Source organism: Lacerta agilis, chromosome 9 (genome assembly GCF_009819535.1).
Source record: "Lacerta agilis isolate rLacAgi1 chromosome 9, rLacAgi1.pri, whole genome shotgun sequence".
In the NCBI taxonomy this organism is placed as follows: Eukaryota; Metazoa; Chordata; class Lepidosauria; order Squamata; family Lacertidae; genus Lacerta; species Lacerta agilis.
In genome coordinates, this window is record NC_046320.1 from 2,211,743 (window position 1) to 2,272,040 (window position 60,298).

A 60,298-nucleotide genomic window follows, 5' to 3' on the forward strand; every position below is an offset into this window, starting at 1 on the left:
TGGGGTTGCAGAGCTCATCTTGCTTTACTGGCCGAGGGAGCTGGCGTACAGCTTCTGGGTCATGTGGCCAGCATGACTAAGCCACTTCTGGCGAACCAGAGCAGCACACGGAAATGCCTTTTACCTTCCCACTGGAGTGGTACCTATTTATCTACTTGCACTTTGACATGCGTTTGAACTGTTAGGTGGGGAGGAGCAGGGACCGAGCAATGGGAGCTCACTCCATCGCAGGGATTCAAGCCGCCGACCTTCTGATCGGCAAGCCCTAGGCTTATGTGCATCTTAACTTAGGAAACCTGGCCTTTATAAGCACACACATATTATGCATAGAATTGTTTGTATTTTTAGCTATTTGATAAGATTAAGGATCTGTATGGGAATTTTAAAAAACCTGTGTGGATACGTTTGGCTCTGAGTTTCCCCAGAAAATTCCATTCCTATTTGGGTGGCCGGTAAGATGGAGGGAAGGCATGCAGGAATCAGCTTGCATACTTTCCCAAGTCTTGACTGTGGTCAAATCATTTCAAAGAGCGAACAGAAGTATACCGGTAATTGCATTTACATTTTTTCTTGCATTACTTTATTAACACTTACCTCCCTTGAGCCATAAAAGTATTTACCACAAATATCATTTATATTTAGCTTTACAGCAATAGTAATCCAGCCACTTACTGAACATATTTTATATAAAACTGCATGTACATTATCATACATTTGCTTACATATTATAAGCATGGTTTCTGAGAGGACTGTTGTGTACATCGACTTAGCAGAACCATCTGCTTAATAAAAGCAGCAGCAGACAGCATCTGTTACCGCAAGAGAAGTCTTCTGCTTCGGAGGCCTCATCAGCAAAACAAAAACCCTTCCTTGATTTGTCTCAGTAACAGCGAAGGCCAGATTCTGTTCATTGTCTTGTGTTCACTTAAAGTTCTGCTTATCTCCAGCCTCACAGTTCATCTTCATCTGACAGGGAATCAAGATAGTCTGTATCAACATACAGGAGGAATCCTGAAAACAGGCTGTCTGCCCACGTGGGATCGGCAAAGAGACCGTTCTGATCCGTGTAGAAGATCTCAAGCCATACTTCGTCCTCTGGCTGAAGGTACATGACGGTGGACCCGGAAGCAACATCGTGGTTCCCTGTGTTGGCGTCAAATGTCTTTATCCGGAACTTCCCATTGTGGACCAGGCCAATGGCAAGATGTTTGTTTGCCAAAGTGATGTCATAGGAGAAGTAATAGATCCCTGGGATGGCACATATGAACTTCCCATTTGAAGGGTTGTAATGCCCTCCTTCGTTGAAAAGGACTTTATTGAAAACAATTGGCAACCTTTCCTCCGGGTAACTCGTGGTGATCCCAACAGAAAAGGCGGATTTCAGTACTATTTGCCCACACTTGCAGATTCCTGGTAAACCTGGTTTTCCTCTGTCTCCTTTATCCCCCTTGGGACCAATGGGACCCACGGGACCCACACTGCCTTTAACACCTCCTGACCCCGTGGGTCCTTTTTTGCCAGCTTCTCCTTGGTCTCCTTTCTCCCCAGCTGGTCCTACAGGGCCGGTCTTTCCTCTTAAACCTTAAAAGAGAAGAAAGACACTTAAATCCATTGATTTCAAAAGCTGTAATATGTGACTTAGTTGGCTATCATCCAGTTATTATTAAACACACAAGTAATTCAGGATTATTATATACAAATGAAGCGCACAGCCAGTGGCAATATAGCTTCAAAGAATTCTCTTCCTTTATTTGTCCAAGGAATATATTTCTCTGATAGCAGGACTCCCACTGTCTCCACCAAAATCTCCATACGTGGGCTATCAAATGTTAATCTTGCCTGTTTTTAAATTTAAAATATTCATTTCCAAGAGACCAAGTTAAGTTTAGTTAAGAGCTGCATCAAGTAGAATCAACTGAATAGAACAAATGCAATGAACTCCTGACAATCAATACAAAATTAAACAAATTTGAATTATGTAGTGCTGAACACTTCCAATAAAGCATTTTACAGGGCTGGCATTGGAATCTAGGGGTGGTATTCAACTCAGAGTAGACCTACTGAAATAAATGAACCTAACCTAGCCAGGCTCAATAATTTCCTTGTGACTACACTGAGTAAAACTTAGCTGAATACCACTCAGTATTATAAAATGGTTTTGATAGTTTTGTTTTGTTTTGTTTTTTAAAAAGAAAGAAAGAAGAGAATGAACATTCAGTACCTGTGTTGCCCTTCTCACCCCTTTCTCCCTTCCTGCCATCTCGGCCATCTCGTCCCGGGATCCCAATGCGCCCGTGAGGTCCAGGTAATCCATTATCTCCAGGAAGACCTGCAGCACCTGGCAACCCAGGTATGCTACATACGTATCTTGTAGAATAATGCTCGCCTTTAAACTGGCTGAGAAGAGGCTGCCCACTTGCACAGATGGCCAAACTTGTGACACAGAACAACACAAACATCTTTGGTGCTGGAAAAAAAATGCAATATGTGCAGACAATCAATTCATCTTATTTAATTCAAACTTTAACAGTAGTTGATGGGCCCATGTTTAAAATATGTGCATTTATACACACATATAATAGGTACATAACGACACATTATAGGTGCACACAAATCAAAATATACAAATTATGTACATCTTTATGTTCCATCAGTTAGAGTTCTCCTTGATGGTTTTATGAAAATAATTAATTTCTAAGCAATTCCTTCTAAGTAAATGAGCCAAAGATTAGGCTGTAAGTATCTCACCAATAGACTTTGTTTCAGGCAGGGGGGGAAAACACCTAAATATACTATACCAATCTCAATAGCATACCTTATTTTAGAAGACCAAATTATGTGCAGTTGCAGGAGGCCCACCTACTGTATTTGCTTGGCAGGCAATTTGGGCCTCAACCTTAAAAGCGTTATTTTCCATGGGCAATTTCCCCCGGTGCTCTTGCGAAAATATATATCTTGCATTAAGAAAAAAGATTTGACAGCTCTGCTCCTGAAAAACATTACACGTGTATGAATATGTGGCTTGTGACAACCAATTAATTTATGCCAGTTTTTACTTTTGGAAGAGAAGGTTATGCCTGGCAATGCTATACAGCGAAAGGATGGGATGGCAGGGAAGAGAAAATTGACAGAAAATCTGCGTTAAGACATCCGGCAATCTGCAAAACACAAGCAAACCATTTACATTTTAGGAACCCATAAATAACATGGTGGCAGGAGGGTCGTGGAAGAGTTAGCGACTCCCACCCACCTGTTCGGGGCTGGCCCAAGAGATTTTGCTGCCAAACTGGAGCCAAGTGGCCCCCTTCCACACCATATGGCTTCAATTCCTGCTGTACCATTCAGACACCAGTTCCTGTCTATGCTCCATGACGCTGCCTGAAACCAGTTGCTTGACTCTGCTGCCGAACTGCTTTCTTCTTCTGCAAACTGCACCCTGCCCACTGCTCTGCAGCTGTTAGGGGTGGAGCGGAGTCCCCAGCTCAGGATCCTCCTGCACACATCCAGCTCGACCCTAAGACACAGAGCAATCAGCCGCCTTGCAAACTTTGCCAAAGCAAGAGGTGGCATTTTGCCTGCTTTTTGTACACGATGCCAAGATGAAATACAGAAATATGAATGTGGCTGGACGTTGTTTTCATTGTTTTCCTTTTCTTTCTGTCAAATTGACACTAAAATAATTAATGTATGTGCCAGCAAAAACATTACAAAATACACACCAGCTACTAGAGCCAACACAATCTGTCAAGGGTCAACTTGGAGAAATGCTGAACAGCTTTTAGAGCAGCCTTCTGCATAATAACTTCTATACAATCCACTGAGGCCATGTAGCTGGCGCTGTGGTTTAAACTATGTACTGAGCCTGGCTGATCAGAAAGTCGGTGGTTCGAATCCCCGTAACGGTGGTGAACGGTGTCAGTTTATAATCCTTCATTTGCATAAGCTGACCTGAGTGAAAACCGCAGCAGAATAAACTATATACACACACCCCTGGTGGCCAAAGTGAGAACTTCAATACATAACACCCCTCCCCACCGAGATAAGGCATTAGGTTACAAGCATAGTGGTTCCATTATATACAGCAATATTCTTGTTGATTCATTAAGGCACATAGCATAACAGTTCAATTTACGATGCAGCATTATGTGTGCAAATTGTGTGTAACATAGTTTTTTAGATACGCTGGGCGTTTGGGAACCCTACCTGACCGCCGTGGGCCAGTATCAGAGTCTGGTTGGCTGCCCGAGTCCCGTTGCGACTGCTGTGCTACCAATGGTGTCGTTGGGCCTGAGTTCCCCGGCTCCGCTGCTGTTGAAGGGCCTGTCGCGATCGGACTTGGTGGACACTCAGGCAAGGCAGTGGTCGGAGTCTCAAGGAAGTCAGGCAAAACCCCTGCAGTGGCTCGGCTTGGCTCCATGTCCGCAGTTTGTGAAGGGGGTGTAGATGGAGCCTCGCCTTCCATTGGTGTCGGTTCTAGAGCTGAGGCTGCCGTTGAGGGTACTGCGGTATCGTCCAAAGTCCCAACCCGGCGCCTCAGTTGGTCTATGTGCCGGCGCCACAAACGCCCGTCCTCAAGTGCCACCTGATATGAGCGGGGCCCAGTGACTCCCACTATCGTGGCCGGCACCCAAGGAATGTCACCCACATAGTTTCTGGCAAAAACCTTATCCCCGGGAATGAAAGACCTTGGTGCGTTAGCACCGCCCGGGGGCTCGGCTACCCCGAAGTCTGGATGCAACCGGTCGAGCGGAGATCTGAGGCGACGGCCCATAAGCAGTTCAGCTGGACTCCGCCCTGTGGCTGCATGCGGGGTAATGTGTTGCACGAGCAAGTATTCCGTGACTCGCTCATGCCAGTCCTTCTGGTCCAGGCGTGCCAGTGCCTCTTTCGCTGAGCGCACCATTCTTTCCGCCTGTCCGTTGCTGGCCGGGTGGAATGGTGCTGTTAGGGCGTGGCGGATGCCTAGCCCCAAGAGGTACCTTTCAAAAGCGCCTGATGTGAACTGTGGCCCGTTGTCGGAGACGAGGACATCAGGACATCCATGTGTTGCAAATAGGCCCCGCAGCACCCGGACTATGGCTTCGGTAGTGGTGGAGGGCATCAGAGCCACCTCCAGCCATTTCGAATAAGCGTCCACCACTACCATAAAGGTCCGGCCATGAAAAGGGCCAGCAAGGTCAATGTGCACTCTCGACCAGGGTGCCTTTGGCGTCTCCCAGGTGTTGCCCTTAGCTGCCGGTGGTGCAGGTCTCGATTCTTGACACGCTTGACAGGAGGCAACCCAGGAGGTGATGGCATCGTCCATGTTAGGCCACCAGACGTAACACCGAGCCAACGCCTTCATTTTAACAATCCCTGGGTGGCCGATGTGCAGAGCCTCAAGGACGCGTTGGCGGAGTCTTTGGGGAACCACGACTCGGTCTCCCCACAGTAGGCAGCCGCGATGAGCCGAGAGCTCATGCTGTCTGGTTGCAAATGGCTGGAACTCAGTTGTGAATGGCCCTTCTGGCCACCCCCTCCACACCCAGTTGAGCACACGTCTGATGGTGCGGTCCTGGGAAGATGCGGAGGCCACATCGGCAGCCGACACTGGTGCAGCTGGAAGGTCCTCAAGCAGGAGTACCGATGAAGCAGGAGCTGGATCTTCCACAAACGCCGGAAGAGGGCAACGACTGAGGGCATCAGCATGGCCCAGCGACTTTCCCGGGCGATGAATGAGCCGATAGCTGTAGGCTGCCAGAAAAACAGTCCACCGCAGCATGCGTGGCGAGAGGATCGGCGGAGTTGGTCTGTCCCCCGCAAGGAGGCCCAGGAGCGGCTTGTGGTCAGTGATGAGGTCAAAGGTTCTCCCGTAGAGATATTCGTGGAACCTCTTCACTCCAGCCACAAGCGCCAGTGCCTCCTTGTCGAGCTGGCTGTAATTCCGTTCCGCCGGAGACAGCGTCCGAGAGAAGTAAGCAAGTGGTGCTTCCCTCCCATCCGGGAACCGGTGACTGAGGACTGCACCGATGCCAAAGGGCGAGGCGTCACAGGCGAGGACCAGTGGCCTGGCTTCACTGTACTGTACCAGCACACTGTCTGAGGAGAGAAGGGACTTGACCGCATTGAAGGCCGCTGTCTCCCGATGACCCCAGGACCATGGCGCCTTCGTGCTGAGCAGGCGGTGGAGAGGCTCAGCTAGCGTTGCCTTGTGGGGCAGGAACATATTGTAGAAGTTCAGCAGCCCCAGGAACGCCTGCAACTCAGTCTTGTTCTTTGGAATCGGGGCCTCCTGGATGGCCCGGATTTTGGATGCCGTTGGGTGAAGGCCAGAGGCGTTGATGAGGTAGCCCAGGAACTCCACCTGTGGAACGGCAATCAGACACTTTTCTTTCTTCACCTTGAGTCCGGCCTCCTGGAACCTGGTCAGCACAGCGCGGAGGCGCTCGAACAGCTGCTGATTTGAGTCTGCGGATACCAGTACATCATCGAAATATGGTACCACGCCTGGCAGTCCCTGCAGGAGGCGCTCCATGAGGCTTTGAAAGATGCCAGGAGCCACGCTCACCCCGAACTGTAGTCGGCGGCATCGGAACGCTCCTCGGTGGGTGACGATCGTCTGAGCTTCAGCGGTGGCGTCGTCAACAGGCAGTTGTTGATAGGCTTGGGCAAGGTCCAGCTTAGCAAAGACCTTGCCTTCGCCCAAAGAATGCAGCAGGTGTTGGACAACGGGAACTGGATAAGCGTGCTGCTGAAGCGCCTTGTTGATCGTGCACTTGTAGTCTGCGCATATCCTCACCGACCCATCCGGCTTGACAGGTGTGACGATAGGCGTTTCCCACTTGGCATGGTCGACTGGCTCCAAAACCCCTTGCGCGATTAATTTGTCCAGTTGTTCGTCCACCTTAGCCTTGAGGGCAAACGGAACCCGGCGTGGCTTTAGCTTGATTGGAGCTACTTGTGGATCAAGGCTAAAGGAGATGGGTGTGCCTGTATATTGGCCCAATGTGCCATCGAAAACCTCGGCAAATTCTTTAGTTAAGTTTTCAACTTCCGCGTTGGAGATGCAGTTGATGCCGGTGACTTCCAGGCCGAGGGCGCCAAACCATTCTAGCCCTAGGAGGCTGGGCCGCGGATCTTCAACTACCACGAGTCGGAGTGGGCCCAAGAAATTTTTGAACTTGACCTGGAACTGGCCGACGCCCGTCACGGGAATGTCGTTCCCCTGGTAGTCCCTCAGGTGTACACGATGTCGGTCAAGCTGCCTCTTAGAAAGCTTGGGCACAAGTCTTTTGATAGTGCTCCAGGACACAACGGACAGGGCAGACCCGGTGTCGATCTCCATGTCACACGGAGCTCCTTCGATGAGCACCGTGATGTGTAGTTTGCGTCGCGTAGGCGAGTCGGTTTGTCCAATCGTGGTTCCGGATGAGCAGCAACAGTTGGTGAGAGCGAAACAGTTACTGTTTGCGGACCGGGTTGACGACTTGGACTTGCGAGATGGTGAAGAGGCTGTGCTTGATGGCGTAGATCGGCAGACCTTGGCGATGTGACCCTTTCTGGAGCACTGCCAGCAGATGGCGTCTCTGAATCGGCATTTGACGCGGGGGTGGTTGCCTCCACAGCCGGCGCATTCTGATTGGCCCTTGGACCTCTGTTTGAACTTCCCGCGTTCCCGCTTCGTCTGGTGCACGTCATCGTCTTCGCTGGTTGATGCCTCGTCGCTGCTAGCCTCTTCATGGTGTACAGCAATTGGCTTTTTCGTAGGACGTGGGCTGCTGGCCTTGCGGATCTCTTGGGCGGAGAGTTCAGCCGCTTCTGAGGCTGCAGCCTCCTCGATGGCCTTCTGCAGCGTGAGGTCTGGCTTGGCAAGGAGACGCCGTTGCAGACGGTTGTCCCAGACCCCGCAGACGATCCGATCCATCATAGCATCGTCTAAGTCTCGGAACTCGCAGGTTAATGTGGCCTTCCGGAGGGCGGCGACGTAGTCGTTGATCGACTCCCCCTCTGCCTGGTTCCGGTGGTAAAAAGCATGGCGGGCCGCAATTTTGGATGGCTTGGGCGCGTAGTGGCTGCGTAGCTTCTCTTGTAGCGTGTCCCACGGTGCTCTGTGAACTGCGAGTGGAGCGACTAAAACCCGGGCCGTCTCAAACACTTCGGGCCCGCAGAGGCTGAGGAAGAGGCCTCGCTTCCGCTCCTCTGATACTTCTGTTAGCTCGTTTGCTTGAAGGTAGCATTCGAACCGAGCGAGATATGAGTCCCATGATTCAGAGGCCGGGGCAAACGGCGGTAGAGGCACTAGTGTAGCCATGATTCCGATGCCGACGTGGTGGGCGATGGATGGAACACAGTGCTCTAGCCAGAACGGGCAGCTCTGAGTTGGTTCTGTTCAGTGATTTCGCTCAGCGTTTCAGCTCAGCGATTCAGCTCAGTGATTCAGCTCAGTGATTTGCCCTTGCTCTGAGACTGGCTGTGTGCTGTCTGTGTTCTGATGTCCAAAATCCCACCTTCGTCGCCAGTGTTAAGTTGTGGGTGGACACAGCAGACGACACAGCGATTTCCAAACAGCTCTTGTTTATTTGCAGGCTGGAACAGAACTGAGCTGAAGGCCTCAGCCACCTGCTTATATAGAACTCAGCTACAACGCAACAGTAACAATATTCTGCAGCTATCCAATCCCTGAGTGTCAGTTTATAATCCTTCATTTGCATAAGCTGACCTGAGTGAAAACCGCAGCAGAATAAACTATATACACACACCCCTGGTGGCCAAAGTGAGAACTTCAATACATAACAAATATCATCAAAGTATTTTGGCATGTAGACCTGTGTTTGAACAAGTTGGTTGTGTTTTTATTGAATCAGGCACCGCAGAACTTGGAAGTTAGCTGTCTTGTCAACTGCTTTCAAACATGTGAAATGCAAATGTCTGAAATGTCAAATATTTTCTATAGCAAATACAGAACCCCCGCCAAATTTTACTTAGGAAAACAGTCATTCAAACTGTGGCAAGTTCTGTTATTAAAGCGGCATGACTACAGTGAAATTTCTACATCTCAGTTCTAGAATGCTGGAGATGGGACAACTTTACTGGTCGTTAAAATTAAAAGCAGTAAAATTGAATATAATGGATGGGCTCTTGTGCAGTTCTCCCTTGCAGGCTTAAGTGCCACTAAAATCTGATCAGCTGTTGTAGCCGAAACAAGAATTAATGGTTTTGCTGCAGGAGGTACCACTTAATACATATGAAATTGTTGACCAAACAATCTTTGTTCCATACTCATGCTATAAGAAGGAATATAGAGCAACAGATCCAGTACATTACTCACAACATATGCAAGGAATCTTGTTGTTGTTTTTTTAAGTTGATGGTTTGGCAAAACCAGCTAAGCAAAAAATATTCTGCCATTATGTGCTTCAATTTTTCTCGTGGGTGAGAAATCCAGGGCTGAAGTGCTTAGCTTCTTTTGTATGAGATAGCATTGGAGAGTTATAGTCTATTTTTTGCTTTATTAACAAATATTTGACAGATTCCCCCCGTCAAAGTCTACAGTGCCCCAACTCTGCACTCTAGTCTTAGTCAACACTTGCTAAGGGCTCCGTCTACCCCTGATGCTCCCTGATTTCAACCGCAAAACTGCATTCATGCTATTTCTCTATCCCTTTTATTAGATTAAAATTGTCGGCTTCCTAATAATCCGTTTTTTTTTTTTAAAGCAGAAATTGTAGCTTTGAAACAACCAGAGGCTAGAGAAAGATCCATGGATATCAAGAAACATGGTGGTACTTTTGTGAAAGTCCCTGAACACTCATCAGTTGCCCATTTATTCACAGTAAGCAAAGCATCCCAGACACAGTTGTATAACATGGTCTTGCTTGCTAATGTCCCAGCACCTTCTCTTTTATTCTGCAGTGCAAATTCCACCTGTATCTCTAGAAGTGCTTTCCTAAAACCACCTTCCTTCAGCTGACAAAAACACTTTTTCCCTACGCAGTTTAGCATACACTTCCATTCTCACTCTAGAAAGCTGATAAAGACTAAGCTGTTGCAACCAACTGAACTTCCTCTGCCAAAAATGAGTCAACAGTACCCAACCCATGTATCCAGTTACAGGTGGGTAGCCGTGTTGGTCTGCCATAGTCAAAACAAAATCGAAAATTCTTTCTAGTAGCACCTTAGAGACCAACTGTGTAGCACCTTAGAGACCAACTGAAGAAGTGTGCATGCACACGAAAGCTCATACCAGAAACAAACACAGTTGGTCTCTAAGGTGCTACTAGAAAGAATTTTCAACCCATGTATGTTTTGGGGGTTCTTTCCCATGCAGGTGTCAGGGAAAGGGAATCCCTTGCAGACGACTGCAGTGCTTTGAAACAGACAGTCAGGTCATGTATCCAGAGCCGTGACCAGAGAAGGAATGACTGCTGGGAGGAGAGCAGAGAGCAGAAACGCCATGGTGCATCTGTAGCAACAAAACCAGATGCCTTCACCTGCCCTAGCTGCAACAAAACATGTCTTTCCTGTTTTGATCTCTACAGCCACAGCAGGCACCTTCCAACAGTTTGACGTCTCCTCTGAAGGTGCACTCGTCCACTGTCTACTCAATTCTAATGCCAAAGAGTTGGCTGAATAAGATTTCAAAGAGATGTGCTTTCTTGCCTCTTCCCATAACTATCTGAAGCATTTTAAATTATGCACCACTACTCTTAAGCTACCCCCTCCCTGCATGCACATTTTATACAATTCACATAACCTCCCTTTTCTTGGTGCCGAATTTGGGGTTCTTTTGTGTCTGCATGGCCCTGGCACCAATGATAGAACTATGTTTGCTTCAAGGGGGAAATATGTGGGCAATAATGTAAAAGATGGCAAAGAAGAAAGATAAAATATTATATTTTCAGATTTGTTGTGTGGATTTGGAACACAATACTTAACATCTGGTAATAGCCATTAATCACAGTAAAGTAATTACAACATGGTGGCACAAATATATTTTTTGCATTGTCGCTTGCTAGATAGAGTGATTCATACAGACCACCAAATAGCTGGCATAAGCTCATGACATTCTGTCGCTGAAAACCTGGGCCGAAGTCAAGGCAGACACAATTAATTTTTTCACCATATTGGTATTCCACTATGTTGCCATCCAGTTCTGTGGTTATGGATTTTTTCAAAAGCCTAAGGAAACCCAACATCACTCAAACCACAAAAAGACTTGCTGACAGAGTCTGCAGGACATTGAACTTCCACCTCACTCAAATGCTACAATTTTTCTCCACACTGGGGGATGTCTGCCAAGTTAAGTGTGAATTCCAAACATTATGGATAAGTCATATAAACAAAACTCCAACTGACAGCTTTGTGGACCAGGAAAGAGGATAAACAATGAGAGATTTAAGGAGCAAATCATTGTCCAGTAAGAGAAAAGATCCAATTCTATGCATGGATGGTGCAAAATCAGAGAATGGTGTGAAAACAGAAACATGTCTGCTTTGGCATGAACAATATGCCCAGTGTCATTCTGATGCTTAGGCACCGATTAAAATAAGTAAGAGGAAGGGCTCTTGTCCCCACCATCATTTGATTGAATTCAGCCTCTTCAGACTGGTGTGTATTCTGCAACATGCCAATGATGCAGTAACTGCGCATTAGTGGTGGGCTTATACTGGACCATCCACACATAATTCTTCTTTATTAGTTGTTTTGCGATGCTTCACCAATGTTAGTATATTATCACCATCTGGAAGGGCGTGTTGTAATTCCCATTCCACCTTAACAACAGACTGAGGATGGGAGCTTATCACATGTCTGTATAGTGTTCCAGTGTGCTGCTGGGAACTTCCGTTCCTCAGTCTGTACTTTCTGTTTCGTTTTCCGAACATGAAGGAGACTGCACGTATGTTTTCTTTTGTCCTCATGTTCGCCTAATAAATGCTTAATTATAACGCTCATGCCAGCCTCTGTGGTGCATCTTCTGCTGCTAAGTGAACAGAAAGAGTGCCTGGCTTTCTGAAGCTAGGTCTCTTGTTTCTGCTGCTGCTCCAGGGCTTTGAAGTTCGACCGGCAGTTCGGCCGGGGGTGTTTGGGCCAGCAGGGAACATGCCCGTTGTTCCCGTTTCCCTGGACAAATTACAACAACTGGGTTATCGGGCCCAGATTCACAGCACTGAAACAGAGGTATGTGGAGGAGCGAAACAAGCATGAATCCCGGTCGGCGGCTAGAAGACTTTGATGTCTGTGCCAAGCGTAATTAAGGCCGGAGGAAAGCAGGTCGTAAATCTGCTGAGATAGTGAAGCTGTAAAATAGCTTCTAGCTGGCTGAAGTGTGCAGTGAAAGCAGAAATGGATCTTTCTGATAGAGCGATGGGGGAAAACCACTGTCCACAATTAAACGGACAGAATTATCAGACTTGGGCAGTCTATTGTGAAGCTCAATTAAGACGGCATGCAGTATGGCACACTGTGAAAGACGCAGCCCCTACTCCTGTAACTGCTGCATGGTCATCGGCTGACTCGAAGGCAATGGGGTTGATTGTCTTATCACTATCTCCGGAGGAGCTAATAACGATAAATGGCAAAGTCTCTGCTCGAGAGATGTGGGAAGCCTTAAGGACCGCCCATATGAGGAAGGAGGCGGGGTCTGTGCTTCTCTACTTCAGAAAGCTGCACACTAAAAAGCTTGAGCCAGGGGGTGATGTGAGAGCCCATATCTTGGAGTTATTAAGACTGAGACAGGAATTGGTGCACAGAGGGTTCAATGTGCCAGAAGATTTATTTTCTGTGTTGATTTTGGACTCTTTGGATCAAAGCTACAGTGCGATAGCCAGCCAGCTGGCAACCCTTCCTGCACAAGAGCTAACTGCAGCCAAAGTAACTGCAGTCCTGCAGAATGAATATGATCGACGCAACGCAGCAGCTCCTGATTGCCCACTTGAGGGGGAGCAAGCAGCCACGTCGTCTGGTACAGCGTTGCAGCCACCAGGGGGAGCTAAGGCCTTATCAGCTGTGAGATGCTGGAACTGTGGAGTTCAAGGCCACGTCCAACGAGTTTGTCCCAAGGCTAAAGGCAAGCAAAAGCAAAAGTCTGCAGATGGCAAGAAGACGGGGACCCGAAGGTCAAAGAATGTGCAAAACAAGGTTTTTGTTGCACGAACAGATACTGCAAAGACTGAAGGCAGATTTGTTGTGGATTCTGCAGCAACACGCCACATCTGCAAAGATCGGCAACTGTTTGTTTCCTGCAAGCCACAGGATGGCAAGATACATCAGGCCGATGGAACTTCAATCCGGATTGCTGGAGAAGGCCAGGTGGAACTCCGGAGTTTGCAGTCAACTATCACCAATGTACTGTATGTTCCTGAGTCATCTGAGAACCTACTGAGTGTTCCCCAGCTCACAGAGAAGAATTTCGACGTTCTCTTTAGGAAGGGCCTCTGCGTCATCAGCAAGGACGATGAGGAACTCTTGCGTGCTGACTATATGAACAATTTATTTCAAATTGCTTATGATGTTGATAATGTGCAGAATGATGATTCTTGTTGTGTGGCGAGTGCTAACAAAGTTCTCCATGCAGATTGTATACACACTCACCACAGGAGATTTGGTCACATGTCCTGGCAGACGCTGACCAAAATGCCAGAAGTAGTTGAGGGTCTAACCATTAAGCCCTGCAAATTCTACATGAAGTGCAAATCATGTGCAGAGCACAAAGTGAGGGTGGCTCCTAAGGGCAAGGTATCTGGCAGGCAGGCTTCAAAACCCTACCAGATTGTCCATGCAGACCTAGTTGGTCCATTAGCGCCCTCTCTTGGTGGAGCAAAGTACTTTATGGTTTTGATTGATTCTTACTCTAGATTCATTCATGTGTACTTGCTCAAACAAAAGTCAGATGCATTTTCCAAGTTCAAGGAATTCTATGCTTGGTTGAGAAATGCCCATGGAAAGCAAATACAATGTCTTTTTACTGACAGAGGAGGCGAATTTACTTCTCAGCAGTTTGAGGCTTTTCTGACTGAGAAGGGAATCCAACATGATCTCGCTTGTCCACGATCCCCATGGGAAAATGGACTTTGCGAAAGAGCAAACCAGACGTTGCTACAGGGTATGAAGACTCAATTGCATGATGCAAATCTTTCAGAAGCGTATTGGGCAGAATCTCTAGCACATTTTGTTTATTCTTACAACAGGAGGCTGTCTACACCCATAGGATGTACCCCTTATGAAAGGATGTTTGGCAAGAAGCCTTTTGTCAAGCACATGAGAATCTTTGGTTCTGATATGTGGGTACATACTCCACAGAGCAGCAAGCTCGGAAAGCGTGGTGTACATGGGATATTTGTAGGGTATGAGAAAGGTGCATACCGAGTTTACATGCCCGACACAAAAACAGTGCGATTCACCAGGAGTGTGGAGTATTGTGCCAAGTGGGGGGACAATGTGGGGATTTTTCAGAGTCATCCTGACACTGAGAAAGCAGAGGAAGCTGAGGATGGTGATCAGGTTTCAGATTCCGATTCAGTGGGAGGTGCTGGTGCTGCTGATAGCGACAGCGATTCAACAGATTACCAGAGTGCCAAAGCCTCGATTAGACCATCAGATGAGTCTGATGCTGAATTGGAAGAACCACTGTTCACCATTGGCAGTGTTTCTCCTAAGAAGGAGAAGGAGAAGGTGAAGGTTGAAGACTTGCGTTTGATGCGCCGTTCAGAAAGAGCCACGAAGGGCAAACGGCCAAAAAGGTTTGATGAGGAGTTTGCCAGCACAGCTACTGCTGTAGTTGGTAGCTCAAAGAAGGTATGGGAACCTTCGAGTTTTCAGGAGGTAAAAGAACTCTCCCCTGAGAATGCTGAGCCATGGCTTAAGGCCATAGATGATGAGCTTAACTCTTTGGATAGGAACCAAACTTGGGAACTGGTTCCAGTAGTTCCAGGGATGCGACTGGTTGGGAGTAAATGGGTTTTTAAAGCGAAGACCGATCAAAATGGAAAGATTGTGAGGCATAAAGCCAGGTTGGTTGCCAGGGGTTTTTCCCAAGTACCAGGTCAAGATTATAACGAAACCTATTCCCCCACAGTCAAATATGAGAGTATAAGACTCATGCTCAAAATTGCTGCAGAGGAAAAACTTCACGTTTCCCACCATGACGTGAATACAGCATTTTTGTATGGGATTCTAGATGAAGAATTGTACTTACTTCCACCAGATGGAGTGCAAGTTCAGAAAGGGATGGTCTGTAAACTTAAGAAGTCCCTGTATGGTTTGAAGCAGAGTGCCAGATGTTGGAACACCAAACTTACAGAGACATTGCTCTCTCTTGGTTTTCACCAGGGAAAGGCAGATCCGTGTGTGTTCGTGAAAGGGGAGGGGCAACACAAACTGTATTGTGTTTGTTTTGTCAATGATCTTTTGTTGTTTTGGAAAGATCAAAAGGTATACCATAACACCCTAGCACAACTTAAACAACACTTTGAAATGAAGGATCTTGGCCAGGTATCCAACTACCTTTCTCTGCAGGTTGAGAAGGACCAGACAGGAAATTTTCTGGTTCACCAAACTCAGAAAATCACCGATGTGCTAAACAAACTTAAATTGACTGATGCAAATCCTGTGGATACCCCAATGGTAACAGGTTTTCAAAGAGATGAAAAAGCTGAGATGTTTCCTGACATATCACTGTATAGATGCATTCTGGGCAAACTAAATTTCATTGCCAGGTGCTCTAGACCTGATATTGCTGCGAGCACTAACCTGCTCAGCAGACATGCTAACAATCCGTCAGTCCAGGATTGGAAAGCTTTGAAACGCGTAGCTCGCTACCTAAAAGGGACAATGCACTACAGATTGAGATTCACCAGTCAGAAGACTGGAGGACTTGAAATTTTTGCAGATGCCAGTTTCGGAAGTGACACCACAGATGGTACAAGCACTTCTGGAGTATGCTATGTGTACAACCACTGTCTGTTTGACTGGCTGTGCAAGAAGCAGTCGACAGTAAGTTTAAGTTCTTGTGAGGCAGAACTAAATGCACTGTCATTTTCACTCATGGACTGTGAATGGTTAATACAACTGTTCAAGGACATCGGAGTCAATGTGACTTGTCCTGTACAAGTATACCAAGACAACAGGTCTTGTTTGGCTTTGCTTAATTCAGAGAGTTGCAAGCAAAGAACCAAGTACTTGCAGATTAAGTTACATCGTGCAAGGGAGTGTATCCGAAAAGGAATCATTCAGGTGTCGTACATGCCAGGTAATGAGATTCCTGCAGACTTGTTGTCTAAGGTAGTTAATAGAGAACAACTTCAGGTGTATGTTCGGAAACTACAATTGGTGTCTAATGCCAAAGATTAAGGTTACATGGAAAGGGGGAGGATGTTGTAATTCCCATTCCACCTTAACAACAGACTGAGGATGGGAGCTTATCACATGTCTGTATAGTGTTCCAGTGTGCTGCTGGGAACTTCCGTTCCTCAGTCTGTACTTTCTCTTTCGTTTTCCGAACATGAAGGAGACTGCACGTATGTTTTCTTTTGTCCTCATGTTCGCCTAATAAATGCTTAATTATAACGCTCATGCCAGCCTCTGTGGTGCATCTTCTGCTGCTAAGTGAACAGAAAGAGTGCCTGGCTTTCTGAAGCTAGGTCTCTGGTTTCTGCTGCTGCTCCAGGGCTTTGAAGTTCGACCGGCAGTTCGGCCGGGGGTGTTTGGGCCAGCAGGGAGCATGCCCGTTGTTCCCGTTTCCCTGGACAAATTACAACAGGGCGTGCTTGCCCCATATAGCACAACGAAAACAGAACAGAACCCACCCACTCCAGAACATTTGTGGTATAAAACGTTGCAGAACTTTAGCAGGAAGTTACAGGACATGCACGGATGGGAAACGAAGCAGTATGTCTGCCCTGAACCATTTGCATGCACGAAAAACATTGAAAGTGGGATCACATATAACCGTCCCAGTACCATCTTGAGCACAAATCATCACAAATCCACAATAAAAAGGATGTCTTAAAGGGAACTATGAAGCACAATGAGGCCAATAGAATGAAACAAAGCATTGTAATGTAATGTGTTATGTACTGAGTTGAATAGGATCCAAACTGCAGCAGGCTGATTGGTCTTAGAACAATAGGATTGAGATTGCAGCAGTCTGACTGGTCCCAGAACAATAGGATTGAGATTGCAGCAGTCTGATTGGTCCCAGAACAATAGGATTGAGATTGCAGCAGTCTGATTGGTCCGCAGGAGCCACCCAATCCAGCTCCAGGTGGAAGTGAATCTGCACTCTGATTGGCATACAGGAGTATCCCTGAATTAGCCAATCACGTGGGGCCCATTGTGTAAATAGTGTATATAAAGCAAACGTTTTGGGGGAACTACATTCCTCACTACTATGAGCTGAATAAAGAGCATGAAATTCACACTCGACTCTGAGTATCTTTCATAATGGCTTTCAAGTATGGCGGCATTCTCTTTTGTTGAGCTAATACCTAAAATGCTTCCTCAATAGATACTGATGGCTAGAACATACTTGCCACATAAGTCACTGTTGCCTATTAACTGCCAGTTATCTGACAAACCCCATTGGCTGAAGGAACCATTTTGGCACATGGAATGAAGCCAGCGCTGAAGGAGCTTGGCAGGGGGGGGGGGCTTCAGTGCCATATTTACTTTGGGGAGAAGTGATGGTGACTTAAATCTGTGATGAGGAACATATGTTGATGGACTGCACCTCCTACCAATCAGCCTCAGCCAGAAAGGTCAGTGGCCATGTATCAAACAATATTTGGAGAGCCACAGGTTCTCCACCACCACTTTAAATATATTCTGTCTTGGTGTTTCTATGGTCCTCATCCTGCTTTGTAAATAAACCAAATGAACTAGCCTTTATGCTCTCTCATCACAAGGAAACTGACAGCCTTCACAAAAAGCTGCTCTGGAAAGGGAGAATAAACAGGTATCAAAAGCTGAGCTAGAAATATAGTGGTACCTCGGGTTAAGAACTTAATTCTTTCTGGAGGTCCGTTCTTAACCTGAGGTACCACTTTAACTAATGGGGCCTCCTGCTGCCGCCAAGCTGCCGCTGCACGATTTCTGTTCTCATCCTGAAGTAAAGTTCTTAACCCGAGGTACTATTTCTGGGTTAGTGGAGTCTGCAACCTGAAGTGTCTGTAACCTGAGGTACCACTGTATATAATATTGGTATCCTGATCCTAAACACATTATTTGGGTGGAAACCCCATTCTTTCCAGTAAAATAAATTTAGTTTTAGGTATGCATGCTTAAGACTACAGGCCAGCAGTCTGAATTTCTGTGCTGGCAAATATGTGTATTAAGATTTGACACATGCACAACATGTGAATGACAAGTCCAAGATTCTTCAAAGTGATTCATGATCCTGGCACTACAAGGAGCACAACATTCTTGCATCCTCCAAGTTTAACGGTTAAAGTAGGGACACTCTTAGCCCGTGAGTTTGCGGGGCTAGGCATAAGATTCAAGCATCTCAGAGAAGTGGCTTGGCAGGCAATGGCTGGATCAGTGCTACCTGGTATCAAAGTATCATAAGCAGAAATTGGAAGTTAGGTGTTCATGCAAGCATATCACATGGCTTGGCCCCAGATGATGAAAACAGCAAGGCAAAGCAAACAAAGCAAAGCACTGTTGCCAGAGTGGGGCCTGTAGCTAGAGCACGGCTTTGCCCCACTTAGCTTTTGACAGGGGTGCTGCTTTAATTTGTGATATAGCAGCCCCGTTTAACAACTGAGAGCTTGTTCTATGGCTGGGCCAATAGAAACCCCACTCAGGTTTGTCACCAGCAGAAAGTGGGCGCTCAGCGTGCATGCAGGCGGATGGTTCCAGAGACAAACCTCAGGCTACCTTCACTCCGATTGTATTACCCATACACCATATGGAGATCATTGGCCTTGTTTTACAGCTGCATACCCTCCAACATTTCTCTGATGAAAATAGGTACATCCCATTCCTTAATGATAATTTTACTATTTATACCCCCACACATCTTACTGGGTTGCCCCAGCCATACTGGGCAGCTTCCAAAACATATGAAAACACAATAAAACATTACACTTTTTTTTTAAAAAAAACCTTTCCTATACAGGATTGCCTTCAGATGGCTCAGGGGGTTGTATAACTCCATACCCCCCAACGTTTCTCCGATGAAAATAGGGACATCCTAAGGAAAAGTTGGACACTCCAGAATCAAATCAGAAACCAGGATGGCTTCTCTAAATCTAAATCTCTAAATTCTCTAAATCAGGGGCGTCCCTGGAAAATAGGGACACTTGGAGGGCCAGCAGCTGAGACACACCCTGAAATGAATTTAAAGTGGCTAAGGCCAAGCACATGTCTTATGGAACTACTGGGAGATATCGTTGATTTGTTTTTGTACCTGTTTTGAAGCAGTTCTGGTTTGAATAATATTTATAGGTCTGGACAATTTTTATTCCAAGAGGAGTCAGTTTTTATGCATCCAATTGCTTCAAGCTGCGCAATATTGATATCTGCAATACATTCTCCCCACCCTTTCCATACCCCTTCAGCAGAGAGGGAATCTGTGTGTAAAAGAGGAGGGAGCTAGGCTGGGAAGACTACTGCAAAAGAACAAACCTCATAACCTACTACGGCAAATTTGTTGGGGAATCTGAATAAACTGTGGAAGCTGTGAAGTTCCTCTGAAAGCTTATTGAGCTGAAGAGCTATGTGTGTGCATAAGGAGGAAGTGAATGAATGGAAACAATCATTTGAATGATTAGTTCTTTGTAAACCAACACCAGCTAAGGAAAGAGAGTTGCATAGGAATAACACATGGCTGCTACCCAGAAGCTGCTCCATTTGGAAGATGAAGAGAGCCTTCTTAAAGCATTCATGTCATGTTCTCAATGAGGTCATAGAAGACCTTGGCAGCTATGAAGAATAAGTGGTATCTGGAACTAACCTAGGCAGCAACCAGCTAAATTGTCATCTGCCTCTGTACATGAACAGAAAAGAAAATACTGAGCAGGAACACAAAGAAAACCCAGGGCTCCCAAGCTTAGAAAACTGCCGCACTACTGCCACATTAAATATAATCTAGAGCACTGGTCTTCCACCTTTTCAGGCCCAGAACTCATATTTAACACAAACATGCATCTGGGGACTCTCTTAATTTTTTTTAACCATGTATTTGTAGTGTACAATGGTTGTGCTGCTGTAGCAGTTCTCTGTAGATCAGTGAGTAGATCCCAACCCACCCACCGAAGACCAATGATCCAAAGTCTTAAAGCCATTTTTATACCAGGTGGTCTTAAGGAGACAGTATCTGCCACATCAGAGCTGAGTGATATAAGATCTAGGTACTAAGCCAAAAGATGCACGTTTATGAGTTTTATCAACACCAGGTCTGATATTAAAAATGTGAGTAGTGTTTCATAAGCAGAGCCTTCTGGGTCAGGCTGGTGGCGTATCTGGTCTAGCTTGCCGTTCTCACAGTGGCCAACCAGATGCCTGTGAGAAGCCAGGAGACAGGACCTGAGCACAACAGAACCTTCCCCATTTCCCAGCAGCTGATATTCAGAGGTTTACTGCCTTCAGTAGTGAAGGAGCCCTTGTAGGGATTGGGTTAAGGACAACAAACCAGAGAGAACCTGCTCCTTAGGGCTAAATGGGAGCAAATGCTAATCCAGAGGAAACCCAAATTGCCCATTTGCTCCAGCTGAGCACTAAAGAGTGGGTTTCCCCAGTGGGAAAACTGCAGGACAAGAGGAAGTATCAATTTGCTGCCCTGCTCAGGGCTTTCTTTATTGTAGAGCTCTAAACATGCATTTCAATAAAACATGCTATCAATGAAACACTGTATAGGATTCTACTTCCATTGTGGTTCAGTCCCTATGTCTATACATCCTCACACAAGATATAATTTAGCAGACTAAAAGCAAGAGATTCTAGACAATTGCTGTTATCTGCTTGTCTCGAAAGACAATGGAAGTTTGCACCACTAGATGTAAAGTCAAACAATTGGAGAGTTATAGAACCTGCTGTGGCTGTAGAGACCATATGGGAGAGACATGTTATATTGCATCTGGGGCAGGTGAAGGTGCCTGGTTTCGCTGCTACAGGTGCACCATGGCGTTTCAATTATATAGCAGGCAGTTGAAGAATTTACGCAAGTATACTCAGAGGTACATTGGATAACTAGTTACTGCCACACCTCAAGCAACAAAAGCACGATACCTTAATGTCTCTCTTTTTCTAATATTCCTTACTCAGATGGGGGTGGGGAGAGGAGACTTCAGTAAAATAATAATAATAATAATAATAATAATAATAATAATAATACAGCTGCACCAGTATAAATAGCAGTTTACCACGTTGAGGTCATTTAGACCCCTCAATGCCTTAGATGTGCATTATTTTATTTTCTTGCCCCATTCACAGTAACTGGAATCTAACTGATCATAATTAGCTTTTTAATGAAACCTTCATTTAAAAGAAATACACATGTTGAAGCACTGCAGCACAATTGACCTCATCGCTGAAAAACAATATACCGAGTATGAAATGAAATAGTTTGTCGCAGAAGAGTGACTATAGAAAATGCTGTGAGCATAGGAGCCAATTCCTGGAGGGTAAGGGGTCTTCGGTTCCCCCCCCCCCATAACATATTTGAGAGGCCTCCCCAAAATTGATGGGCATTGCCATTCAAATGGCGTGCATGCCCTGCATCATGTGATCAATTATGTGGGGTGATGCTTACCTGCCTGCCCCCAATATTTTATTCAAGTTGGCACTCCTGGTTGTATGGCAAAGCACAATACAGACAGCATTCCAGTCACAAACACAGCAGCTTTTACAGAGTCTAACAGACAATACCAGGTCTTCCCCCTCTTCCTCCTATTTTACTTGGCTCCATTAAGTCTCCATATGTTGACAAGAAACTGCAGGTAGCGGCAGAAATCCGAACCGCCTCTGGGGATAGCATAAGAATTTCCACGGCACTCCTACTTGTGGTCAGGAGGAATGCTGAATCTGCTCTGTCGTTGCACCTGTACTCTTCAAAATACATACAGGGCTTAAAATCTCTCCAGAGCACCATGCAACACAGGGGGACAGGGCTTTCTGGAGGTGCAGAGAGGGAGGAACCAGTGATCCCAACCCTGAGTTCACCAGCAGAAGTTCCTTCCACTCATGTATGGGAATCTTGGGACCCAAGCTTATATTTCCAGTCTCAATTATTTCTCCCAGCGATATTTCTTTTGCTGGCTGCAGAAGGCAACACCACCACAGCTGCCCACAAGGACAGAGGCTAGCACCCAGCCTCAGTGGGAGTCAGGGAATGGGCAGAGGAGGAATGGTGGAGACCGCCTCCCCAGGGGTGTAGCAAGGTAAATTGGTACCTGGGGGCAGGGGCGTTCCTAGCCCCTTGGCCGCCCGGGGCGGGAAGCCAAGAGGCACCCCTGGGGGTGGGGCATCGTGACGTGTGCGTGCGTCATGACGCCACGCCCCCAGCGCGACGCCACGCCCCCTTCCCTTTCGGCTTCTTTCAGCGCCGAAAGGGGAGAAAAAAGGAAGCGAAGCGGCGCGTTTAAGCGCCGGCTTTGCTTCTCTGGACCCTGCCCGCTTTCTCTTTCGGCGGGGAAGGGGGGGAGCAAAGCGGGCGCTTAAACGCGCCGCTTTGCTTCCTTTTTTTCTCCCCTTTCGGCGCCGAAAGAAGCCAAAAGGGAAAGGGGGGGGAGCAAAGCCGGCGCTTAAACGCGCCGCTTTGCTTCCTTTTTTCGCCCCTTTCGGCTGCTTCTTTCGCCGTTGGCTGGGCTGCGACTACACAGCCCAGCCAGCGCCAAAAGGGGAGAAAAAAAGGAAATGAAGCGGCGCGTTCAAGCGCTGGCTTCACTTCCCCGCCCGCTTGGCCGCTGTTCGTCCGTCGCCCCAGGAGCACTGTGCGCTGCTGCTCCCATGGCAACGGAGCGAGCGGCGGTGCGTGGGGGTGACAAGCGGCGGCCCCTCCTGCCACTCCCCACGCACCACCGGTCACCCCGGGAGCAGCAGCGCTGCACAGACGGGGTGCTCGCTCGGCCGAGCGAGCACCCCGTCCATGCAGCGCTGCTGCTCCCGGGGTGACGGAGGGAGCGGCGGCGCGTGGGAGTGGCGGGAGGGGCCGCCGCTTGTCACCCCCACGCACCGCTTATCACCCTGTCAGTGGGGGCGTCCCGCCCCCACCGCCCCTCCCCTACGACGCCCCTGCCCGGGGGCAAAAATTTTTGTCCCCCCCCCCCGAGGCATGGGAAGGTGAGGTGGTACCCGGTGCAGAAAATTTCTTTTTTTTTTTTTTAATTTTTTTTAAATATAACTTTATTGATTAAAAGAGAACACACATTACATCTTATACATTTCCATAGTACCATACAACATCGTTGATCTCATCCCATTCCCGTTATTCCCACCCTCCCCACCCCCCCATATCCCTCTGACTTCCCTCCAGCACTCTATCGACTTCCTTAAAGCTATATACATCTTATTTGTACATTCCTAATTACTTATTTATACCTTATTTGTACATTCATAATTACTAAATTGTTCTATACTTCTTTTATTAAATCTTTCGATTAATTTGTTACTCCTAGAATTCCTTCATACCTATTTATTCCAAGCATATTAGCACTTCTTTCTTTGAGCAGTATTTTTCCATATACTCTTCATAGCATTTCCATTGTTCTTTCAACTTTTGGTGTGTTTGGTTTCTTATTGCTGCTGTTAACTTTGCCACTAGTAAATACTCATTTAGCTTACTTAACCACTCATTCTTTGTTGGTACCTGTTCTGTCTTCCATTTTGCTGCTATCACCATCCTGGCGGCGGTGCTAGCATACAGGAAGACACTTTCCTTTCCTTTTGGTATTTGGTCGTCTAATAAACCTAGCAGATAAACCTCTGGTTTCTTTACCATTGTTTTTTGCATCATTTTTGTTATTTCAGTATGTACCATCACCCAAAAGGTTTTTATATTCTCACATTGCCACCACATATGTAGTAGCGTCCCCACCTCTTTCCCACATCTCCAGCACAGGTTGGACTTCAATTTGTAAATACTTGCGAGTTTCACGGGGGTCAAATACCATCTGTAGTGCATCTTAAAAAAATTTTCTTTAATATTGTATGAAGCCGTAAATCTAATATCCTTTCCCCACAGTTTCTCCCATTGTTCCAAATTTATTGCATATCCCAGATCTTTGGACCATCTTAGCATTGCCTCTTTAACCTCTTCTCCCATTAAATCCCACTCCAGTAACAAATTATATGCGCCCGAAAGTACTTTTTTGTTATTTTTGATCACCACACTTTCAAATTTGGAAGTTTCCTTTGAAAAACCTTTCTTTATGTCTACCGTAAGCATACTGTTCAATTGTATATACTGCCATCTGTCAATTCCGTACTCTCTTAGTTCCTCATATGATTTTAATTTGTATTTACCTTCCTGATTTTCTATTAACTGTCTATATGTCGGCCAAATTTTATTTATATTTAATCTTTTCCTAGCGATGGCTTCTATCGGGGATACCCACCATGGTGTTTGCATTTCCGCGTATCTTTCATATTTTTTCCATACCTTATACAGTGCTCCTCTCAGAATATGATTAGTAAATTCCTTATTTATCTTGGCTTTATCATAATTGAGATACGCGTGCCAGCCGAAGCTGCAATTAAATCCTTCCAGATCCAATAGTCTGTTCCTTTCCAATCTAATCCAGTCGCTGACCCATATTAGACATTCAGCTTCATAATATAGTTGTAAATTCGGGAGCGCCATACCTCCTTTTTCTTTCCGTTCTGTTAGCAGCTTGTATTTTACCCGGGGTTTCTTCCCCTGCCAAACAAATTTTGTGATGTCCTTCCTCCATTCGTCAAAACAGTTTTCTTTAATGATAATTGGGATAGTTTGGAATAAGTAAAGCATCTTCGGCAGTACATTCATTTTTATAATTGATACTCTCCCCCATAAAGATAGGTTTAGTCTGTTCCATCTTTCAAATTCCTTCTTTATCTCTTTCCATATTTTATCATAGTTATTTTTGAACAAATTTATATTTTTCATGGTTATGTCTATTCCTAGGTATTTAGCTTTTTTAACAATTTGTAAACCCAATTGCTTTTCTAACGCATTTTGCTCATTCAATTGCATATTTTTTGTCAGGAGTTTTGTTTTACCTCTATTTAATTTAAATCCAGATACTCCTCCAAAATCCTCAATTAATTCAATCACTTTAGCAATGCTTACCTCCGGGTCTTCCGTTGTAACTAGGATATCGTCTGCAAATGCCCTGACTTTAAATTTTTCTTTGCCTAATGTTATTCCTGTTACTTCTTCTTCCTCTCTAATATTTGTTAATAATATTTCCAATGGCAAAATAAACAGCAGTGGTGAGAGGGGACACCCTTGTCTGGTGCCCCTCTCTACCAAAAAGCTTCCCGTTCTGTCACCATTTATTACCAGACTAGCCGATTGTTTCTCGTAAATCGATTTTATTCCTCTATAAAAGTCTTCTCCTACTGATGACATCTCCATCACTTTCAATAAAAAACTTCTTGACAGATTATCGAATGCTTTCTCCGCATCAATCATTATAAAGCCCGCTCTCTTACTTGGTCTTAATTCTAAATATTCTATTAAGTCTATCACAACCCTCATATTTGATTTTATATGTCTGTTTGGCAGGAACCCCGCTTGGTCTTCGTGTATCACCTCCTTTAATACCCTCTTCAACCTATTGGCCAAAATACCCGCAAATAGTTTGTAGTCGTTATTTAAAAGAGAAATGGGCCTATAATTGTCCACAGACTCTCCATCTGTTCCCTGTTTGTGTATTAACACAATATTTGCTTCCTGCCAAGAAGTTGGTATTTGCCCTTCCTTCATGCTCTTATTCATTATTTGTTTTAATGGTGCTATTATAGAGTCCTCTAATTTTTTGTAATGTACTGCAGCTAGTCCATCAGGACCTGGTGACTTTCCTAATTTAAGTTTAATAATTGCTTGGTGTATTTCAGTCTCTGTTATCGGCTCGTTCAAAGTTTTCATATTTTCTTCACTTATTTTTGGTATCTTCTTTTTTTTTAAGTAATCCTGTATCTCTTCCACTGATTCCTGACCTCTGCTATATAGCTTTGAATAAAAATCCAAAAAACCTTTTTTTATTTTTTCCTCTGTATCCAATATACTCCCCTGATATATTATTTTGTTTATTTGTCTTTCCTCCTGTCTTTTCTTTATCTGCCATGCTAATAACTTGCCTGGTCTGTTTCCTAATTCGAAAAATTTTTGTTTCATCCATTTCAATTTGCTTTCTATTTCATTTGATAATAATGTAGATAACTGGGACTGCAATATTTTAATATTTTGGCTTAATGTTATGTCATTAGGTGTTTTAACCAATAATTTCTCACATTTCTCTATCTCTTGTTGAATTTGCCTTAATTTAGATTCTTTTATCCTTTTCTGAATTGCATTTTGCTTTATATAAAAGCCTCTTATGAAAGCTTTACTTGCATCCCAGACTACTTTCAAATCTACGTCCTTTGTCATATTTATTTCAAAAAATTCTTTCATCGCTTTCTGTGCCTCTATTACAATCTTTTCATCATTTAGTAACCTCTCGTTCATTCTCCACCTTATATCTCTCTTGTTATTATCCCTTATTTCCAACATCACTGGGTTGTGATCCGTAATTGATTTTGGCATAATCTCTGCCTTCCTTATTTTAGGTATTAGGCTACCTGAAACCCATATCGCATCAATTCTGCTAAAAGACCTCTTTGCATCAGAATAAAATGTGTATTGCCTCTCTTTTCCATTCTTCTCCCTCCAAGCATCTTTCAGATTATAATCCTCGACCATCTGAAAAAAACTTACTGGCAATCTCCCCGATCTAGGTTTAACCGCCCTTTGTGATCTGTCCCATTCCAATGAGGTTACCCCATTCCAATCTCCCATCATTACCATTTCCTCTTCTCTATACTCTTCCAGCTTTCCATATAATTTTTTAAAGAAGGACATTTGATTATCGTTCGGGGCATATATTCCTATTAATAATATTTTCTTCTTATCCTTAACTATTTGCACTCCTAGTATTCTCCCCTCCTCATCCTTAAATTTTAATTCTGCTGTCAAACTTGGATTTATATACAAGACGGTCCCTCTTCTCTTACTTGCAGAAAATTTCTTGTCAACCCCCCCCCCCATTGATTCCCTCCCCCGCAAAACTGGTTTTACGTTATTTCATATTTTCTTACAAAGGAATTAATAATAATAATAATAATAATAATAATAATAATAATAATAAACTTTTATTTATATCCCACCCTCCCTGGCTGAAGTCGGGCTCAGGGTGGCTAACATCAGATACATAACATTGGTATAAAATCAAACAATAATTAAATTACCTCCTAAAAACATCTCAAAATCAAATTAAAGTCTAATTAGATGGCTTTCCACAGGGTTAGGGTTGGGAACAGTAAGTGTTCTCTGAAATTTCAGCCTTCATGACATAGGAAAACAGCCAAGTGAACAGCTATTTTTGTGGAGGAGGGTCAAGATATTAACCAATATGCATGAAATTTCACATATAGCTATATAATCCCTAGTATAGTAGGATAAGACCTTCAGAGCAGGCATTTTAAAAAAATTCAAACAAAAAATTTCAAAAAATAATTTTCAAAAAAAAATGTTCCTTGATAATTTGTCACCCCCTCCATTATGGAACATGGGGTGGCCCGCCCCCTGCCCCCCTTGCTACACCCCTGCACCTCCCCATCCTGACCCTTCCAGGGAGGAGGAAGAGGAAGACTGTATCGATTTACAACAAAGGTTTGAGGGAGGTTGCAGCTCAGAGGCAGAAGAGGGGAGAAGCTGGGAAATAAGAGGAGAGCAAGAACAACACCCAGCTGAAATGTTGTCATTAGAAAGCATCCCAGGCCCTCCATCTCCCAGAACCCGGCGAGACTTAAAAGTAGGAGAGCAAAGAGCTGAAAGACAGAGGGCACGTAGCAGTACCAATAGAGGAGACGAATGAGGAAGTGGGAGAGATGGGTGTGTGCGTCTGTGTGTGGAGAGTCACTCGGGACAATGCCATTATCCAAGAGGCTGGGATCTATAGCCTTTCTCTGTAAAGATTGGAATAAAAAAAGGACTGTAATAAACTTTTCCTTGTCTTTATACTTTCCTGGGCAACCAGCCGGGAGCCGCTGACAGCATCCTGACAGTAGGTGAGGTGAGGACAAGGGAAGGAGGTAGGGCTTCGAGAGAGGGGGGGGATGGGACGTTTGGGAGTGAAGGGCCTGCAATTTCTTGATCACCCCACTCCATCACTATTCAGCCAATTTTCCAGGCATTTATCAAGTCATAAATCTGAGCCACCCCACTTATGCCTGCTCACCTGGGCCAGCCCTTTTAAGCTACATCACCACGTGGGGCGGCAAACTTGATGCAGGCCCCTTCAAGGCTTGTTGCTTATTAGTGAATTACGTAAGCAATGAAGTTTAATCTTTTAGGCAACTGACTGGCCTAAAATAAAAAAAAAGCTTGGCAGCCAACACCTGAGGATGATGACATCTTTCCATTATATAGGGATTTATTTTGGAGCTCCTTTCTTTAAGCTGTCCTTTGCTGTCTGGTAGCTGAATTCCACCTGGCGCTTGAATGCATTCATCCTCCTGCTACAATTAAACAGCATCTGTTCCAAAACAAAACGCTGTCCTAGCAGACAAATGCTTCAATAGCATACATGTCATGTGGCAGGGTGAATTCCTGTCTTGAATGATCCTTTAGGGAACCAAATTAAATCTGCATTTATTTACTGCAGAAGAAAGTATGCAGAGATGGGGGAGGGGAGACTACTAGATTTGACTGGCCAATCACAACCATTCCAAAATCTTGTGGGTAAAAACAAGGGATGTCTAAAACAAAGACATATGTATTTTTGCATAGAGATAACTTCCATTGTTTTTCTGCTGCCCTCAAGACGCGTGACGGGCAGAAAGATCAAGGGCAGATCCAAATAAATAAATAAATAAATAAATAAATAAATAAATAAATCTATCTTTAATACGGCCAAAGACCAGCAATAAAATTGTATGGTACAATTCATATAATTGGTATCTACTTAATAAAATTACAATTAAAATTTTACAGATTTTTAAAAGTTTTATAGAATTTTTATGGATGGATCTTAACCACCTGTCGACATTCCTGTAGTGGTATAAATAAATATAATTTATTCACATATTTACAACTGAATTTAGATGGAGGCAGTTCAGATCTTGCAGCATGGTAATATCAAGGAGGTCTTATTCCCGACAGCAGTGCAGCACTGGAGTCTAAGTCATAATTCCCAGCTTGCCTTCAGCCAGCCTACCCAAGATGGATCCCAGTCATTATTATTTTTGGCCTTCTTCCCAGCACACCTTGCTAAAGACTCTCTTTTCCTGTCACCTCACACCCAGTTACCCTGGCAACCTCCCAAATCTCCTGTCTCTGTTCACACCTCAGGGCAGGGGGGAGGCCAGTCCTCTTGCATTGCCAATGGCCCTCAATAGCCCTGTATTGCTTCTTAATGGCCAGGTCATCTTGCATAGGCTATCCCAGGAATTCATCTGTAGCTTGACGTGTCCCCTTCATGTTCCAAATAACTAAAACCCTACCATTGATTAATTTCTAGGGATTGGGGGGGGGTCCCCCGCAAACCTAGAACACTTCCATTCCCCAGATGTACTTTTATGTGCATCCTGATTTCTTAGTGGTGAGATATTTCAGGGGTGACACAGCCATACCCCAGGTCTGGTTGCAGTAGAATGAAAGTCACTGGAGATGGTGGTGTTATATATGGTTATATTTACAAACACGTATAGGCTGACCTGAACACACAGCATAATGCTCCAACAGAACATGCTCTCTGGTTAGGTGTCCTACAAAGCCAAGGCCATATTTTTGGATTCAGCACAGACAGCAAGGGAAGCCTCTGTGTCTCTTCCCGGCCACAATATCTCCCTCATTGCCTGCCTCAGATTCCTTCCTCCAGATCACAATGTGCTCTTCCTTCCCCAGCTTTCAAACCCACCAATGGGTCACTATATCTCTGAAGGACTACCTCTTTCTCACCCAAAGGCCAATGGTATCACTCCCTCAGCACCTGCCAATTTCCCTTTCTCCTTTTTCAAGCCTTTCTTGGTGTCAGGAAGAAAGAGAAGGATGGAGGAGAGCCTCCCCTCTTGGCTGGTCATGGCAGCACCTCCCCTTCCCATCCTCTTCCTCCCAAGGTGACCTATTGAGCATCTGGGGTAGATTCCCAGAAGGACCGGCTTCCAAGTATCAGTTAAATCTATGTGCCTCTTTCACTCCCCTACCGTGTTTCTCCTAAAATAAGACACCGTCTTATATTTTTTTTCGCTCAACAAAACACAGTATGGCTTATTTTCAGGGGATGTCTTATTTTAACCGTGTCGCATCGGTACGCTGCATAGCCACGCCTCTCCAGGCTGTTTTAATGGGAGGTACCACGTCACTATGGCTTATTTTCGGGGTATGGCTTATTTTTGGGGAACGGCTTATATTTCGCAAATGCATAGAAATCCTGCTATGGCTTATTTTATGGCCATGTCTTATTTTAGGAGAAACAGGGTAGTAGCTCAGTGTGATGACAAGAGTATTAGAAATATTATAGTGAGAAATTTTTACCAATAGAACTGCACCACTTGTGACCCACCAAGCTAAATGCAGGCCTCTGCCATGGTTTTGTTTTGTTTTGGAAGCATGTAACAAAAACAGAATAATTACCAAGCTTCTGGTGGGCTTTTTGGTGTGGAGCATGGGTTGTAACAATACAATTTCAGCATCTTTACTGAATAAAGCTTTTGGGGACTAATATCCAGCCAAACACTTCCTTACGCAACAAATCCTACTTGATAGGTTGCATAACTAGTGTTGAGCCACATTGAAGCATTTCAGTGCAAAGGCTGCCAGTTGGAAACCACGCATTAAGCGAGAGGAAGAAACTAACCATTGCAAATACACAATATGACATGTGTGGCTTATTAGCTGTGGAGCCAGGAAATGACATCATTCACCAGTCAGAAGGGCTCTTCATTCAGTATATGAAGTCTATATGATACAAAGCAGCACATTCCTGCATAAAGAAAATGCACTGAGCAGAGCGTTTGAGGATTACAGAGAAAATTAAATAGGCTAACCATCTGTGGACCAAGGGACATCTGTTGGATCAAACAGATAGGGAATAAAAGGTCCAGAAAGCTTTATTATCTAGGATGTACATCTGTGAAGGTATCTACAGACCTCTGATAATACTTTACCCTGAACACCAAAGTACATGTTTTTGCTTATTGAGATAATATTCCATACCAAACACTTCTATAGTACTTCTGAGTGTTCCAAGTTCTTTGCTTACACCATTTCAATAATCACGGAAGAATCCTGTAAAATAAGTCAGTTTTATTATCATCCTTATATTATAAATGGTCTGTGTCTGTGTCTGGGTGTGTAACTGAATGAAGATCAAACTAGAAGAGACTTTGGAGAGCCAAGTTTGGATCTCCCTTCTTTTTAAATTTGATAAAAAGCAGCTGCGGACAAAGAGGTTTAATTTAGATTAGGATGGCAACAATGGGTAAATTAACAACCCCCAGCTCCATTTTCCAGATGGAAATTCCATCCCCTCTGCCGCAGTAGCAATTAGCCCCATTAGCGCACTCTGTGTACTCTCAGGAGCCCCCTCTCCAGCCAGAGGCTCAGAGGCTGGAAGTGTATTTTGCTACACAAAACGCCATCCTCATGAATTCTCCAAGCTCCATAATAAAAATGCCAAATTAAAAAGAAGTGTGCAGACTGCTCACAACAACAAAAAGCAATTTTTAAACTGTCAAGACAGTCACTGTAAATTGTACTAAAATTCACCCAGAGATGTAAAATATATAAATAAAATGGAAAAAGTACTATGTACACAATAATAAAATGGTGAATACAATCATGCAAGCCAAATATAGACACATACTTTTAAGCTATCAAACTGCAAGATGAATCATCTTACAAATAGCATACCACCAAAAAAGTCATCATCAGAGCCTATTGGCCATAGGTAACTTAGTCAGTTGTCACAAACACTTTAATGGTTTGATAACTGAAATTGCCTGTCTGCATTTGTTTCATCAAGTATTCCCAATTAATCTTATTTTTGTGCAGTATCCTTTTCCATTTTATTTGTATATTTCGCATATCTGGATAAATTTCAGCAAAATTTCCAGTTGCAGTTCTTAAAGAGTGTTTCCATAATAAAGATGTCCATCTAACAGTAAGAGCAGTAAGATTGTTATGCACAGTCCAAGGACCCTCAAAACCAACTTAGTCTAACCCCAAACCCATTACAATATCAAAGTGCAGATATTTAAATGTTTGCAAGATTTTATTTCTTCAAAATACAAACTGTGAGAAAGTTCTCTTTCCAAGCCTTGATTCAAATTCAACAGAGTCACAGGCAGCCTGGTTAGTTCCGGGACTTGTGCTACAGAGCTGCAGAATTCTGAAACAGTGGGCAGCCATTCTGGGTTTTTTTTGGAGCTATGATACTTGTAAAATAAGAAGTATTACTTGACAACTTGACAACCACACAGGATCACTCTCTTCAAGCTCCCCTCTTGGGACCACTCTTCCAGAACCTCTTTTAGCCCATCAGTTCCTCTGCCTGTGGACTTCTCTCCTTTCTCTTGGTCCCGTGAAGAACCACTTGACCAGGTTGACTGTGCCAGGCTCCAGAAGAAAGATCTCTCCCAACTGAGAAAGTGGTGAACGGGAAAGGGCTTGGCCTAGCCTAGAGACATCCTTCTGGAGCTTAGTGCAGCCTGCTTCAGTAGAGAGTCCTCCAACAGAAAAGGGAGAGGAAGGGATGCAGATTATGCAGTGGGTGGTATAGGGCACAAATCCATGAATGTGCCCTATACCATATACAAAGAAAGGCACATTGAAGTTAGTGGGCCCTACTTGTGAGTTAGCATGCAAAGGATGGGACTGCCCGTGTGAGGAAGCTGTGAAAACTCATTACTAGCAAAGAGATAAAAAGTAAGTGAAATTGTTGTTGTTTAGTCATTTAGTCGTGTCCGACTCTTCGTGACCCCATGGACCAGAGCACACCAGGCACTCCTGTCTTCCACTGCCTCCCGCAGTTTGGTCAGATTCATGTTGGTAGCTTGGAGAACACTGTCCAACCATCTCGTCCTCTGTCGTCTCCTTCTCCTTGTGCCCTCAATCTTTCCCAACTTCAGGGTCTTTTTCATGGAGTGTTCTCTTCTCATGAGGTGGCCAAAGTATTGGAGCCTCAGCTTCAGGATCTGTCCTTCCAGTGAGCACTCAGGGTTGGTTTCATTCAGAATGGAGAGGTTTGATCTTCTTGCTGTGCATGGGACTCTCAAGAGTCTCCTCCAGCACCTTAATTCAAAAGCATCAATTCTTCGACGATCAGCATTCTTTATGGTCCAGCTCTCACTTCCATACATCACTACTGGGAAAACCATAGCTTTAACTATACAGACCAGCAGCTCAAATTGGGTGGTGGGAATAGGGTTAGCTTTAAAAAGCAGAAACTAGAGGCCCAGTGCTTTAATTTTTAGCAATGATCTGCTCTGGATACTGATGAAACTTGTAGCCTTCCCCCCAAAGTGTGCTTATGGCCTCCAAATCCACAAAGAGCAGCTGCCCGTAGGCAGAACAAAGGGTCTCTACTTGAGACGAGATGTTGGAAGGGGAAGCAGAAGGGGGCAATTCTAAACTTGCATCCCAACATCAGGAGCAGCATCATGAGTTGGGGATCTCACTGCATTCTAGCCCCGCAGACTTCAGTGAGTTTGAAACAGGTTAAATCATTGAAATCTTGCTTAGTTAAATTTAGGAGAAAACTGATTGGCTACTGAAATGGGCCATACCTTCTAATGGCTACTAATGACCATATACAAACACTTCAAACATGTTTGTTCCTAAACTTCTCAGGGATTGGTGAGGAAGATTCCTAGTCATGTCATAGACACTCACCAGTAGACACCTGCCGCAGCCATATAAACAACGGCTGAATCAGCCATTGTCTCCCATTTGACTGAATCTTACCAGAAACTGCAAAACCAGTCATTTGACAGGAACCCATAGCAGAGCAGAAACAGATGTAATTTGTATTTAGGGCAGCAATGATTCCAACAAACTGCCCCATGTCTCTTAAAATGTCTCATCTGTCTCAAATCACAAGCTACAATTTCAAGAAAAGCAGCTTTGTAATAACAATGGTTATTTCCGCAGTTTATCAACAGCACACTTTACTCTGAAAATAAATTGCGCTGTGTGCACTGGAAAGACAAAAAAATTATTAAATCAGATACCCTTTTCTTGAAGCCACAAATGCAGAGATTTCTATAATTTAAGAGCAAAGAAAGAAAATGCTGCCTAGAGAATAGGCTAGCATATCATTACATTTACAAGCAAAACAGTAATGCCGTTTATCATGCCCACGGGTGTGTGTTGCTGTGTAAGAAAGCCAGTTAAAACCGGAGCTGGTATTAGCAAACCTATTTGGAATCTGGTTTCTCTGAGAGCTTTCAGGAGCCAAGAGAATAATGACAATTCGCCTCAGAGAAATAAAGTTTTTTCGTCACTTACATGGCTTGAAAGAGTTCTGAACAGCTGGAGCCTCAAGATTATAATGTGTTCAGATGTTGTGTGTTTGGTCGAGCCTCCCCCCCCCCAAATGTTGGCACCAGAACCTCTGCAAAGCTGGAGCTTGATAAGTAATTTCCTGGTTTCCCCCTTACAAAGTTCTCACACAGTTTATCAGCTGGTCACCCTGACAGCAGAAGAACTCAAAGCAACTATGTGCCCTGAAAATGTTAGCAAAGGAAAGACTTCCCTGCAGCTTTGGTCCAATGGGAAAGAAGGAGAATCTCTCAACTTCACCCCACCTCCCTTTTACAAAAAAATAAAATAAAAAATACACTATCTTCTGGCTCGGTGCTGAATGCATAGTTGAGCAATAGCACGAAGACAAACAACTGCAGCACAAAAATGGCAGTGTGGTTTGTAGAACTTACTTGCTCTGCCATGCAAAACTCTCAAGGAGATACACAGGAAGGGTTCTCTGCACCTAGGGCCCAGAGTATAGTGGCATCTCATTTCATTGTCCCGCCATGGAGGGTTGCGAGTCAACTCAAGACTTTTACTCCGGTAGGAATAGCATGTGCAAAGTGTGTCACGGCACAGCCCCAAAGAGGAAACCATCAACAATATAAAGCATTCAGAGATGGGCAAACTCAGCCAGCCTAATTCAGAATTCCTCTGGGAAAGTTAGACAAACCACGTGGCCATTAATTCAGGTTTCCTGGATTGATTCTGAACTAGGCTCCTGACTTGCAGGCATGCCTCAGGGTACCAGAGACCTCTGGGTCTGCCTTGGATGCAGCTCTTCACCTGTAATATGCCACAGAGTCATATAGAGCAGGCTTCCTCAACCTTGGCCCTCCAGATGTTTTTGGCCTACAACTCCCATGATCCCTAGCTAGCAGGACCAGTGGTCAGGGATAATGGGAATTGTAGTCTCAAAACATAAGAGGGCTGAGGTTGAGGAAGGCTGGTACTGTATAGAGGAAGGAGCAACAAGGGTTTGACCCATGTGGGAAGTGGCACAACAGGCTCAGGGAACTTGAGGCATCACCAGACAAGCACCAGGGCAAACAGACTGTAGACCTTTTGGGCTCCAGTGAGGTGCACTAGACCTCCAAATGGCCCCTACTGTGCCCCCTGATCTCTCAAATACAGCAAAGAAGAAAAAAGTGTGCTGGGGCACAGCAAGCATGTGCACATGTGGATCCCAGTCAGTGGCATATCATGTAGGGGCCCATAGGAGCAGTTGCCCCAGGTGAAAAATTGCTAGGGGTGCAAAATTTCGACACTCGGTTCTGCCTCTATATAGCTGTGCACCTCTCCAGACAATGAAACAACTCATTTTTATTATCTATGTGGCTGCCATTTCCTGGGTGTCATGGACACTGGTAGGCAGTTGAATGTGAATGCATACTCCATCTCCCTCCCTCCCCTAGGCACTGGCAATCCATGCTACACCATGTATAGAAGCCTGCTTGTCCACACTTCTGCTTGTCCCGTTCCTAGAAAGCACAGGTACAAGCAGTTTCCCCGCTTGTCCCGCAATTTCTAGGCACGAGTCAGAGTGGTTTAGCCTTTGCCCCACTACTTTCCCCTTGAAAACCTGCTCTTTAGCTCTGAAGTGGAACAAAAAGCAATCTGCGGGAAACTCGATTGCAGTTTGTGCTGATTCAGCACTAAAGATTGGGTTTCCCCAAGTGGTGGGGTGAAATGGAGGTGTTGATGAGCTCTGAAACACACACGCCAGAATCCTCCAACATTTTTCTGATGAAAACAGGCACATCCTATGGAAAAGCAGGACATTCCAGGATCAAATTAGAAATGGCTTGTGTAAATCCCTGGAATTTCCCCTGGAAAATAGGGACACTTGGAAGGTCTGTTGCTATGTCTCCCATTTTACCCTTATGTGGCTCTGCTACAAATAACAGGTGGTTAAGATGTAGGGAATGCTGAAAAAGCGAACAGAGGAAGGATTTCTTGCCCTGGGACTCATCCAGGTCTTGTTCAGATCACAAGAACCCCACAGACATGCAATTAAAATAAATTTATGCTTTCTTTTAAAGCCATGCCTATTCTTCATTAATATAGCAGCCTTCTTGCATAAATGTTTATTTTCTAGCAGACCACTCTTGCAATTGGTTATATAAGCATTTTTAGCAAATAATGTCACAGTGCGGGGGATTTTGGCCACTGAACTAGCACAGTAACAAATTTTCAGACATTGCAGCAATTTGGCTGGATGTTTAAATATCCATTTCTGTTGAGTCAGAGCTCAGTATGGGGGGTGATCACAGCTAATGGCCTTTGATGGCTGGTGGCTACTCCAAGCCAGAGGCACATGTGGGACACCTCACTTGCTTGTGTGCAAGCTGAAAGGGTAGTGTAGGCTGACTGCTGATTCAAGTGTGGCAAAACCTGTGCCCAACTTGCATATGTACATATTTGTAAATAACTCAACTCATTACAGAAGGTACCCTGAGTGCAGAATATTCACTCTACTCACAAAGAAACTGAAAAAGTTGCTTCCATACACAGGGAGGTGTGTATCTTACTACAGGATCACTGTCTATTTTATAGTCACAACACATAAGGAAAAGGGCATAGGGAGGGAGGGAGGAAAAAACAAGCTTGGGCATCAGTTCTTAATATTACTGTTCTTGTAATGACCACCCAGGGGACGCGGGTGGCGCTGTGTGTTAAACCACAGAGCCCAGGGCTTGCTGATCAGAAGGTCAGGGGTTCGAATCCCTGTGACGGGGTGAGCTCCCGTTGCTCGGTCCCAGCTCCTGCCCACCTAGCAGTTTGAAAGCACGTCAAAGTGCAAGTAGATAAATAGGTACCGCTCCAGCGCGAAGGTAAACGGCATGCGCTGCTCTGGTTCGCCAGAAGCGGCTTAGTCATGCTGGCCACATGACCCGGAAGCTGTACGCCGGTTCCCTCAGCCAGTAACGCAAGATGAGCGCCGCAACCCCAGAGTCGGACACAACTGGACCTAATGGTCAGGGGTCCCTTTACCTTTACCTTTAATGACCACCCAGGATGGGAACAGTTCAGGTAGTCTGCTGGAATGGCTGCCACGAGGGACCAAAGGCAGCTGATCTGTCAGCAGAGGTAAAAGAATGGTCCTGTTTGCTTCTCTCCTGCTTCTCTGCAGCTTTCTGGAACAGCTGCTAGCAGGTGATTGCTGCAGAGAGCCAAAGGTAGCTGGTCTCTCGGCAGAGACTACAAAATAGTCCTGCTTTCCTTCCTTCCCCTCAGCTCACTGTGTTCAGTTGCCTACACAGCTGTACATCTGGGCAGAGCTTCTGAAAAACAGCATTAAGAGTCCAAGACACAGAGTAGTCTAGAAAAGCTACATCTGACCTATCCTGTTCTCAGGATATTCTCAGAGCAAATCTTTGGACTATCTCACCGCCTTTGGAGCCAATTAATTACCCACATTTCTGTTTCTATTCATAATCCATTATGTCTGCTCTTACCAGTCAAGAGCAAAGATTAAGTGTTCTATCCACAAGCAACATGTGGACACCAACTGTTTTCAGCTTTGGTTTGAGCACTTGGCTGCTCCAACAGTGGCAAGCCATTGAAACTGCTGCTAAAACAGGGCTTTTTTTTTTGCTCCGTTTTCACACTGGTTTCGACAGAAACCGCTTGGTGCCATTGGAGCAAGGTGTGCTCCCCACAACCGCCAGGTGATTGTGTTTCCTTCTAGTCACATTGGTAGCTGCCCCACGCCTGAAATGTTCTGGCAGGCCAGATGGGGAGGCCTGGTGGGTCATTTTTGGCTCACAGGCTGGAGGTTCACAGCCTGACAGTGCGATGTAGTGGTTAGTGTCAGACTGCGACTGAGGAGACCCAGGTTTGCATCCTGTTCAGCTCCATGGGTGACTTTGAACCAATTGGCCTAACTGACCACACAGGATTGTTGAGAGGATAAACCTGGGAAAGGAAAATCCTGCACACTGCTTTGAGTTCCTTGGGGGAAAGTTGGCATGGAAACCTACTAAATAAACCAACAGGGTTACCACCCCACGTCAGGGACATATCGCCTGGGTGTGTGCTGTGCTGGGATCCTAACAAAAGAAGCACAGAAGCTGAGCACCTGAGTTAAACGAGACCCGAGGACATTTACACTGTGTGGGTTAGTGCTTTTTTGCTCACCTGGTATCATGTTTAGGCTACACCAGATCTTAGTGAGCAGTTGGGTAGAATACTCCCTGCACGCTTTTCCTGATATCTTTCTAAGTAAAGGGGAAGAAAACTTGATTAAAAAAGATAAGAATGCTGAACAATCGGCAAAGGGTCTCTCAGAGAGTCTGGTCTTTCCATGGCTATGATACTGGATATATTGGTAATTTTAAAATGAGTCAACCTCTCAGATTGATCTCTTTATCTATAACTAGCTGACCTGGCCATGCGTTGCTGTGGCTCATTTTGTGAAATGGAAAAGGAAGATGTAAAAGAGAAAGCGCACGCCTCCCCACAGCTTATCCTGTTGAACTCCCGCCTGCCTCCTCTCCGTATTTCCCATTTTCGCTTGCCTCCCCACAGCTTCTCCCATTGAACTTCTGCCTGCCTCCTGCTTGTCTTTCCCCCGTTTTCACCTTCCTCCCCACAGCTTCTCCCATTGAACTTCCGCCTGCCTCCTGCTTGTCATTGCCCCGTTTTCACCTCCCTCCCCACAGCTTCTCCCGTTGAACTTCCACCTGCCCCCTCTCCGTATTTCATTTTTGCCTTCCTCCCCACAGCTTCTCCCATTGAACTCTCGCCTGGCAGCTCTCTGTCTCCCTCCCCCCACTTTCACCTTCCTCCCCACAGCTTCTCTCGTTGAACTCCTGCCTGCCTCCTCTCCATATTTCCTGTTTTTGCCTTCCTCCCCACAGCTTATCCCGTTGAACTTCCGCCTGCCTCATGTTTGTCTTTCCCCCGTTTTAGCCTTCCTCCCCACAGCTTATCCCGTTGAACTTCCGCCTGCCTCCTGTTTGTCTTTCCCCCGTTTTCGCCTTCCTCCCCACAGCTTCTCCCGTTGAACTCTTGACTGCAGTGGCGGAGCAAGGCTCCGCGGTACCCAGGGTGGCAAAGGAAACGCCCCGCCCCCGGGGCGTTTCTGGGAGTGCTGCTGCCGCTTCTGCATCCCCCTTTTAAGCCGAAGAGCCCCGTTTAAGCTCTGCAGCTCAAAAGGAAGCTGTGGAAGCGGCAGTCCGACGACACAGTGCACTTGTGCGAAATGTCGCGCAGGCGAACTCCGTCGTCGGGCCGTGCGCTGCTGCTCTCAGGGTGACGGAGGGAGCAGCTGCGCGTGGGAATGGTGGGAGGGGCTGCCGCTTGTCACACCCATGCGCCGCCGTTCGCTCCGTTGCCCCGAGAGCAGCAGCACCGCACACACCGTGGGCTGCTGCTCCCAGGGGGACGGAGCGAGTGGGAGCGCGTGGGGTGACAAGCGGCAGCCCCTCCCGCCACTCCCCACGCACCGCTGGTCACCTCGGGAGCAGCAGCGCTGCACGGATGGGGTGCTCGCTCGGCCATGCGCTGTTGCTCCTGGGGTGACGGAGGGAGCGGCAGCGCTTGGGAATGGCGGGAGGGGCCACCGCTTGTCACTCCCACCCGCCGCTTGCCACCCCCACCCGCCGCTTGTCATCCGTGTCACTAGGGGTGTACCACCCCCCGCCCCCCTAGCGACGCCCCTGCTTGACTGGCACCCCTCTGTCTCCCTCCCACCCTCACTTTTGCCTTCCTCCCCACAGCTTCTCCTATTTCCCGTTTTTGCCTGCCTCCCCACAGCTTCTCCCATTGAACTCTTGCCTGGCACCTCTCTGTCTCCCTCCCCCCCGCTTTCACCTTCCTCCCCACAGCTTCTCCCGTTGAACTTCCGCCTGCCTCCTCTCCGCATTTCCTGTTTTTGCCTTCCTCCCCACAGCTTCTCCCGTTGAACTCTTGCCTGGCCCCTCTCTGTCTCCCTCCCCACAGCTTCTCCCGTTGAACTTCCGCCTGCCTCCTCTCCATATTTCCTGTTTTTGCCTTCCTCCCCACAGCTTATCCCGTTGAACTCTTGCCTGCCTCCTGTTTGTCTTTCCCCCGTTTTCGCCTTCCTCCCCACAGCTTCTCCCGTTGAACTTTTACTATCTCCTCCCCCCCTCTGGAAACCTGATACATGGTACAGTCCGCTCTGGCATTGAGCCTGGGGTCAGAAGGGACCATAACGATGCAAGGAGGGGTGGTGGGGAACTGGTAGGGTCCTTATACATTTGTGTGTGGCGCTTTTTCCTCTTCTGATAACTGGAGTTTCTTTTGTAAAGCGATACAGCAGTGCAGAAAGGATTGTGTGTGGAGACAGGATAGGGAGCAAAGCATAGTTGCTGAGCTTTCTCATCCTACACCCCCCTCCCGCCATAAGGAATGGTATGGCCCGGGCCTAAAAATCTTTTCCTGCCTGGAGCTGAAACTACTAAGAACGTTTCTGGCTGGGGAAGGAGAGTTTAGGCCTTCCTCTTAACTGTTTTTTTTGGCGGTAAGGCCCTTGGCATAGGCTGAGGCTAGGGATGTTAATGGGGGTTGTCCCTGCTGTCTGAAAATGGCTGACTGAGGTGAAGGAGGTTTCTTGGTCGGCGCACAGTCTGTGACGCTGCCCTGGGATCAGCCTTTCTATTGGTTGTTGTTCAAAGTCTTCAGTTCTGTTGCTGGTGACACGTAATGTGTGCGCCATTCCCCCCCTTTATTCTATATTTTAGGCATGACAGGTGTGGTTTTTTTGAATTTTTATTATGCTAGATCCTTCCCCCATGGTCATGTTACACTTTGTCCTAAATTTGATGTGATTTGGTGCAGTGGTTACGGAGCAAGGTGGGGCCGGACGCGCACGCAATGGAAACATTTAGATAGATAGATAGATAGATAGATAGCAATATTGAAAACCTTAATAAAAATTACTATTCATGGTTTTTTTTTAAATCCCACCCACAACCAAATTCTGTTACCTGAATCGCCCCTAGCACTTGGATGATGTCTTGCTCCCTGGTGAAAGAAAGGCACTCTGTATACACTCAGAGGTACTTTGTTTTACTCTATATTACTCCTCACCTGTGTCTGTATGCGAAGGTTATGGCCGGAGGCGGAAGTGGGTGGGATGGGGGCTGGCCCACCCACGAGGCAAGGGGAGGTGACCTCAGGCAGAAGGATTCACAGGGGGAGCAAATCCCAATGTAGATCTTCACTTATCCCTTCTTCCCTGAAGGGGAGGTGGATGCTATTTTGCTTCAGGTGTCAGAATGTCTTGGGCTGGCCCTGGGTTTGTCTCAATTTACTGGAATTTCACCTTCTTAGTCCTCACTGAAATGGTTGTGAGCTGTTGTGTGGTTCTCATCAACTTAAGTGTGACTTCTCTAAGAGAGAACCTTGTGAGGAATTTGCCCCATATTTTTAGTTTGTTTTTAAAGCTGGATGAGCTCTTATTGCTTATAATGACTTAATACTCAGTGTTTCTCAAACCCGAGTCTCTTAGCTGTTGTTGGACTACAAATCCCATCATCCCTAGCTGGCAAGACCAAACTTGGTCAGGGAAGATGGGAGCTGTAATCTAACATCAAGCTGGAGACCCAAGTTTGGGAAACACTGGATATAGCTCTGCAAACCTTGTGTGGTGTTTGCACGGCCTGAAAGACTGGAACCTCCTGTGGATATTTGGCATAGCGAGTCCTGAGTTCCAGCAGAGGCCAAAACTGCCACAAAATGCTTTCAGTGCTATGTGTCAGGCAGACCCTTCCTTTTAAGGATATCTTGGCAGCCTTAGTCCAAACAAGGCTTTTTTTCTTCCTATGGGACCATCTAGCTTTAATTTCTAAGAATCCCAAGCACATTCCAGAAAAACCTCAGAGGTCAGTCGAACATGGGAAAAACAAAAGCATTTGCATATGCAAAGGACAGTCCTGCTACACGTATCGTTTAAAATAGCTAGGTGCCCCCTCCACCCTCAACAAAATAATGTGGTTGAAGAATCTGGAAACTGATGTGGCATCCCCTTCACTCGGCGAATACGGATGCCAAACTTGCTTTGCATTTCACTTCACCTCATACAGAATTTATGGGAAACCACCCACTGGTCCACAGGGCATGACGTTAGGGTGTTCTTAAAATGCAAAACACAGCCAAATCCAACCAGACAGAATAAATAAAGGCGATCTTGGACTCTTTGTTTTAGACAGGACATCATCCTCTAGGTATGCCTTGATGGTCACAATAAGGACATTTTGTGTGAGGAAGGTGTGCTGAAGTGTTGACTTTTTGAGGAACTGAGATATTATCTAATGAAGCAATAGAAAACTAGCAACACAGAGACCAGTCCTGGCCCCCAAAACATTGGTTGTCTGGCTCCTTGCCAATTTTAACTGAGCTGTGCTAAAAAGTTTGCTGACAGTTTCATTTCTATGGAAAAGAAACAAATGTTCCCAAGAGATCGCCTGCACTTTAATGTTAGTAACTTTTAGATTTGATATGCTGCAATTTATTCAAGGAGTGAGAAATCCAGGCACCACACTACAATGTTTAGGGTTATTTGGATGAGAGAGAGTGGCTTTATATATTTGCTGTATTTACTAACGAGCAAGCAGAGCATGGTGGAAACAAGACTGATGCTTTCAGCAGGCAACACAACTACTCATCATGCAACAATTGTCTTCCAAGGATACTTCCTCTCCAGTCAGCTTGCAATTAGAAATTCTCCCTCAGTCTCTCTGTTCAAGCTGAAAAGGGCTCCAGGCTGCCTCCCTCCCTCTTTCTTCTCCAACTAGCTGAAATAAGTAGTCTCCTCAATGAAGCTGCAGAGAGATTTCCAGTTATCAAGAGAACAACTCCAGTTGTCGGAAACATTCTGTCTCGGGAGCAGACCATATCAGTCTATAACAGTTAACAAACAAAGAGCATTTTAGGATTGCCATATTCCCCAAAGTGGGGTTTTTACAGCATTTTTCTTTTAAAAATCGCCCTAGTTGCCATACGTCCAGGTTTCCCCAGACATATGAACGTCATTTTGGCAGTCCGGTTCCTGGACGTATGGCAGCCTTACTTTTACCAAATCACACCTCTTATTTCCTTACATTTGCATCTCTAAGCTGAGAGTGTGTCTGTCACATGTTGGTCCCATGTCCATAAAAACAAGTTGTGAAACTTTACAAATGCCAAAAAATGCAACAGATGTCTGAATCTGAAGCCTTCTTTGAACCTGAGGCCCTGAGCCTGGTGACCCTCCTAACCCACTCTCCAACTGGCCCTGCCTGTGTGATCCTTCAGATTTGCGGGTGACCCTAACTCACATCAGCCGCAGCTTGCATGGCAAATGGTGAAGAATTATGGGGGTTGTAGTTCTGAAACATCTGAGGGGGTCACAGGTTAGCCACTCCTGCTTTAAAGAAACGACACGTTTCAACAGTCATGTACTACCATGCAGCTAGCAGCTATGCCTTCATTACACCTGTCTCCCACCCTTTCTCCAAGGCAGGAGTGTTAAGTTGTGGGTGGACACAGCAGACGACACAGTGATTTCCAGTTTATTCTCAGGCTGGAACAGTAGTGAGCTGAAGGCCTCAGCAGCCTGCTTATATAGAACTCAGCTACAAAGCAACAGTAACAACTTCCCACAGTTAACTAATCCCTGAACGTCACTTTCAATCCCTCATTTGCATATGTGGACCTGAGTGAAAACTGCAGCAGAATGAACTATATACACACACCGCTAGTGGCCTAGGGTGAGAACTTCAATACATAACAAGGAGAACAATCCAATTTTATTGCCACAGCAATTATGAGAGGTTAAGTTAGGCTAAGGGAGCCTTGCCCAAAGTTAGCACCAGGCTTTCCCATTCTATATCCAGCACTCTGGCAAGAGTGTATGAGTGCACAATTGGAATAATTCTCTCCATTATTATTATTTAAACAGTCTTTCCCCAGATGTTATGGCTTATGGCACAGATTTTGCTTTCCAGATTCTGAAAGTGTTCCAGAAAGGGTTGTGAGCCGAGAATAGCCAGGGGTGGTCCTCATTTCGTTTAAACACAATGTTGCACACAACCCCAGTCTCCGAGCAGGACGAGATTCCAGGGGTTCACGTTTCCTTTGGAATGAAGCACAGCAGAGACTGTGGTGTCTCTAGGATATGATTATCCACATATACAACCAGAGCTGACAATAGAGGGGTTCACAGCATTCACACACCATAGCCACAGCCTTGGATCCAAACAGAACTTCCTGACAGTGAGAGCTGTTCAGCAGTGGAATTTGCTACCAAGGAGTGTGGTGGAGTCTCCTTCTTTGGAGGTCTTTAAGCGGAGGCTTGACAGCCATCTGTCGGGAATGCTTTGATGGTGTTTCCTGCTTGGCAGGGGGTTGGACTGGATGGCCCTTGTAGTCTCTTCCAACTCTGATTCTATGATTCTATTTTTGCTGCTCCAGAGAAGCGGACATGGAGCAATGGATTCAAACTACAAGAAAGAAGATTCCACCACACGCCTATTAGGCTTAATTACACCATTGAAAAAATAAATAGAGCATTACGCTCGGCAACTTTGTGCATTAGGGGTCATGTGGTGAAGCATCCCAGCATCAAAATATACAGTAAGGAACTATTCAGGCCTGATGGGGTACACCTTTCAAACATTGGTAACAATTACTGGCTGAGCGACATGAGGCATGGCCTTTTGGAATGGTTAGCAGATTGCGAAGCGTCTTTTCAGTTGTAGGTAGTTGGCGGTCTCGGGTGGCGGTTTCAGGCCTTGGGCGAAATCCTTTTGTCATCTTCCTAAATGGGGGGGGCATGGGGCAGTGACTCCATGCCCCCAGTGCGGCAGCGATACCAGGGTTCCTGTTAAAGGGGTATTGGGGGAGGCATTGTCCATACGCCGAGAGGTTGTCATTGCTCTCCCCCACCAGTGGTGGCAAACGGGGGGTGGGCTATCTGCTTGAACATATGTTCTCCAGAGCTAGCCCAATCCCCACACATTCTGGATAACCCTGAAGTTTCCCAGATCCCCGGCTGGGGGCTGGGAAGGATAAATGCCCAATGCTTGAGCCAAGGTCTCCCTACATCTGAATCTTAATAAAGTTGTGGCCAATTTTAACCCCATAGCACATTGTCTTGGGTCATTATTCCGCTCGGGGGTCGCCTGGGGGTTGGGGGACTCCGCCTGTCCATGCAAAAGTAGGATGCTCAAGGACACTGCTGGTGTGAAGAGGCTACATTTGTGTTGTGGCCCTGCTGCTCCCAGCAACTGAGAATCAAGGGTGCTCCTACCAGATTACCTTCAAGGCTGGGGGGTTCTTTTTATTGGTTGAGTGTGACAGAAAGTTGAGAGCCCCCACCCACACCAGATGGATGTCCACTATTCCTTGTGTTTATTTTTGCATTGCTTTTAGTATTATAATATATCTCATGTTTCCCAGATCTCCAAAGTAAGATTCCAATATTCATTTCCTTTCACAAAAACCCTGAAATCCACACCCTTTGTGAACTACTGGTACAACTTTGCATTATTGTAAGAGAGACTGAGCACTACTTCCACAGCTGTTAGCTTCAGGCATGTTCATCTGGCATAAGAGAAGGATGAGTCTTGGGCCTTAGCCTGCCCTCATACTGACTCCACAACCAGGCACAGAACATTAACACCCAGTTAAGGAGACATGGCACCTGCCTGTACCTTAAATTTCCCTGACCCTGTGGTCTGTCCTCTCCTGTAATCCAGGTTCGGGACAAGCCCATTGCTCCATGCTGTATTAGATTTGGCAAAGCAGTATCTGAACACAGCATGTGACACACAATAGTACAATCAAGTAGGTGGAAACTGACTTCAAATTTACTGATCTCAAAGAGAACATTATTATTACGATTTTAAATTCAGAGAAGGAAACTGCCCCAAGCACTGTCTAGCCAAAGTTAAACAGGGCCGTTCTGTACAATGACTAACTAGGCCTTTAAAACCAATTCCTGGATCATCATGGCTTTTGCACAAATTGGCCTTATTCCGATGAACCATGCATTTTGACTAAGGCCACTGATGGGGATCATAAAGGAAACTCGCTATTCCCAACTTACTAGTGGCATATACTGTAAACACAAATAACCAGGCACAATCGGAGCGCAATACACTACTCTGCATCTTCAGCCACTGACAATCTTTCTGCCTAATTAAAAACATTTTAAATGTGAGGCCGTTATATTCATCCCGCTTCATTATCTTCCATGAAGACTGAAGCTTCCCACATCAGCAATTGAAACAGATGTTGGGTTAGAGCACAATTAAGCCAGGTGGCCTTTAGAAATCAGGAGAGCTAAAATTAGTTTGCCAGAACCCTTTTGGCTGCACGCAATGCAGTCTTTGAGGCAGACTGTTGCCGTCCCTCCTCTAAAGATACCCCCCCCCCACTTTTCCTCTGGCCTCACCACATTCAAACCTTCATCAGCAGACTTTACAAGGTGGCATTCAACAAAAGCCCTACTCAGAGAAGACCATGCCCTCCAACATCCCTTAGATGGAAACAGGGAGATTTCTCACTCCTTCACCATTTTTTGTCACCACAGAGTATTCCCACCACCGCTACACCAACGGGACACAGCACACACACCCTCCACCACCCTGAGAAAACCCCTTAATCCCAATTTGATTTCATTCTTTAGTAGACTGGCAAATAGAAAAGCACACACCAATAAATAAATTTTAGAACGGGGTTAAGATTAGACATGGACACACAAAGCAAAACAGAAGCCTGGATGGCATTTGTAATTCCGGGACTATTCAGGACACTTGGGAGGGTATGGAAGACCTACTGATGTTTAGGGACATGACTTAGTTAGGTTCATTAATTTCAATGGGTGTACTCTGAGGAGGACTAGTTGAATACAGCTCTTTATATTTTCAGCAATATTCTTATTCAGGCTTCCTCAACCTTGGCCCTCCAGATGTTTTTGGCCTACAACTCTCATGATCCCTAGCTAGCAGGACCAGTGGTCAGGGATGGTGGGAATTGTAGTCTCAAAACATCTGGAGGGCTGAGTTTGAGGAAGCCTGTTCTGATTGATTGATTGATTGGCCGGCCTTCACCCTAAGGCAGTGTTTTTCAACCTTTTTTGGGCAAAGGCACACTTGTTTCATTGAAAAAATCTCGAGGCACACCACCATTAGAAAATGTTAAAAAATGTTGAAAAATTTAACTCTGTGCCTATATTGACTATATATAAAGTAATTTTTCAATTTTTCCCACGGCACACCAGGCAACATCTCGCGGCACACTAGTGTGCCGCGGAACAGTGGTTGAAAAACACTGCCCTAAGGCTACAGCATCATGGTATTTTGCAGTACGGACAAAACTGGGAGCAAAAATTTCACCATAAAAGATCTCTTCATGAATGGGGACAAGTTTCTAGATTAAATTAGGCAGTTGGAACATTATAATTTTATCCCTTAGGCAGAAAGGATACAATGTCCTGCAATTTTAGCCATGAGGTCATCATTATCAAAAAAAGCAGCAGAAGATTGTAGCAATAATGAAAAAGTACATAGCTCTTGTCTCTGATTTTTTTTTTGGCAGGGGTGTGTAGGGAACAGGGGGAATTAGACACAGACATGAGGGGTTGGTATATCTTGGAACACCACCCACACATTCTGATTCTTTAAAACATTGATGGGATAACAAAAGATCTATCACCAGATCCAAATGAGAAAACCAATGGTGTCACTGTCTCAGACGGCAGGAGGGGTCTCTGGGATAGTGCTGGGACTGGAGCCCGCCCCCACCCCCAAAACCCTCTGATATTATTGGGAGAGCTTACAAACATCTCCTGGTGGGAATGCTGAAAACACAAGGGTGACAGATGGATTAAGACTCATCTGAAAGCTTATTTCAAGGCTGAAGTGAAGAAATCTTCCACCCATCACTATAATTATATCTGCAGAGCATTGGCGGTGAAAGCAGTTCTGAGGGGTGATGAAGGGTCTCATATATATTTCCTGGCCTTTGTGAGGTGGAGTAGGACTCTGAGAGGCCCATGGTGACTAGTTTGCAAAACACTTGGCAGAACCCCCCTCCCACCCATCTGCTCCAACCTAAGACTTCAAGTTGACTGTAGAGTTAGTGGATGTGCTGGAGGTTTCTGCCTGGTTTTGTTCGTGTGGGTAACTTTGCAGCTTTTTCCGCCCAAGGATGTGGATAAGATTCTTGGAAGCTTGAGCCTTCCCACCTGCATTCTCTATTTTTGCCTGCCCTGGCTGCTTAAAACCACTGGTAGTATGGGCAAATGGATGGAACACATTCTAAATGTTTTCCAGCAAAAAAAAAACCCCAAACCCCTCATGACTTTCCATGATAGCTCAGTTGGTTATAGAGCATGGTGCTGATAATTCCAAGATTGCAGGTTTGATCCCTGTAGAGGCAGCTGCATATTCCTGCATTGTGGGGGTTGGACTATGGGCCCCTTTCAACTCTACAGTTCTATGGGTTTCTCACAAAACAAGTCATGCCAGACAAATCTCATTTCTTTATTTTTTTGATAGAGTTACAAGCTTGGTGGTTCAGGGGAATGCTTTTGACAAAGGGCCCCATGGTATCCTTGCAGAGAAGCTGGTAAAATGTGGGCTAGACAAGGTAACAACCTGTGCATGCAGCCCTCAACAGCTGTTACAAGTTTTAGTAAACCTACCTTTTGCCTGACTCAGGGGCTAATCTACAATATATCAGGAGACTTGTGTGTGATGGACCTGCACCTCTTCAGATTGCAGGTGGGAAAACTTGGTGTCTGAAATGCCCCCCCTCCCTAAAGAAAATTGGTGAGTCGGAGAAAACACAGGCCTATAAATCTATCCTTTGGGGTGTTAGTTTTATATAGACAGCAAAGATCTCTTCTTTCTTTAAGCACACCTGTACTCTGCAGGGTTAGGGCTGCAGGTAACACTCCCCAGTCTGAAGTGACACAGCTGAGCAAAAGATGGGTTGTAGAAGTCTGCTATTATTTAATTAAAATACTTTTATTCCAGCTTTCCATCATCTACATTCAAATTAGCCTACAACATCAAATTTAAAGAGATTAACTTATTCCTGTGATAATTATCTGTTTTTAAACTACACATTGAGCATCTGTGATGGAAAGCTATACCAAACTAGCATGACAGATTATAGGTTATATAAATAAAGACAAGCCAAATGTTAAAGTAGCACCAGCACTGGTAGCACTAAACCAGCAGGAAACCCCAAAGTCATTCAGAAAAATGCCCAGGGAAGCAAAATACTCTTTTCTGACCATCATGGGCTCTAGGCAGGCGTTTTCGGGGGACACATTTCAGTGTCACCATTGAAGCAATGCTAGCTTTAGCTGCCAGGTGGGTAGCCCCCAAAAGCAGGATGTCTAAGCTTGTGCCTCTGATGAGGATGATATTCATTTATGTCCCACCTTTCCCCCTGACAGTGACTCAGTTATGAAGACTGCACTTTCCCATGGTTGGTATTGGGATCAAGTAGATATATAATGGCAGACTTGTCTGCTTAATTGAAGCCCAGGTCTACTCATGGGCAGAGTCCATGAGAGCTTATACTTGGTCTTTTGGCTCTAAACACTGGGACGTATAGGGAGACCCCTACTGCCTGCTTCTTACATGACTGGGGCCGCCTCAGGTTTAAACATGTGAGTCCGCTGCAGCTGTTACAGGTAATTTGGCTGCATATTTCTCCAGCTTGTTTGAAAATGCTTCTTTGTTCAAGCTTCCCCCTGCACATAAAAGAAAGGCATAGCAGGGAGAAAGCAACTTTCTCCAACATCCTCTATATTTGTGTGCGGGGAAGTCCCCCCCCCGCCCTATTCTCATGAAGGACGGCTCTAGAAATTCAATTTAAGGTGGTTTGAATGAAATTGTTTAGACCAGGCATGTCCAACAGGTCGATCACGATCTACTGGTCGATCACAGGGGCATTCCCGGTCAATCACAGGATCAACGAGATCTCCATGGAACGGTGCTCCTGATCGATCCCTGATCGACTCTGAGCAACCCTCCTCCCAAAAGGTAAAGGTAAAGGGACCCCTGACCATTAGGTCCAGTCGCAGACGACTCTAGGGTTGCGGCACTCATCTCGCTCTATAGGCCGAGGGAGCCAGCGTACAGCTTCCGGGTCATGTGGCCAGCATGACTTGTTCTGTTGAAACAAGAGCAGTGCACGGAAACGCCGTTTACCTTCCCACTGGAGCAGTACCTAATTAATCTACTTGCATTTTGACGTGCCTTTGAACTGCTAGGTTGGCAGGAGCTGGGACTGAGCAACAGGAGCTCACCCCGTCGCAGGGATTCCAACCACCGACCTTCTGATCAATCAGCAAGCCCAGATCACTGCCTGTATTTTTATAGTGGGAATAGATGGCAGTCTCTTGGGAGTTGGATGTGCCTGGTTTAGACCATGTTATGATTCCTCAGAAGAGCATGCATAGTCCACTTACTGGTGGTTCCACACACTGACTATTGTAACAAACCATTAAGTTGCCTGAATCTAAATTAGGATTGCCAGCTCACCAGGGGGTGGGGATGTCCTGGTCTTCTATCCTTTCAAAAGAGGTTTGAGATGCAGAAATCTGTGCTAAAATTTGACTTGTTGTGGAGCTAAAGATCAGCGAGAGTCAGACTGCTCCCATGTAGGCATGGAGAGCAAATGTTAGTCCTGCACACAGTAGGCGCCTCCAGTTCCAAATGTTTCAGTTGTGTGTTCAGACCCAGAGACCTCCCCCCTAAATAACTTCACACTTGACTCAAATTTTAGTTTGGTTTTTGGCAGAATTTAGGCCACAAATTTATTGATTACAGCAAGTGATTGGTTGCATAGGATCTGGTTCAACTAGCTCCCTGCACCCTTTCAGGTAGTGCTGACCCAGGGCTCCAGCATAGGTCAGCCAAGGGTAAACACCTGGATAGTGGAAAGCTGGGAGCAGGCTATCTCTGCCACCCAAATGTCCCACTGGACTCAGGCATGGGCACAACCCCCTCTCAGGGGTTGACCAAACCATTGAGTCCCTGGATTCCTTTAATGGAATACCCTTCACATAGGGATGGAGAGAGACCCTTCTGCCACCCCTATCACCTGAACCAGAGCCTATCCGCAACCTTACAAGTTGTGACGATTTGCTACATGGCAGGCGAAACCCAAATGGCAACAGCCAATCAGCCAAGTGGGGAAAATTCCTGCTGTGCCCCTGTCCCAACGACAGATGACACACGATGGCACAGGAAGGTCAAGCACAAGACCCCTAAAAGTAGGGAGAGGTGGGCGGGTGTTCCGATGCATGCACTGAAAGAGGAAGCTCTGGGACATGTGCATAGGCATATATAGGTCCCTCAATCCATTTAGACTGCACCCCATTGGCCAGATTTAACCCAGCATCGAGGGATCTTCCAATTGGGTGTTGTGGCTGACCAATGTAACCCACTCACAGTGCAGGGTGTCGGTTTTCTAGGTCTCACCGCAATATGTGGCCTCCTTAAGGGAGGGCCTGATTTAGCATGATGTGAAGGGTCTCTACATGTGTGCATCAGTACATGCATAGATCTCTGCCATGTGGTGGGGGTCTCTAGCCCCCACCACAGTTATAGAAGCTATTTCAAAAGGTGGCAAAATGTGATCTAGGAAGGAACAAATTGCTTTGCTTATAAAAAAACAAACCCAAATAAGGTGTGCACATCAAGGTGACTATAAGCTAAGGACTCACACCTCTGCTCTCATTTATAGTTAGGTACAAAAAGGAGGGGGGGGGAAACTAACCAATGCTCTTCAGATGCACAACTTTAAAACATTTAATTTCGAATAGATGCAAGTGCATGCTTTCAAACTGCGCACCCTCTAACTGAAATCCCCTCGTGTTTGAAAAGGCACCCTTGGAACGTCCAGATATACAAAGACAGACTCTTTTCTCCCCCGGGGAATCTGCAGTCTAAAGTCACACAGACCAGGGAAAGTTTTATTACAGTACTTGATTCTACTGAGTGTATAAACTAGGCCTTGGGCTTAAATTGTCAATTTATTTATAATGACAATGAAATCTGACTGACTGTTTGCTGCCCTGGTTATTAAGTAAAAGAAAGCTGCAATCTTGTACTGTATAGAACAAAATGGTATATAATTTACCTGGGAGTAAGCCTTACTGAAAATGATGGGACTTATGCCTGTGTAGACATGTATAGGCTTGAGCTATAAATCTCTCACTGAGATTTATAGTGGCTTAAAATGTAGCGAGGCTGTTACTGCACACACCTGACACACATTAGCTTATTTGTTTTCCTGCACCTGCAACACTCCCAAATGCCTATTCAATGAAGCTGTCCTCTGCACACATGCTAATGGCTGCCTCAGATATACACACCTCAGCTTAATGGCATACCCTCCAACATTTCTCCGATGAAAATAGGAACATATATTATTATTATTATTATTATTATTATTATTATTATTATTCTCTGCCTATTTGACTGGGTTGCTCCAGCCACTTTGGGTGGCTTCCAACTTATATAAAAACATAATAAAACATTCAACATTTAAAAACTTCCCTATGCAAGGCTGCCTTCAGATGACTCTGATAACTACGTACCTGCCAACATTTCTCCGGTAAAAATAGGGACGTCCTAAGGAAAAGTGGGACATTCTGGAATCAAATCAGAAACTGGGATGGCTTGTGTAAATCCAGGACTGTCCTTGGAAAATAGGGACACCTGGAGGGTTTGTAACTGCGACTTATATTTTCAAGTTGAATGGAAGTTGGTTTGAGGGGGAAGACTCCAACAGGAGTATTTCTCAAGGAACTACGGCAAACATCTGGGTTATGGCCAACTGCATGTGTACGCAGCTTCAAACAGGAGGAGTGGGAGCACACAGGTGCCAAAGTAAATGCTCATGTGTACACAGCCTACATCTCACACTTTGTAAGAGGGTGTGAGCAGAGAATGGAAGACTTCCTTTCATTCTGGCATGTTCGCTCCCACCAAGTGTTAAGCAGCCGCAATCCTTCAAATGTCAAGAGAGCTAGGTAAGTTCTGCTGCTTTAACATGTTGTGATAGATGTCTCAAATGATGCTTGACTGACCAGCCTGTGTGTGTGTGTGTGTGTGTGTGTGTGTGTGTGTGTGTGTGTGAGAGAGAGAGAGAGAGAGAGAGAGAGAGAGAGAGAGAGAGAGAGAGAGAGAGAGAGAACTGTTTTGGGATTGCTCAAACTTTGCTATAGCCCTATAGTTTATTTTGTATTTACAGAGCAGTTAGAAAAACAAGTGCATGAGGAGCCATAGCAACTGAGTTAAAGGGAATGTTTGGAATTATGTTCACATCTTTCATGGGAAAGCAAAACCAGAAACATTCAAGTCAGTTGGTAAAGGAATGAGAGAAGCCAAACCAAATATGTATGCCTTTTTTTAAAAGAGAGAGAGAGAGAGAGAAGGAAAGAGCAATTGAGCAGTTTTAAACCCTGCTGATCTCAATTCTCATTGAAAGCAAATGAACACAAAAGGTGTTTAACTTTGGTTGTATTGTGTCCCCTTTAATTATTTTTTTAAAATTATAATGTTCTTCACCATTTACAGATTCCTCTCCAAAGGGTCATTCTATTAATATGCATATATAATATATGAAGGCACCCATTTCCTCCCCTTAATTAATGGAGAAACTTACTTTCAGTACCAAACCCAAACTTTTATAGCAACATCCAAAAGGTTTTGTGCAATTAAAAAAAAAAAAAAACCCAGCCCCTTCTCTGAAATCCAGAAGTTTCAAATGTTAACTTCCTGTACCTAATATAATTAAAGCTGTAATCTGAAGCACGTTTACAGCACAATCCTAACCATATCTACTCACAAGTAAGTCCAAGTGAATTCAATTAGGACTTACTCCCAGATAAGCAGGACAAGGATTGAAGCCTTAGCCAGCAGTCTCATAGAATCATAGAAATGTAGAGTTGGAAGGGACCCCGATGGTCATCTAGCCCAACCCCCTGCAATGCAGGAGTCTCAACTAGAGCACCCATGACAGATGGCCATCCAACCTCTGCTTAAAAACTTCCATGGAAGGAGAGTCCACCACCTCCCAAATAGAATCACTGAACACAGTGGGACTTACTTGCAAAAATGCAAATCCTTCTGCCATACACTGTTCAAGTTCTGTTTGTACAACAGAGGGCTCTTACAAGCCCTGTTTGCTCTGAAAGGAATGTTCCTATTTATTGGGATATACAACTCTGCGTTTGACAAGATATACACAACTTCTGCAGCAACTTTACAGCACTGGAATCCAGCTATTATTTTGTACAAACCTGCATTTTAAATCAAAGCCCTCTCCATTTTTGTCCCCTTCATTAATTGTTGTTTGAAAAAGTTTTGCAACAAAGCCACTTTCTTCTTACCTTGCTTCGGAGCCACCGATCTCAGCTTTCCCAGCAAAACCATATGTTTCCTTTGGAGCTGCAACATACTGGTTAAAATTCACGCAAATATAGCTGTACCAAATGAGCAAAAGTCCTTCCAAAAACAAGGAGAGGTGTCTTTCTGTCAAATAATAGGTTTCTCTGGATTCATTTGCAGCTTGATTCCCAAGTTTTGCAACTGTCTTCTTCAGCTAAATAAACACCCACTCGTTGCCTTGAACTTGAGCCAGCCTCTCTAATTTAAAGCAACTGTCAACTTTACTTTTAAATGCAGGAAAGAGGTCCCTGCACACTGCATAAGGGGCAAGAAGCTTGCTTCACTGCCTGCTTGAAGTAACACAGCACTTAGACTGTAATCGTAGACCCACTTACCTAGGAGCAAGCCCTATGGAGCTCAAGGGCTTCCAGAAGACTTACTTCTGAGTAGACCTGTGTAAGATTCCGCTGGTGCACCATATACTGCACTCGCAACATAACAGTTGTGACATAATATTTGGGAAATGCAATCATTCAAATCGTCTCCTCCTGTGAAAAGAAAAACATAAAAGAAGGGAAACTCCTGTTGTTTCTGGCCAAAGCTGAATGGTGATGGGTTTCGAAACAAGACTTACAAACCTCCAGGCTCCGAATGAAAACCAAACGAGTGGATCATCCGTAAAGGCTGGCTCAGGGCCAGACGAGACCTGAAGTTGGAGATCGGCCAGCATGTTCTTCTTTTGGGTTTTTGTTTTGTTTTGTTTAACGCAGCTGTGTGATGGTGGGTGATTTAATTCTAGAAAATGGTAGGTACAAAGCTGGGGACAAGGGTTAACTCTCTGTAAAAAATAAAATAAAATAAAATAAGATAATATTATTCTCCTAGCAACATGTCCCCAGCCTGAATGGCAGCCGCCTCTAACCCTCAGGCTGATTGTTCATCAGTATATCTATATTGGTTTTACCAATGTTCACCCACCTGCTCCTACACATTGTATATGCTGGGCTCCAGAAAAACAATTACCAAGTGGGTAGGTATATTGTCAAGACTAGAAAGAGGTCCATTTCCAGAACATCAAACAAGGCCCAGAAGTCCCACAGGCATGTGGATAGTCAAAACCAGGCGGGACCAGAAACAGGCAATTAAGCAGCATTCTCTTGCAGCCAGGCAATTATGGGGTCCGGTAGACAAGGACTAGTTCTTGAGGTCTGCTGACTGGGCGTTCAGGCCAGCCGGCGCTGCAGCTTAGATGGTGCGCTTGAATCAGAGAGTGCAGTCAGCCAGGCTTGCAGGAGACTGACTGCTGGGGACTCCTGCTTTGAGACCATCCACTGGCCGCTATACAAAAAGATGATTGATACAGGTAAGGACCCCGGGACGGTTAAGTCCAGTCAAACTTGACTATGCAGTGCAGTGCTCATCTCGCTTTCAGGAGGATTTTGAACTGAGTTTGGAAATGAGCCAGAAGTCAATGCAGATGGTGTACTGACCAAGTCTGATGCTCCAAACAATTGGCTCCTGTCAAAGGCGACACAACTTCATATGGCACTATCCTGGATGTTCCCCAAAGGTAGCTCCATGTAGGACACATGTCAGTAATTCAATGTAATAGATGTAATAAATCTCCTGGAAACAGTCTGGGTCCATCAGTCTTTGGCGTGGATCATCTTAATCGGTCCTCCATTCCTGTTGAGTTAGGATTCGCAGTGATCCTAAGGTCTACCTTCTATTGATCTGCCCACAACAAAGGAACAAATGAGTTTCCCCCACTCCACCTCGCCTTTATTCAAACCAGCCCCAAACACCAAATCAAGACTGAGCCTTGCCACATAGCTGCGCCCAGATGTTAACAGCTCTTACTGCCCTGGGTGAAGCCTCTAGGGGGCAACACTGAGGCTCCTAGCCTGTGTATGTTGGGGTGCCTAACTGGGTCTTTGACCTGGGCGAAATGAAGCCGAGTTTCGCTCCTGGCCTGAGGGACATTAGCACTTTGCTCATGAATGCTTGGCTAACTCAAGCACATAGAATATTGGGCTTTTCTTTTCTGTAATTTAACCTCAAATTCATCCAAGAATGGGCCTTAAAACGTTGCTGAAAACCTTGTCATTCCACCACGCAAATATTTTTGCTCCAACCCCTGAAAACTAGTGTATGTGGGGGTCTGTGGGTTCTCAAATACCTGAAAGACCACAATGCCGAGATTTTGGAGGGGGCGGGGAGCTGCCTTGTGCTTGGTGAGTTGCAAGCTGTTCGGGCCACAGCAGGGTATTGGTGTGACTGTAATTTCAGTTTAAAACCAGCTGGTGTCAACCGCCTCATTCAAATCCCTTCTTAAGCCATAAAGTCATTAAATGCCATTAAAGTCACGTAATGTTGCTAGCTGGCTTCAGTAGCCAGGAGTGCCTCTGCCGAGATCCAACTGGTTTGGCTGCTTCCTGGATCCTGATAACATTGACAAACCAATTCATGTTCTGGTAACTTAGAGACTGGGATATTATATATCTTACTGAAATTGCCTGATTCCTGCATGAACTGTACTGGTTGCCTTTCACTATTGGTCCCAATTCAAGATTTGGATACCGACATATAAAACAATAAATGACTTGGGCCCCTAAACTCGAAGGAGTATCTGCAATCCTGTTAATAAAGATCTGCAGAGGGGGCTCTGCTGGCAAGGACGCCATTGTGTGAAACTTGTGGGGAAGTGACTAATAGCAGGGCCTTATCGGTGGTGGTCCCTAGGCTGTGAAATATCCTACAGGAGGTTTAGCTTGCTTCCTCATTGTTCAGAATGTCAATATTTTTGAATGATTTTTAAGTTTTCTTAATTTTAACATCTTATTTTGTGATATCTGCCCTGTCACCCTGATATTTTCTCCAAATTCGAGACTAGAAGAGGAAGCTAAAAACCCTGAAAAAATCTGATCCAAACCCTGAGACGGGGCAATAAGTGAAATTGATAATAGTCTACCTTACAAGGCTGTTGGTAATCATTTCTGAAGTAGTGCAAGTGGAGCGCTTCACAGTTGAAATATATAAATGCACCAACATATTAAAAGTAAGAATTTAAAACTACACAAAAAAGGGAAATCGCGACTCCTTTCCAGCATTTCCCTCGTAGTTTATAGATGCTTTTCTTGACTAAGAGGGTAATAAAATAAGCCCAAACAACAGAGGGACATGTGCAGCTGGAGGTGAATGTATCAGAGGTTGCAAACCATCATGATACCCTTAGTAGTTGTTGTCTTTAATGGGCTCATGTGGCAAGCAGCTGTGTCTTCTGGAGGGATGCTCTCTCCCTTTCCAAGAATCTCTGAGATTCAGCAGGTTCTAATCAGGGCTATAGAAGTAATTTCCACCGCAAGGAGCAGCACTGGGAATCAAGTGAGTGTCTTGATGTACAGCGAGTGTCTGGCAGGGAGGAATGTGACTCTGTGGCATAAAATATGCCTCAGTCTTTGATGTCAGCATCTGTGATTTCCCTTGTGCTCTACAAACTGAATACATCTGCATTCAGAAACTCATAACACAACTGCCCTGTCTTCCTTGCATTATGGCTGACTCTGTGGATTGGTACAACCTGGCATAATTCCTACGTGAAAAGTGTGGCGAATGTACATTGCCACAAGTAGCTCATGCAAAAGCATTTGACTGTGTCGACCACAGCAAACTACTATGGCAAGTTCTTAAAGAAATGGGAGTGCCGGATCACCTCATCCGTCTCCTGAGAAATCTCTATGTGGGACAAGAAGCTACAGTTAGAACTGGATATGGAACAACTGATTGGTTCAAAATTGGGAAAGGAGTACGACAAGGCTGTATATTGTCTCCCTGCTTATTTAACTTATATGCAGAATTCATCATGCGAAAGGCTGGGCTGGATGAATCCCAAAGCGGAATTAAGATTGCCGGAAAAAATATCAACAACCTCAGATATGCTGATGATACTACCTTGATGGCAGAAAGTGAGGAGGAATTGAAGAACCTTTTAATGAGGGTGAAAGAGGAGAGCGCAAATATGGTCTGAAGCTCAACATCAAAAAAACTAAGATCATGGCCACTGGTCCCATCACCTCCTGGCAAATAGAAGGGGAAGAAATGGAGGCAGTGAGAGATTTCACTTTTTTGGGCTCCATGATCACTGCAGATGGTGACAGCAGTCACGAAATTAGAAGACGCCTGCTTCTTGGGAGAAAAGCAATGACAAACCTAGACAGCATCTTAAAAAGCAAAGACATCACCTTGCCGACAAAGGTCCGTATAGTTAAAGCTATGGTTTTCCCAGTAGTAATGTACGGAAGTGAGAGCTGGACCATAAAGAAGACTGATCACCAAAGAATGGATGCTTTTGAATTATGGTGCTGGAGGAGACTCTTGAGAGTCCCATGGACTGCAAGAAGATCAAACCTATCCATTCTTAAAGAAATCAGCCCTGAGTGCTCACTAGAAGGACAGATCCTGAAGTTGAGGCTCCAGTACTTTGGCCACCTCATGAGAAGAGAAGAATCCCTAGAAAAGACCCTGATGTTGGGAAAGATGGAGGGCACAAGGAGAAGGGGACGACAGAGGATGAGATGGTTGGACAGTGTTCTCGAAGCTACTAACATGAGTTTGGCCAAACTGCGAGAGGCAGTGAAGGATAGGCGTGCCTGGCGTGCTTTGGTCCATGGGGTCACGAAGAGTCGGACACGACTGAACGACTGAACAACAACGGACTAGATGACCCTCAGGGTCTCTTTCAACTGTACAATTTTATGATTCTATGATTCCCGTTGACGGAGTGGTGGTGGTGGAGGGAGGGGATATCCATGTCCACCAGACCTTTGTTGATAGCAGGAGGGCAGGGGGCAACTGCTGTCTACCCCAAAATGGCTTATTGCTAGTGTATACTCACCACGGGGACACTCTCTCTAATGGTACTAGCACAAGTCACAGCTGGCTGGAGAGCAAGGCAGAACTGATGTCTGTTTCCCAGCTCACCTTCCACTCTCAGGTCTCCAGACTTGCTGGGCACAGCAGCCATGGCTGCCCATAGTTAAACTCACATGGCCCAGGGATATCTCACACTAAGCAACAGTGGAGGAAATGACTCGCAGACCATTCTGCATGGGGACAGTGCACATGGGAGGGAGTTGATACTTCCCAGGAAGTTCTAGATCAAATGGTAGGGACTTTGTGCATGTTCAGTTCCACTGTGCAGGATCTGCACCAATCACGCCCCACCCCCACTATGTTTTCTGGCTTT

General features: G+C 45.3%; 1 protein-coding gene across 3 annotated transcripts; it reads right to left on the reverse strand.

Moving 5' to 3' along the window:
* Positions 1-558: 558 nt before the first annotated feature.
* C1QTNF7 (C1q and TNF related 7) lies at positions 559-55,541 on the reverse strand. 3 transcript variants are annotated; one of them, XM_033160755.1, is made up of 4 exons: positions 55,056-55,132; positions 2,816-2,989; positions 2,222-2,467; positions 559-1,581 (listed from the first exon to the last, which is right to left on the reverse strand). In XM_033160755.1, the coding sequence occupies exons 3-4, from the start codon at positions 2,457-2,459 to the stop codon at positions 950-952; spliced, it is 870 nt and encodes a 289-aa protein (XP_033016646.1). In that variant the 5' UTR covers positions 2,460-2,467; positions 2,816-2,989; positions 55,056-55,132; the 3' UTR covers positions 559-949. The 3 variants fall into 3 exon arrangements, with proteins under 3 accessions (XP_033016646.1, XP_033016647.1, XP_033016645.1); XM_033160756.1 differs by lacking the exons at positions 2,816-2,989; positions 55,056-55,132 and adding an exon at positions 55,449-55,541; XM_033160754.1 differs by lacking the exon at positions 2,816-2,989 and having other exon boundaries at positions 55,056-55,424.
* Positions 55,542-60,298: the final 4,757 nt, after the last annotated feature.

Bases quoted from the DNA above. Each gene is read 5' to 3' on its own strand.
- C1QTNF7 (XM_033160754.1), bottom strand. From the start codon at position 55,122: ATGTTGCAGCTCCAAAGGAAACATATGGTTTTGCTGGGAAAGCTGAGA. The intron at 2,468-55,055 runs GTAAGAAGAAAG...TTTTTTTTCCAG, and splicing joins ATCGGTGGCTCCGAAGCAAG to CACCAAAGATGTTTGTGTTG. The intron at 1,582-2,221 runs GTACTGAATGTT...TTCTCTTTTAAG, and splicing joins GGGTGAGAAGGGCAACACAG to GTTTAAGAGGAAAGACCGGC.